The 72,089-nt window shown below is 38.8% G+C and overlaps 1 protein-coding gene across 1 annotated transcript; it reads left to right on the top strand.

Moving 5' to 3' along the window:
- Nucleotides 1-29,195: 29,195 nt before the first annotated feature.
- On the top strand, nucleotides 29,196-57,217 carry TNFSF4 (TNF superfamily member 4). Its single transcript, XM_006734897.3, has 3 exons — nucleotides 29,196-30,169; nucleotides 52,729-52,777; nucleotides 54,292-57,217. Exons 1-3 carry the CDS (start codon nucleotides 30,017-30,019, stop codon nucleotides 54,639-54,641), a joined length of 552 nt encoding a protein of 183 aa, XP_006734960.1. The 5' UTR covers nucleotides 29,196-30,016; the 3' UTR covers nucleotides 54,642-57,217.
- Nucleotides 57,218-72,089: the final 14,872 nt, after the last annotated feature.

Here is a 72,089-nt window from a genome sequence, read left to right as displayed (position 1 = left end):
TCTATTGCTGTTGTAATGAATTAGCACAAACTTAGTGACTTAAACAACACAATTTCATTATTTTATAATGCGGTATGTCAGAAGTCTGACATACCAGGCTAAAATCATACCATACTAGGCTAAAATCAAGGTGTCAGCAAGACTGTATTCCTTGAGTTCTAGGAAAGAATCCACTTCTTTGCCTTTTCCAGCTTCTAGAGGATGCCCACCTTCATTGGCTCATGACTCTCCTCCTCCATCTTCAAGGACAGCAACATTATACCTCTCTAACCATTCTTCCATAGTTACATCTCCCTCTGTGGAAAGTTTCTCTGCTTCTAAGAACTGACATGATTAAATTGGGTTCACCTGGATATTTCATTATACTCTCTCAAAGTCGTTGATTAAATCACATCTGAAAAATCCCTTTTGCCATGTAAGGTAACATTCTTAGGTCATTATTCTGCCTACTATAGGATAATTCCTTCTCTAGCCTACTCTAGATCTTTTAATCAAAATGAAACAAGGACACTAATACAAGCCAAAGGAATTCTATTCTCTCTCTATTTCTTGTAAAATTCATTGTCAAGCAATGCTCAGCTATAATCTGTGTTTCTTCTGCCCTGTCTAAACATGAGAGTCTCAAAATATCTGAATGGTGCAGGGTCCCAGGCCTGGCTGAGTTTCTTGGTGTCTGAAGGATGGATTACAAACAGAAGTAATTGTGACTAGTAAGCAGGCTTCTGTCAGCATAACCACATTATTCTAAAAAGAAAAAGACTATTTGAACACTTTCATTTTTTTCCTCAGGGAAAATATAGTGGTCAGTAGTGCTATCCAAAGCCTTACCTTATTTTTGACTGTGAGGGATACATTTTTTACTTTTCTTAAATTTAAAATTAAGCAAGCATAATTAGTAGAGAAAAAGGACTTATAATGGTAAAACTATAAGCATTGCTTATTGTAAGACCTAAAATGTTAAGTGCTGCTTTGACATCTTTGGGCCTCACAGGACCCCAGAGGCTTCACCAGGAGTTTTCCTGCTCTTGCCAGATATGCCCTCAACCTAGTGGAAATGGTCCCAACCGGCTAGTTCCCATATCAGCCAGACCTGCTGCAGCCTACCTAGTCCTCAACCTGATGGGCTTTACCTTCCTGCCAGTCCATACAGTTATTCAAACAAGCAAATCACATTCTCCCATAGGAACCAAGGGTCACTCCATTCTCTCATTATTCCAAAGCCTGCCTCCCACAGCCCCTGCTGGTTCACTCTGCTCCTGAGTGCCATCCCCATGTGGCCCTGCATGGCATGTGGTATAATGCACTATCCTGGGCTGTGAGTATATGTGACTAATACACTGCTGCCAATCTCATCTGTCCAGTGTCAGGTCATATGTTCTGCCATCTTGTCTATTTAGGCTGGGAAACTTCTCTTTCACCAATGGTAGGAATAGGAAGTGATCAGAACACGTTTGCTTTCTTTGTTGCAAAGTATTTGGTCTACAGACTGAAAAGGATAAGTGAGTGCTCTGGGTCCCTTAATAAGAACCACAGGTCCAGTCTTCCTCATGGGAAAGGGAAAACAGGTCAATATATCTATTGGCTATTATGTATGCCTGGGATTTTTCTAGAGAGTTCCAGTAACATTGCAGAAATGTGGCAGAGGATAGAACACAATGCAGTTGGTTTCACATGCAGCTCACTAGCTTCTTTGGGTGTGTCATAACCTTTCAAATACCAAATTAACAGACACAGGAATGTGTTGAGGAGGAAGAGGTTCTTGGCAAGACAAAGCCGCATTCCATCTTATTTTCTCATCAAAGCTTTTTGTCTTGACTTTTGTAGAAATAGAAAATATTAAGAAAATAGTAAGATCTAAACTTAGATTGATATCTAGAATATAAAAGGCAAATCAACAAGACAGAAAATTTAATAGAAAAAACAGATCAAGATGAGGCTAGGTAATTGACAGAAAGGAAAATCCTGGTGGTTATTAAATATTTAAAGATTTATTTATTTAAAGAGAATATTTAAATATTTAAAGAGAAGCTAATTCTCACCAATAATCCAGGAAATGCAAGTTAAAATAACAATACTACTTTACACTCATCATTTGGCAAAAATTAGGAAGTCAGATAATATCAAGGGATGGTAAAAATGTAGGAAATTTCATGAACTATTGGGGGCAGTACAAACTGGTATCACTTACTCAAGAGCACAGTCTGGCGTAAATAGTGAAATTAAGCATGCCCATAGCCTATGACTAGCACCTTTGCTTCCGGGAATATATCTCAGAGAAGTCCTCAAGGAGATTATGAGGGTGTTCACTTAAGTGGTATGTATAGTAGCAAATAATTGGAAGCAAACTAAATGACCATTGATTTTCAAGGCAATGATAAAATGTGATGAGATGATCAGATTCTCAGCAGCATTCAAAACCAATAATTTAGATTTACATTTAGCAACATTGATAGATCTCAAAAACATAATGTTGAATAAAAAATAACTCAAGAAACATAAAAAAATGTTTTTAAACAGTTTTAAACAGGATGACACTTATATAAAATCCTTTTTTATTTAAATTAAAACCCAAACACAAAACATGCCATACGCTTTAAAAATACACATATCTTCAAGTAAGTGTGTGAAAAATGGATTAGAAGGGAAGTGTTTGGCTATGGAATAGGGGAGGGAAATGGGATTGTGGATGGGGGATGAAGATGAAAAAATAATAGAGTAAGATATCACAAATGAAGGGACCTAACTCTAACTGATAATCATAGTATACTACAAATGGGAGCTATGATTAACTTGGTTCTGTGCACCTGATTCCAAAGAAATAGAAAGGAGGAAGAAAGGGAGGAAGAAGGAAGGAAGGGAGTAAGGGAAGAAGTAAAGGAGGGAGGGAAGAAGGGAGGAAAGATAGGAGGGAGGAAGGAAAGAAGGAAGGAGAGGGGAATGAAGGACAGATGAAGGAAGGGAGGGAGGAAGGGAGGAAGGGGTAGAATGTGTGTGTGGGTACAGATTATGGGACCCTGACTTTTGAGGAGTGCATTTCCAACCACTGAGCCCATTCTTGTAGGCACTTTGGACTCCTAGTGAGGACAAATAGATAAGAAGGCATCCTGGTCTAATAGACAGGAATTTGGAGTGCACGACAAGAGATGTGCACCTTTCTTTCATCTTTATCACAAGCTGGTTGAATAATCTTTGGTAGGTCACAGATATCTCTGTTAAATGGACCTGCCCTGTGTACCCTGCAGGATCCTTGTGAGGATAAAATTAGGGGAAAATGTGGCAGAAAATATCAGCTTTGCATAAATATCAGATGATGTATGTGTTGCAAGACTGGGGGTAGACAAATGATTCTAGTCAAGCTAAGAGTAGAACTAAGTTTCCTAGGCCCTGAGCTTGCCCGGGTCTTTGACCCCCTGGAAAAGGGAAAGGACAAAAACCAAATCTAAGGGAGATTCTTTCTTTTTTAAAAAAATTAGAAGGGCATCTGGGTGGCTCAGTCGGTTAAGAGGCCGACTCAATTTCAGCTCAGGTCACAGTCTTAGGGTTCTGGGATTGAGCTCAGCATGGGGTTCTGCACTCAGCGGGGAGTCTGCTTCAGGATTCTCTCTCTCCCTCTGTCCCTCCCCCTGCTTGCTCTCTCTCTCTCTAAAATGAATAAATAAATCTTTTTTAAAAATTACAGTATATTGTTATATTTGTTTTATTTTATTATTATTGTTGTTAATTTACTACTGTGCCTAATTTATAGATTAAACTTTATTGTAGGTGTGTTTGTATAGAAAAATCATAGTAAACATAGGGTTTGGTACTATCTGTGATTTCAGGCATTCACTGGGGGTCTTGGAACATATTTCCTGTGGAATAAGGGGGACTACTGTAGTTCGGTACTATTATGATCTCCCCCAAACCTCTAAATATTCTCCTTTCAGTTTTTCTTTTACTGATTCTCCTAGTTTGACCTTGGTCACATTATTATACTTAGAAATGTCCCTGGTTCTGATTGTCCCCAGGTGTTTCTTTGTTAGTGTATCGGGTTGGATTTTCATATCTTATAGTTGGAAAATATTAGAGAAGATGTTATGTACTGTCTTTCAGTGATATGAATCTCTCAGAAGTTAAAAAAATTAATCAAAATCCACAGAGATAAAGAAGATGCCTTTTGGTGCAAGAACTATGAGTCCTTTTCTAGTAGATGCTGAGAATGATTCTCAGAAATCCTTAGGACGTCAGGAAAGCTCCTCTCCCCTAGACCTATGGACAGTGCAAGTGCCAAGAAACTTTAAGGGATATTCCCTTAACTGCCCTCCTACCCTGGCTTATTTCCTTCCCTCCCTTCCCTCCCTCCTTTCCTTTGAAGTTAATGCTGTTAATTTTGGGTGTCAAGAGCTAGATCTTTGGGTCAGCAGATCTCTGTCTGGCTATGCATGAGGGCAGGTTTGGCTTCTGAGCAAATTCGGACATATTAGGTTCCAGGAATGGCTCACTGATGAAGGAAGGAAGGGGATATTGCATTTCCTGAGTGCCAAGAATTGATATTGGAGATATCACTTAATTATACAATAGTCAAGTGAGGTAGTGATCATTGTTTTCATTGGAGAGAAAAATGACAGGCTCAGGGAGGCTCAAAATGTTTGCAATGGGCACACAGTATCACACACCAAGTGACAGAATTGGATTTTGCCTCTGACTGATGACAAAGCCCATTATTCTGTTCTATACTCCTATGAGGTCTTGAAGATCATCTAGCACCATTCTCCTCCCCTACCACTTTCCCTGCATTTTCAGATGAGAAAACTGAGGTCCTCAGAGATTACCTGTGTTGTCCTAGGTCATATGGTAGTTAAAAGCAAAACTGGGTTTGGAACTTGGGTGCCCTGGGCCCCACTATTTGCCACTTTATGCTCCCACAGTTACAAAATTAGATAATATATAATGTAGCTATGGTCATAAAAATCATGTGATACTCTCTTTGCTTGAAGATATTTCTTAATGTTTTTCTTTCCAGCTTTTCTGCCCCCTGTTTCACCACCACGGTCTGCAGTATGTCCTCTTTTTGGAAATATCTGCTGCTGCATAGAGAGAGCTTCAGAAGGTACATGTGGCTGGGAATTTCTAGGCATTCAACTCAGAAATGTGAAAGACCAATGACCAGAGCTGGATTTGAAGGCACTGTAAGGAAGGCATTTCTTACAAAGTAACCCATGGATGGACTTGTTCTCCAGGTAGGTGATGCACCCTTGTTGAAGCTGAGACTGGAACAATGGGTAGGAACTCAAAGGCAACTCAAACACAAATAGAAACTGGGCAATAGATGGTTGGCTAGAGATTGTCTCTGGCTTGTAATTAGTTTCTAATTTGAATTTAAATTATGTAGGAAAGGAATGGCTCTTCAGAAGAAAAATAAATGAATGTATCAACAATGCCTACAAGTCCCAAGGAGCCACTCTGCATTTTATGTACATCTTGTTTCCTTTAAAGGGGTTTCAAAGTACCAACAGACAATGGATGATTGCTTTGTGCCTCTTGCCCCAATGAGGTAGACACCGCTACATTAGAGGAGGCCTGAAATTATCCATCTCATTCTCCCTTTCCCCCCTAATCCCAGCTGTTATTTCAGGATCATATGAGATTTATGTAAAAATCCACTAGCCTCCCTAATGAGGGAAAACAGATGAGATACAAGTTCCTGGGGAGTGGAACCTGCTCTTGAGCAGAAGGGAATGTGAGGGTTATCTGGGAGAGAATGTGGGTATGAGACAAATCGTACATTCTCAGGAAGGACAGATAATATTAGAGAGCAAGGTAAACTGGATGAAAGTTTGCAGAAGAAGGATCAACACAGAAAGCTTTGTGGCCAGGCCCTGGCTTGGGGGAGGGACATGGAATGGGGACAGCTGTATATATTCAAGAAAGGTAACTTATTGGGAGGGAGACGATCAGTGTTCTGCCTCTGCACCTGGGAGCTGGCTGGCAGGTCTGCATATGGCATCTTGTTTCCTTTAAAGGGGTTTCAAAGTACCAACAGGTACTTAGGAGAGTAAGTCTGTAATATGCATCAGATTTCAGCAGATTGCTTCTGAAATTACTGGACAATGTTAAGCATCTGAATGGCGCTTTGTGGAGGGGTGGTGGTATTGTTGATGGATGTGTGTGCAATGATGTGTATCATAGGAAAAAGTTCTTTCTAAACCTGAAATGATGTGATTCTCTGACTCTAAAAGTTAAAAAGCAAAGCAAGAATATTGAAACCTTCTAATAGCCCTGTTCTAGTCAAAGGGATAACTAATATCTCATCCCTACTTTTGTATTCATTCTGTATTCTTCTCAATAATAAGGTTTCTGAAAAAGATGGCTTTTGCTGAACAATTTTGAGTCTCAAACTCACAAGGGCTGGAGCAAATTCTCAATCACCCATGACTCATATAAATTATATTTGGAAATTCCTTTCAACAGAAGGTCCTTCTACATGTTTTCTCTATAGCCCATTCTGGAAAAGTTCTCTTCACTTTTAATCAGACACCCTTGAAGCCATTTTTCCTAGATTGCTGTTTTCAGTAAAGACGGAGTACAATTTTTTTTTCCTGAAGATATTTTGACATTTTTATCTTCACAGTCTATTTCACAGAAATAAATTAAGTGCACCTCTGTCTTCTGAGCGTGATAGAAAGATACAAACTGTGCATGTCAGATAGACATAATTTTAAATCCTAGTTCCACTACTTAATGGCCATGTTTCTGCCTCCAAAATGCTATGCTTACTGTTTCTTCTCTCCATATCATTGCCTGGATCTCTCCTTTATATCATGTAGGTCTCTGTTCACCCCCATAGCTTCCTACCCTGCTTAGTTTCCTTCATAGTTTTTATAATACTCAACATATTACTTGTTTGTTTGACTTTTTTTTTTGGTTTGAGTCCTCTTTTATTGTCTGTTCCTTCCACTAAAATAACACCTTCCATAGAGCACACACTCAATAAATATTTATTAAATGGATGACTAAATGAGTGAATTAGTGACCTTGGGCAATTTAGTAACTTTCTTTGAGCCTCAGTCTCTTTTTCCTATTAAACAAGGGTTATTAAATCTCACTCAAAGGATCGCACTGAGGATTAGATAACATAATACAACATATCTAGCACAGTGTCACATCAAATATATTCAGGACCTCTTATTTTTTCTTTCCCTGGTGAAAAATGATTCCCTTATAATGTTTACCTGATGGATCCCTAAGGATCTGTACCACTGAGAGATAATTACATTGGTATCTGACAATCAAAGGACAAAACAAAAAACAAAAAAACAGAACCCAAACAAAAATCTCAGTGCTTTCAATGGGTTTTCTGACAACAGGAAGGAACATGAAAACTGACAAGAACATTTTGTAAGACATGGTCTCTGGGAGAAAACCTTGAGGTCTTTGGTTTTCTGATTTCCTTCTGTTATGGCTAAGACAGTATTGGCCGAGGGAAGTGAGGTCACTTGCCAGGTAACTAGTAGCAGAGCTGGGTCTGGAACCTAGATGCTTGAGACTTGCTCTGTGCTCCTGCCCTCCTACACTTCACTTGCCTCTAAACCTGAATTTGTTCAAGCTAGTTTCATAGTTTAGAGACTCTGCAGATGGAAAATGTTAATCATTTTGGTTTCAGATTCTTGGCTGATTCCAGCTTTCTAACTCTTTAGTTATAAACATGTCTTAACCTTCATCATAATAAGCACCTTAATAACAATAAAGATTAGGAGATTGTTTTTTTCTCTTATTAAATTAGGTGACCTCTTCAAAACTTTCTTTGTTTGTAGGCCTAAAATTATATTGTAGAAAATAGTTGAAAGAAGTCATATAAGAATAAGGGAAACACATGCAAGATGAAAATAACAGAACATAATGCTGGAAATACTTTAAGATCAAACTTGGTATCAAATCAGAGACTCACAGTCTGAAATCAATCAGTAAATGATGTGAAATGATGTGATAAAGCTATGAACATGTTCTGAAACTGCCATAGAAAATAAGCTCAATAATAAAAAAGTATGATTTTAAAATCTCACTTTCATTTTTTTAGACATGGACAATCTTCTATGACATTTGATTTGTCTAAATAAAAGCTTTAAAACTTTAACATAATTAGACATGCTTTATGCTAAATCAGCTTTACAGAAATATTGAAAATGAAGTGTATATTAGACAATCACAGTTTCCATGTAGCTTATTCTGGGTAGAATCAGAATAGATACCTTTTTAAAACCTAGTTCCTAAAAAATGAGCTAAATTTGTTTCTAGTGGGCTCCTAATAACTTTGCTGGTTCAGGTTACATTTTGATGGGACTTAGTCATTAGCGGCTTTCCTCTCACATGCCCTCCTCATGTCCTTACTTTGCCCTTCTGTCTCACATCTACCTCCTTCCCTCCCTCCCTCCTTTCCTTCTACCCCCTCCTTCATTCTCTTTCTTCATCTGCCCCATGACACTCCTTCCCATTCCCATAACTTTCTTACTACCCCTCTCTGTCCATCTTTCTTTCCTTTTATTGGACCAAGCTAATTTTCAGAAAATCATAAACAAAGGTCTTCGTGTCTTGAAAAACTGCATAGACAAGACTTTCAATTTAAAATATGCTATAATTTTTATCAGATGTGGTGATCTTAGATACAAATTGTAGTATATTACATTGATGGCCCCAGTTCTTCCCTATAACCACATTCTTTGCATCAGACTGTGAAGTTCTACCCTTGGAAGAGGTGGGGGTATATTTCCCCACTCTTCAACTTTGTTTTGGCTATATGACTTGCTTTGACCAATGAATGAAGTTGATGGTATACCATTTCCAAGCCTGGGGCCTAAGAGGCCTTGTGTAATTCTGTTTTGCCTCCTTGCACTTCTATCATTGCCATGAGAAGAAAATGCCAAGACGCCTCTGTGGGTCTCAGAAAGAGAATGAGAGACACTTGGCCCAGAACTACCCACCCAAGTCAACTCTCAGTCAGCTGACCCCTGGCTGACACACAAATTCATAAGCTAAATAAATGCTATTGTTATGTGCCACTGATATTTGGTGCCTCTTTGTTACACAAAGTTATTGTAGCAATAGGAAATTGATACATTATCTACCTCAATATCTTCCATTTTGAACATGTGGGGACTGAGGCCCAGAGAAGTCTGTTATGAACTAGTTAAGGACAGATCTGGAACTAGGACCCAGAATTTCACATAGCTGGACCTATACTTGTCCAGTAAACCATGTCTTGTTGTGAAGTGCATTTGCATATGTCTACAACTCTTAATACCCTTCTGCTGAACTTCTATTAATACCTCCTTATTATTTATTTCTTTAACTAATTTGACTCTATCATTTCAGCTAATCAATTGAGTTAACTTGATTACTCAATTTATGATAAAAGGCAGGAAACAGAAGGCAGTATTGTATTGTTAAGGCTTATCAGTCTTGCTGTGGTATATATGTGTATGTATGTATGTGTGTGTTTGTGGTGGAGAGCTATGAAAACTTGTCATCATAGCTACCACTGACTGAGCAATTACTATAACTAAACCATACACCATGTATTGTGCTAAGTACTTTTTTTAAAATTCAAGTATAATTAACATAGAGTGTTATATTAGTTTCTGGTATATAATATAATGATTCAACAATTTTATACATTACTCAGTGTTCATCACGATAAGTATACTCTTTTTTTTAATTTAAATTCAATTAGCCAACATATAGTATATCATTAGTTTCAGATGTAGAGTTCAGTTATTCATCAGTTGCGTATAATACCTAGTGCTCATCACATCACGTGCCCTCCTTAATGTCCATTACCCAGTTACCCTATCTCCCACCCATCTCCCTTCCAGCAACCCTCAGTTTGTTTCCTGAAGTTAAGAGTCTCTTGTGGTTTGTCTCCCTCTCTGATGACTTCCCGTTCAGTTTTCCCTGCCTTCCCCTGTGATCCTCTGCACTGTTTCTTATATTCCACATATAAGTGAAACCATATGATAATTGTCTTTCTCTGATTGACTTACTTTGCTCAGTATAATACCCTCCATTTCCATCCATGTCGATGTAAATGGTAAGATATCATCCTTTTTGATGGCTATAAATTTCAAATCTCCTTCACCTGTTTCACCCATTTCCGATCCTACCTCTCCTCTGGTAGCCACCAGTTTGTTCTCTATAGTTAAGAGTCTGTTTTTTCATTTATCTCCTTTTTTTCTTTGTTCATTTTGTTTCTTAAATTCCACATATGAGTGAAATCATACGGTATTTGTCTTTCTCTGATTAACTTACTTCACTTAGCATTATACCCTCTAGATTCATCCATGTTGCTGCAAATCGCAAGATTTAATTCTTTTTTATGGCTAATATTCCATTGTGTGTGTATGCGTGTGTGTATCATAATTCCTTTATCCATTCATCTATGATGGACACTTGGGTTGCTTCCGTATCTTGGCTATTGTAAATAATGCTGCAATAAACATAGAGGTGCATATACCTTTTTGAATTTGTGTTTTCTTGTATTGGGAGTAAATACCCAGTAGTGGAATATTCATTATCTCATCTGGTCTATACCAAGGGTTAACAAACTAGGGCCTTGGGCCAAGTCTTGTCTGCTGCCTGTTCTTATGAAGTTTTATAGGAACACAGACCTGTTTATTTGTTATGTACTGTCTATGGCTACTTCTGTGCTGCAATGGCAAAGTTGAGATGGTACAGCAGGGACAGGATGGCCTGCAGAGTTGAAAATATTGCTACCTGGCCCTTTACAGAAAAAGTTTGCTGACACCTGGTCTGACAGTGGTAGTTTTCAAGTGTCATCTGTGGATCCTGGCGTTCCTTAAGAGGTCCGTGAGGTCAAAATTATTTCATAACAATACTGTCACATATTTACCTTTTTCACTTTCACACAGTGCCTGACATTTGCACTGATGGTGGATAAAACTGTTGTCATTTTGGTATCAATTAAGGCAATGGTACCCGTCTGTAATAGTCACCACATCCTCTAAGCACTCACAGTAAACAAAAAAGTCAGTTTCACATAAGAATGTCCCAATGAGGCAGCAAAAATTAATTTTATTGAATTTTGACTCTTTCAGTATCCATCTTTTTAATATTCTGAGTGCTTACGTGGGAAGTGGAGTAGGAGCGTGGGCTGCACACTGAATACGGTAGTCTAAAGAGAAAGTCCTTGTGTGATTGAGTTAGGAGTTCAATAGCTGTTTTTTTCATGAAACACAATTTTCACTTGGGAAAAAAAAGACTAAGAAACAGTCTTTTTTGATTTTTCAGACTTGAGTATTTGGCAGATATTTTCTCTTAACCAAAAGTAATGAGCCTGTTACTTCAAGAAAAACATTTGGCAATATTTTTTGCCAGTGATAAAATCCAAGCTTTCAAGTGAAAGTTAGTTTTGGAAAACTTGCATACCACCTTGAGAGTGATTGCTCACTAGTACTTAGAGACTTTTCTGGTGACCACAGCGGTGATATGAATGAATGTAAATTTTTTTCTGGCTGTTGAATAACGTAATGGATCAGTGTTAGGAAGATCTGTATAAATTCAGTGAGCCAGTATTTAAATGATCAGTGAATTATGTTACAAATTCATGGATGGTAAAGGAGCCTTTCAAAATGCAAGGTATTCCAATGGATCTTAAAGTAACGGTATAAATTCATTGATGTAATTTTTGATTTACATGGCAACCAATGTTTAAGAAACTACCACTTGTTAAGTTCTGGTATGTAATCAAATGATGATATCCACAATTTTCTGAAAAGAATATTAAAACACTCCTCTCTACCAACTACACATTTGTAGTTAATTAGATTTTCTTCGTACACATCAACCAAAACGGCATGTCACAACAGATTAAATGCAGCAGATATGTGAATCCAGTTGCCTTTCATTAAGTCAGGTATTTTAAAAATATATATAAAAACATAAACTGTTCTCATTAATTTTTTTGAAAATATAGTTCTTTTCTATAAAAATTTGTTGTTGATGTTAACATGCAATAGGGTTAATTTTTAAATGAATAAGTGTTCAAAATATTCTTTTTTAAAAATTAATTTATTTTTTTATTATGTTATGTTAGTCACCATACAGTACTTCATCAGTTTTGGATGTAGTGTTCCATGATTCATTGTTTGCTTATAACACCCAGTGCTCATTGCAATATGTGCCCTCCTTAATACCCATCTCGGTTTTAATTTTTGCTATAGTAAATATTGATAGATATAGCACATATAAATAAAAGCTCTTAAGGATCCTCAATAATTTTTAAGAGCATAAAGAGGTCCTGAGTTAAAAAAAAATGAGAATCGCTGGTCTCTATATACTCTATGATATGGGTATAATTATTACCCCAAGTTTATGGATGATGAAACTAAGGCTAAGAGACATTAAGTAGCTTGCTCCAAATAGCTTGTGGTACAGCTAAGATTCAAACTGCAGCAGAATGATTCTGGAACTTAACACTTGTCACCACTAAAAATGCCTCCCAGCATTTCTGGATTTAGAAAGCTGGCGAGAATCTGGACAGTCTCTCTACCATCCCTTTCCCACTTAGAACAGGCCTCTTCTGGGATGCCTGGTTTTGGTTCAGGTCATGATCTCAGGGTCATGAGGTAGAACCCTGGCTGGGCTCCGTGCTCAGCATGCAGTCTGCTTGAGATTCTCCCCCTTTCTCTCCCTACTTGCTTTCTGTCTCTCAAATAAATAAATAAATAAATAAGATCCTAAAGAAAAAGAACAGATTTCTTCTATGCCCACTTTTTATTCTATTCACCTCACCTCCTTCTAAGTTCTAAAGACATGGGCCAGTTTATATGCAAAACTGCACTTAGTACAGTTAGGTATAACAGAACATAGAACATGTGGAGAGAGGGTGACCACAGACCTACCTGGGTGGGGCTTTTCACTTTCTACTAATTAGGAAGAGGAGAGAGGTTGTAAGCCAGCACTAGGCAGTCTGGGGAAGGTTGGTTCAGTTGGCCAGGGTAGGTGGCAGGAAGATCTGACTTAACAACTGGCTTTTGTCCTGTTCCATGTTCTCATTTCAGAAGTATTCCAGAGACGCACTTCCACATCCTGGTCCATGGCAGACACTGAGCATAACTTAGAACCCTCTTTCTCATTGAGCATAGCGACAGCCTCAAGGCCTGGCCTTCTCAAGGCCAGGTCCCCTACAGTCACTCTGCATAAAGGATATGGCATATGTGATGAACCTTATTACTATTCTGGTGTTATGTTGTACCTGTGACCCCATCTGTACAGCAGGTGTGAGTCTCTTGAACACAGAGCCCATCAGGAAGCTGTGTGTGACTCATTCCCAACTAGAAAAGCAAGTGCTGCTACTTCTATGGAATTTTCACTGGCTGCAGTCATTAGGAAAGATCTGTATATTTTTCCTCCTATACCTATGAAATAGAACCCTCTTTTGTCATCCATGCCCTATAGACAAATATATAGTAATTAGCAGCATGGGCTCTGGAGTCAGATTATCTGGGTGTGACTCTCTAGTTGTATTGTGAGGATCAGATGACTTAATGTAAATGAAACACATTTAACAGTACTCAGCTTATAGTAATTCTCCGTGAATAGTATACTGTGGCAGAGTCCCTATTTAGGAAAATGTAGATTGTTTAAAGCTAGGAATTTCAGCTCCAGCAGTAAGGGGGTTAGGTATCCTGAATTATCCTCCAGTTGAAAACATCCAAAAGAAATGGAAAGAATATAAAGAATATTTTAAAAATGCATCTCTGAGCCAGCAAGAAAGGGAGACATCCACAGAGGCTGAAAACTCAGTGAAAGTAGGAAAGTAGGAAACTTAAAGGCAAATGCACATCCAAGCAGATTTCATTTGGGGTTATCTAACAAACCTTGGTGAGCTTGATGTTTTGTTTTGATGGGTGCGCAGGACTTAGAAGTCAAGGGATAAAGACTAAGTTTGGACTAAAGTGGGGATCTCCTAAGAAACTCACAAATAAAGCTGGAACACCTAAGAGCTATGGTCTTAGTTTAAGGTTAAACTCAATCTTCCCTGTAGAATGGGACAACAAGGAAACCTATCTGGTTTGACCTTGGTTTGAGCAGAGGAAGAAAAATCTCCCCTGAGAGTTTATAACCACAAGCCAGTCCTCTCTGGGGTTTGAACATGAATGGAAAGTCTAAGCTGCAAAAAGAAATGGTGAGCAAGTATGTGATTAAAGATGTGGTTAAATAAAAACAAACACTGACTGTATAAAATAATAACAGCAATGATAATACCTAACTGGTAGGACAAATCAAAACAAGACAGAACCAAAATACCAGACAGCTACAGCATTTAAGTTCAGGGAGTTACACTGATTAGAATGAAAACATTCTAAGATCTGTGTAGTGCTTAAGAGAGGATAAAAACACGAAATTTTGAGTTTGTTAAGTATGCATGTTAAAAAATTTAGGTTAACCACTAAAGGAATAGGCAACAAGTTCTCCTTCATCCTGAACACCTTTTGAAAATCTTCTCGGGTGTAATGATTTGGCACTGAGGTAACATTATCTGAGGCCCTGTTGTTGGGTCGTAAAGAGAAAGAATAGTTTTTACAGCATAAAATATTCACTAATGAATTGGCTAATAATGAAATTAGTCCCCCCATAAATATCCTTCTCCATCTTTTCCAAGTCTATGGTTGTGAACGTTTGAATGCAAAGTAAATTGAGGGATGAGTAAAACGCAAATCTTGCAAGACAGTCAAGATATTGAGTCTGTGAAAGTGCAAGTGGAGAATCACACTTAAAGCTTTTGAGAAAGCTCTGGCAGGTTCAGAACAGTTAACAACTGAAGAAGAGGGAATCAACAAAGATGGTAGCATGATCACATGATTTAAAGGAGAATGATTTTGATACACACAGGTTAAAAGAGCCCTTGAGAAAATGGATGAATCTTTAATTGCACTGATTATGGAAAAACCTGAGATGCTAGAAAAGGGAGCCCAAAATACAGTCACCTGAGATAGAAGTTATGTCTCTCTCATATAACAGTCTAGCTCTGTGAAGTCAGTTGGGGTGCATGCTCCTTCCATCTTACTGCTCTGTCTTCTCCTGGGGGGTGATGCTCACCTGTGGAGTCAGAGATAAATCATGTGGCATATCCATGTTTCAATTAAAAGGAAGGGGAAAGAGAGGAAGTCCAGAACAAGCAATTTCCTTTTAAGCAAGTGATAACAGAAGATATATGTTTATATCACTTCCTCTTATGTTCCATTGGTGAGAACTAAATTGCATGGCCACAGCTGCTAGTGAAGCTGAGAAATGTGGTCTCTGCCTGGCTGGCAAAGGGCCTAGCATAAGAGGAGAATAGATTTGTGGGGACCACTAATTATCTGCCCCAGGTAAAATTGACCCTGTGATCATGTTCTAAAAAACACATGAAATCATGTTGCACTATCTGTACAGTGATGTATGATAGTTAGGTCTGATAAATTACACCCACCCAAATCAATACTTGATTCAGTCTTTAACTTAAAAAAAAATCACCATAGCATTATTACTCATATTTTGTGTCAGATAAAATGAACTTATTTAAAAAAATAAATAAGCAAGGGTTTATTAGACTAGGTGCTTAATAACCTTTGTTTTGTCTTTTTATTTTCTAGTAAAATGACTAGAAAACTCTTATTTCTCCTCCACATCTGTAGTTGATGTGATTCTCGATCCACAATCTCTGTGTTCGAGAATTGAAACAAACCTAATTTCTATGTTTCTATTTTTAACCTTTGTGTATTTAGGTCCAAGCAGTTGCAATTTAATTTCACTTCATAGTTCCTCTTTTCACTCTGGTTGCACCTAAATTCCAGCACCCAGAAATTATTGGGGCTCTGTCTAACCTGGCATTTGCTGGGACAGCTATCATTCATCTGGGCCTCCTTCATTAAAAACATACTTCAAACAAATACATGTGCCAGGCCCTGAGAAAACGTTCAGCCCTTTCCCTTCACTAGTGAATTTTGGTACATTGCTAAAAATTCTGGCTCAAGAGCAAGGTCAAGCATGCACACATGTTAGAAAGAGAAGTCAATTTAAAAGATTGGCTCAAAGTGAGGAAGAAGAAAGTTAATGACTAAATGGAAATCTGGGGGTTATCTATGATTTTTCATTTTCAATGAATTTTTTAGAGATGTGTATGTATAAGAAAGAGTGACTTCTGTTTGTCCTGGGGAATTACTCTTTCAGTGTTGGGGTCAGGGGTAAAGATCGTTGTAAACATTCAAGTGAATGCGGTGGTATTCAACCCACCTCTTACCACATGACTGTAGCTTCCTAGTTGCTGTGGGATATCAAAGGGAGAAAGAGCCACGGTTCTAAAAGTTGCTTAGAGTCTCCTTGTAAAGAAAAATGACAACTAGGACAGGCAGGAAACAGAACTGTACTAATAAAACACTGTGGCGGAAATAAAGCACAGTCCTGAAGAAGGCTAGTATTATAGATAGGCAGAGAGGAAGGGGAGATGATTGTAAGATGAAAGAACAGTGTGGTCAATTAATTGCAAAAGGGCAGCAAGGAGCATGGTAGGCAGAGCGTCTGGGGCCAGGGATGACAGGTGTAGCTGGAGCCAAGGTTTGAGTGGGAAAATTTGCTTTGTGGCTACACTCTCTTCTCAGCTACTCATGCTGCACAGCTGCAAGCCCTCTCCTGGGCACTCAGTTTAATTGTGTTACTCTTTCTATAGCCCTAGTGAATGAGAACACTGGCTCTGCAGTCAGCAGAGCTGCTGTGTGAGCTTGGGGAAGTTACTTAATCTCTCTGAACCTCTCTCTCCTCATTGCCTAGCAGGTTTTTGATGACTGCAATGAGCTACCATATATAAAGCATCCCATGGAGTTTTCAGATACTCAATAAGAGCAATAGTCATCATTATGATCACCACTGTGGTGATGAGTGCTGGGATAGGGTGGTAGCATGGGGCAAAAGAGGATGAAGTGCGGCTTCAGAGTGTCCTGAGTTCACACAACAGCTACATCACTTCCCTAAAATTCCCACTCTGCCAGGAATAAATGAGATCATGAACATGATGTGCTCCACATAGGCCTGGTATGTCATAGTGCTTTTGAAGATGTTTGCTTCCTTCCCCATCACTTATCCACCCTTTTTTCTTTGTTCCTCAGCATACATCATCTACGTTTCTAGTTTTGTGTTTGTGCATAGACTAGGACAATGGACACAGATGAGGGTGGTCATGTGTTGGCTTGCCTGGACAGTCCTGGTGTGTGTTGTTCACCCAACATTATTTCAAGTAGTTTTGAATAGTCTTCCCTTTCACTCACAACACATCCAGTTTGGCAATTAATCACCCTAGTGGGACCTCCAGCTTTCTGCCCTCCTGTCCTGCATGCTAGCCATAGTCACGGGATGCTTTTTCTGAAGGGGAAATCACCTGGGGGCTTTGGGCTGGGGCATATCCCTCCAGAGTGGCTGCAGAGCTGACAGGCATCTCCCCAGGCAACCCCCTTATTTGTATCTCCTTCACTGTCTGGGGGTCCCCAGGATTACCTGGCCAGCTCTCTGTTTTCTAGCACAGCCTATTCTTTCCCCTGGAACTCTTACTGAGATAAGACACAGACATACAATAGTTTCCCACCATAGAGTTTCCCACCCTTGCCTTTCCTGTTTGTTTCCAGCCAACACAGTTTTTCTGGTCCTCTGAGAGTTTATGATACATTTGGGAAAAGGAAGAAGGGGGATCAAAATAATGTACAGGAGGAAATCACAACTCAACATTGGGACGACATTAGAAATGCCCCTAACCTCCATAAGCATATGAAAGTTGGCCTTTCTTAGCCCTCCTCACTGATTCATCCCTTCCAGTGAACTTCTGAAATCCACCTTGGTCTAGTCCTCTTGACTAAATTTTTTTTTTTTTTATTCTTGGGACTTAATGCAATAGTTTCCCCACTATTTTCTTTAGCAATTTATTTTTGGAACTTATTGGGTGCCCAATAAATATTTTTTTTTTCTAGAATGGGGGCAAGCAAAGAAATGGACTGAAAAGGAACAAATTCCTGGCAGGTTTTTTTTTTTTCTGAAAAGGCTCATTCCCTGAGAAATCCTGGTCTAATCAGAATGACACTCCAGATAAGGATAGAATCAGTATAAATGCTTATTGAAGGCTATGTGCCAGGTGCTTTAGGAGCATTATGTCACTGACATCTCACAGCGACCCTGTTAAGTTATTATACTCTTTCCTACCTTTACTATACAATTATTATATTGTTTCCCACATTTATTAATGAGGAAACCAAGGCTTAATAAGTTTACGTTGTCTAATTACTCCAATAATTCTTCCATTATTACTGAAAAGGTTGAGGCAAGCTGGAATTCAGACTCAGTCAGCCAGTCTTCAAAGCACCTGCTCTTAATCCTTAGACTGTCTCCCCAGACTGCAGGAACCAGAGACCCCATCCCAGACTTGTAGCTAGGATCCAACCTAGAGAGAGCCTGTCTGGCATGGGGCTGAATTTGGGGTGGAGCGGGCCCTACACTTCTGAGACAAGGCTCGACACTCTGACCATTACTACTTTGTCTCTCTGTGGTCTTGCTTTACCTTGCTTTCTCTGACAGCTTTTCATACCAGTCTTAATGATCATATCCTCATTTTACCTTTAAAGGTTATTGAAAAGGTACCATTTGGTGGCCGTTTGGAAGGGTCACCCCCACTCCAGTTGGCACTGATTTTCCACTGCCGTATTTTCTTACCAGATGGAGTGCCATGAGGGAAAAGGGGCATTCTGATGTTAGGGTGTACAATGGGGTGGTGGAAGAGGCTGCTGCACCTGGGTGGACTCAGGGAAGGAATTTTCCAGGCATTTAAGCTAAACCTCTAAATTTTGCTAATTTTGGATCAGTTCTTCCTGTGAGGTCAGCATGGGGGAAATGCTCTTGATTACTCTTCATCTTTGGATTTCTGGGATCAAGATCTTTACTGCCTGATTATATCGTGTGTGGTTATTTATTTTTTTTTCACTGAGATAACTAACTTTCCCTGATTAAGGTTGGGACTTTTTCTCTTTGGTCATTTCAGACCCTTTCAGTGGACTTTTTGTATCTTGTCTTTTGCCTCTGATGTTTCCTTTACTCAATCAGACTTTATTTCATGTCTCACTGGCTTCTCCCCTGCCTTAATTTTTAGATGTCAGGGAGTATCCAGGATAGGCTATTGGGTTCTCATTCTGGAATGCAGTCTTAACAGTGAGAGACAAAACTAAGGTCAAAGCTGGAGGCTGATTGGAGGGAGAACATATACCTTCTAAATGGGTTCTTTTAGTAGGAATAATCCAGGATCATAATGTTACAGTATTTCTAGCTTTGGAGATGATCAACTATAACATTAGCTAACACTTACCACACATGTATTATATGTTACATCCTGCAAATTGCCTATTTTGCTGCACTTGACTTTCACTCAAACCCTGAGCAGGAAACTTTCCATTTTCACGAGGACAAAATCAAGGCTTAGAGAATTTAAGGGCCTTGCCAAAGGGTCAACTAGCAAATGATGGTTGTGGGGTTAGGATTCAGCCATTTTAACCTCTACACTGCTGTGTGAAGGAAGATATCACATGGGGTGAGTCAGCCAAATGACCTTAATCTTGTTACATAACCTGTCTGTGTTTTAGTTTCCTCATCTGTAAAATGGGAAGAAGAAAATGACTCTTGGAGTCATCTTAAGCACCTCTGTGGTGCTTAAATGAGGAGCTGTCCAAAACAGATCTCTTGATTTGCAAACTGCCTCCTCAAACTGCTTCTCTATGGTCTTCCTCTTAACTGAGTCAATGGCACCAATACATAGCGACTCAGTCAAGTCATCCAGAAAGCATCTTTGATTCCTCGAGTTCCTTCACTTGTCATATTTAATCCAGTAAGCCTTCTTGCTCCACCTGAAAAGTACATCCCAAATCTGATCATTTGTCAAAATCTCTACTGCCACAACCCTAGTAGTCAAGGGGCTTCACATCTTGCCAGGATTACTGTGTCTTACTGCTTATAGAAGTTGTTAGTATTAATTCATCTCCCACACAAGTAGAAAAAGAAAACAAATAGAACTCCCCCCACTTTTTTTCTTAAGTAGTAACTAGAAGACCAATAGAAAATATTTTTTACTAATCTTGCAATAACAGAATCCTACATTTTACACATTAGGAAGGAACTTTATTTAATATGATGTGAAGGTTAGAGGTGGGAGCAGCTAGGAAACATCAAAGGTGGTTTTTTTTTTTTTTTTTTTTGTATGTTAGGGGAATTTTGTTCCCCATGTCTGGGCCAGGAACAGAAGATGAGATCTTCAGTTACTAGAAAGAGAGAGATTGAGAGTGTCAAGGAAGAGGGGGCTACTGTAAATAAGGAGTTTTAGAATTTTTTCATCAATGGGCATTGAGTTGGCCCTTCCCTTGTCACCTGGAAACTGTGCCCTTATCTCAAGGGGCCCTTGAGATAAATTGGGTTCTTGGGTGCTGTCAGTAGACATTTATAGTAACTATGGAGGGGACCTCACCAACAGCCAACAGGAACAGGGATCTAGAGAGTTCAGTATGGAATGTCAAGGTGATTAGATCATGCAAGGGGCCTGAAGACTCAGGAGGAACAATGGTTCAAGGAGAGAACTGATGACAAAGATGAAAACTATCAATCTGGACTGATTTGTGGAGCATCCGAGCTCTCTTTGAAACGCCCAGAAATACTTGGGACCCCACTGTGGAATGTGACAGGGTCAGGTTATCACGTGGGTTAGGATCTATCTAGCCCAACAGTATCCACTGGAAATATCACAATGTAATCTAAAAATTTTTAGTAACCACATAAAAAAAGCAAATAGAAACAGGTGAAATTAATTATAATAATGTTGTATTTAACCTAATAGATCCAAAATATTGTCATTTCAATATGTGACACTAGTCCAGTGGTATGCTGGTAAAGCAGTTCTCTCTGAAAAAAAGTCCTGGTTTGTAGTGTTTACCAATTTCCATGATGTAAATACTCTTACTATGCTCAATTTCAAGTTACAATAATGATACTAATAATGACAACTAACAATTATTGAATGCTACTCTGTATCGAACAGTTTCTCTCTCTCTTTCAGCACTGTACTTTATTTGTCCTTTTTTGTTAGCATTTTGTTATAACATTTCTATAAGAAAAAAAAGAGCAACCCAATTTCAAGTTGTCTCTTTTTTTTAAATTTTAATTTATTTTATTATGTTATGTTAATCACCATACATTACATCATTAGTTTCGGATGTAGTGTTCCATGATTCCTTGTTTGCGTATAACACCCAGTGCTCCATTCAGTACATGCCCTCTTTAATACCCATCACCATCTCAAGTTGTCTCTTAATTCTGATACAACTTTATTTTAGTCATTTGTAAGTCTCTTTATACTGTAGTGTTTTCTACAGCTGCAGTATCCTAATTACAAGGTTATTATCTATTTATTATCTATCTATTATCTATCATCTATCTATCATCTATCATCTATCTGTCATCTATTTATCTATCACCTATCATCTATCTCTATCATCTACTTATTGATCATAGATGACTAAAAAAGGCTGTGACATTAAATAATTTATCAGTAGGAAGTTGTAAAGCTTTTATTTGCATACAGATCTTTTGACTTTGCCCAGAATGTCAAGAATAAAAGCAAAGTGGGATCAAAGAATGGTGGGGCATCATGGAACTAGAAGGGTAGAAGGATAGAACAATAGAAGCCCCAAAGAACAGGAATAAAACCATAGCCCTCAATCCAATTGAATTCAGTCCCTGTACTGAGCACAGCCATGGACCAGTTCTGGGGCGGAACAGGGGCATATGACAATGGCTAAGGCTTGTACCCTCTTCCCCATGGGTTGACAGGCACATCTATGCAGAACTCTGACACAGGTTAGACTGTAATTGGTGCTAAAAATAGAGCCTAATCCAGCTTTCCCAGACTGAGCCTAGAAAGCACCAAGGAACACAGCAGAAAGTAGGAAGGAGAGACCTGGAGGAATTCCCTAAACTGATTTGCATAAAGTCGCAGAGTTGTTTTTGTGTGTGTGTGTGTGTGTGTGTGTGTGTGTGTGTGATTTTCGCAGAAAGGATATACCTCTAGGACTTATTAGTACAGCTTAGGGAGGTGGAAATGAGTGGACAAACCATATAGTGGTAGTGAGGGTAGGGAGATAAGGGAAAACTACCTTCAAAAAGAGAGAGACTGTTGATCGGACCTAAGCTTTAAGAGGTGGTTAATGAACATATACGTCTGTGGAAGAATAAACACTAAAATGCCCTTACAGATTAAAAAAAAAAATCACACTACAACATTTGTTGAAGGCCTACTCTGTCTAGAAACATTGCTCAGTGTATTTATAGATTCTTTTACTCTAGCTCCAAACTAGAAGTACATTCAGAAAAGAGTTCCCTAGATGTACATTGAAGATGACAGGATAACACTCTTGTTATCACAGAGTGCATGTATCTGGAGGGAGAAACAAGAGAGAGTTTGAGAAACAATGCTCCTCTGGTACAGTTTTTATAATTTTTAGCTTTCTCAGTCTGTTCAGGCTGCCATAATCAAATACCCTAGACTGGGTGCTTAAACAACGGAAATTTATTTTTTCACAGTTTGGAGGCCAAAAGGCCATGATCAAGGAATCAACATGGTCAGGTTCTGGTGAGAGCTCTCTTCCTGTCTTGTGGCTGTCTTCTCACTGCACCCCTCACTTGGCAGGTAGAGAGAGAGAGAGTGAGCAAGCTCTCTAGTGACACTTCTTATAAAGGCCTTACCCTATCAGACAAGGCTCCACCTTCATGATCTAATTACCCTCCATCTCCAAATATCATCATCTGGGGGTTAGGACTTCAACAGAGATTTGTGGGGGGACACAAGCTTTCAGTCTATACCATCAGCTATTAAAGGTTTGGAACAGTTAAACAAACAGACAAACCCAGATGATCTTGGTTTAAATCCCAACACTGTTGTGGTTAAGTGACTCTGAGATTCTGGTACCTCATCTTAAAGATTTGGTTAGTAATGACCATGCACAGTTGTTCCCAGAAGGATTGAATGAAGCTCAGAGGATTTGTTCCTGGCACACAGAAGACATACAAGAAACACAGGCATGTGTTCTATTCACCAACAATTTGGGAAAAAAATCAGATCCAGCAGATAAGAAGTTATTTTGCTACTGAATTTGACAATGTTAACATCTGCTTAGATATACTGATTGCTTACTAAGTGCCTAGGCCAGACACAGGGCTTGTATTTTCATTTAAAAAATTAATAGTTTTGGGGTGCCTAGGTGGCACAGCTGGTTAAATATCCGACTCTTGGTTTTGGTTCACGTCGTGAGATAGAGCCCTGAGTCAGGCTCTGTGCTTGGCGTGGAGTCTGCTTGAGTTTCTCTCTTCTGCTCCCTCTGTCCCTCCCCTCTGCTCTCTCTCTCAAATAAATAAGTCTTTAAAAAAATTAATAGTATCATACAGAGTTTAAGAACAGGCCTCAGAGTAAGAGGATCTGGATTCAAATCCCGTATCACAAGGTTACTATGTGACCTTGGCCAAGTTAGTTCATCTTACTAAGCCTCAGTTTCTTTCAATTATAAAATGGGTAGAAAAATAGTACCCTCCTTATAGATTTGTTGTTGGGCAGTGGAGAGGCGTTTCAGGCAGGACAATAAGCAAATGCAATGTTCAGAGAGTGAGTACTGTATTGTTTCATTCATGGTCAATTATGGGAATGGATCTATACCAGGGTTTGTCAACCTCAGCACTATTGACATTTTAAACCATTAATCCTTTGTTGTAGTGGGAGCTGTTCTGTGCCTTGCGGGATGTTTAGCAGCATCCCTGTGCTCTACCCAGCAGATAACCTGTAACACCCACCCCAAATCCAGACAACGAAAAATGTCTCCAGACATGGCCAAAGGACTGACTCCTGGGGGAGCCAAATCGCCCCCTGTTGGGAATCACTGGTTTACATGAATTCCAATTTACACCCAATTAAACATATTTTGGAAAGAGGAGGGAATTTCTTATGTACTCTGTTTGGATTTGCTTTTGGAATGATTATTTTTGAAAGAAAAATCATCTTTTGGGGGTGAATAAAGGTTCTGTATGTGACGGTGGTTTCATGAGTATCTACAGTCAAAACTCATCTAATTTTTCACTTTAAAGAGATAAAGGTTTTTTTGTCTATAATTATATTTCAATAAAGTTGATTCTTTAAAAAAGAAAACTGCCTATATTGTTATGTATTAAAAGATCTACTTACAAATTTTTATATATTCTTGGTGGTGCCACGTTTTGTACATACACAACTTAAAAAGTAATATTGTGTCTAGGAATTTCCTCTCATGATGTTGTAATACTTCCTGGGCATAGTTCCACAGACAGAAAAATTTCTGTGGCTGTTTTGTGCCACATAAGTTTTAGAATCTATCATCATGCTCTAAAATAACTGCCAATGATCAACTTAAAGAAAAGTAGCAAATTCATATGAATGGAGGGGAAAATCAGCATCAGAAGAAAAGGGGTTGACAAGATGAGGGGCTAATGAGTCTGAAACTCAAATGAAATATCACTAGAAGAATTCACATTTGCATTTGAAATAATGGTGTACATCCGGTTTCAATGAAAAGTACACATTTCAGGTTTGCTAATCTTTCACATAAGACCAAAGTCCAGCTATCAGGAAACTTCTGTATTTAATAGTGCCATTTTCAGTTTTGTTTAGACTCTCATTCTTTCTGATCCTGAAAATAGCACGTTTCAGATCTACTGCAAGCAAATTCAATTTAATTTGGTAAATCTTTATAGAAAGACGATTTTGGCCCTGAGAGTGAGTGCTATACAAGACTCTTAACTTTAGGATCATGCAACGTCATGGAGGAGCCTGAAATAGATTTAAATTGTTATGACACAAGAGAGATTATGATAAATGCTCTTGATACAGGGGTGGAAACAACTGCATTCTTCTGGGAGGCCCAGGGGAAGCTCCTTATCATAGAAATGTAATAATGAAAGAGACCTTAAGTGGTCATCTGGGGAGATTCACAAATCTTACCAGAAGTTTTAGAAATACAGATTCACAAGGCACTACTCCAAACTTCTCAAATCAGAATTTCTAGAATGAAGGGGTCAGGAATCTGATCTTTCAAAAGCTATCCTCGTGATTCTGACGATCAACTAGGCTTTGGGAACTACTGTTCATACAACTCTCCCCACTCGATGGATTCCCAGAACAAGATTCCTTCAGGGGTTTTGTTTAGTTTTTTCTGGAACACTGCAAGCTCAGTGCCTCACAAGACAGCCAGCCCTTCATGGAAAATGTAGTGTGTAGGCTTTGATTGTCAGAGATGGAGGGTAAGGATATTTGAGGCACAGCAACTATCAGAAATCACCAGGAAACAGAAGGAGATAAGTTTGGAGTGGAAACATGAAACTCTAGGTCCCATTACGGAGTGACTTGAATATCAAGCCAATGAGTTTCAGCTGCATCCTTTTTGAGATGTAGACCCTTGATAGAATTTAGTCATCACTGGGCTTAAAGAATCTGCCAAAGCAGAATGGATTGGAGATCAAAGAGATTGGAAATAAGGAGAAGAGCTAGAAGTTTCCTTCAGGAGTTCAAGTGAGGAGTAATAAGGACTTGGGTCAGAAGCAGTAAGAAAGGCAAAGTGGAGGAAATTATGAGCTGTGCCGCAGGGATAGTCCTACAGAGCTTGAACGATTGGGGCCAAGGAAGAGTCAAAGCTGATTCTGGGGTTTTGAGATTCTGGAATGCTGGAACATTAACCAGAATGAAGACATTAGGATCGAGATCAGGTTGGGAAGGCAGACGGCAAATCAGGCTTTTGACATTTGGAATGCATTTGTTTCCATCACCAACTCTCTTAATTCGTCACTTGTCCCAGGACAGAGCTTAGTTATGACTCCCTTTGTATGTTCAGAGGTTGGCATAGAATAGGCCCTCAAAACATTTGGTGAGTTAATAGCCACTGTAAATATCTTTCCCTCTCTGCTTCAGTTTAGGATCTTATTTCTCACTTAAATAATTGCAAGTTCCCGACACCCTACCGCTGTCTTTGTGTGAATTAGAACAAGGTGCCCTCTCTGAATTTATGAATTTAAAAAGGTGGCTTTTATTTGGGTGGATGCAGCTCTTTGTCCACTTGGGGCTTGGGAAGCCATGCACACCTTTGTGGGAAGATAAAGACTGCCCTTCCTATAGGGCGAAGCCTTCCACTCAAGGATGGAGGACAGGGACAGCTCAGGGCAGAGGTGGCTTCAGACCACACTCTTCTCCTCAGATGCCACAGGGTGCCCTGGAAAAGTCCCCCAGCTAGTGCCCTTGATCCTGCTCTGCCATTTCTATTTCACTCAAGGAGATATTTTTCTAAAATGTCACCATATTACATTCTGCTTCAAACCTTTCTTTGTTTCCCCCAAACCTTCAGGATAAAGTTCAAAGTTCTTAGAACAAAAGTCCATTTGTGACTGCAAGCCTCTTCCCCGGTCACTCTCCTTCACAGTCCTCCTCTCTAGTCACAGTTCACAAATGGGCAAAGCACAAGCAGCTTCACCATGTTGCGTTCCCCTCATTCCCTGCCCAGCTATTACTGCTCTTACTTTCCCGCCTGTGACTGTCCTGCCTTCCTGTCTATGACCTCCTTGAGGACTAAGAACGTGTTTTGTTCATGTCATTTCCCTAGCACCAGTATGCCGGCACCCGGCTTATGCTGGTTGAGTGGACAAATGACTTAGAAACCAATGAAAAGCCAGATTTTACCACCATACCCCTCCCCCCAAACCAAACCAAAAAATCAAATAGAACAACACAAAACAAATACCCCCCACACACCAAACAAATATTTTTTTAAAAAGTTTTTGCTGCTTTCTAAGCATGAGGTATTCTGTCAGTTGTCAAAGCCTTTTATTTTCCATACTTTTCTGTAATCTTGAAATGGCCATTCGTTTAGAGGTCAAAGATCTATGGGAAGATAATTGCTTGGAATGAAGTTGAGGCTTCCTTCCAAGACTGGCTTGCTCTGGAGGGTCTGTGTGTGTGATCTCTGCGAGAAGCTTTACAAAACAGCACAGAGATTCAGGTAACATTCTTGACCTCTTTGAAAACATCCTCTTTGAAGCTGGAGGACTCTGTCCATTTGCCTGAGATAGAATGCCATCGGCGATGTCTCAGACGGTGGTTTTACTTGTTCCAAATGCCAGGACAGCCCAACTTTGAAATGTTGATGTAGTCTGTCAATAGGGCTTGCCTGGAACTTCCAGGCCAATTTATATTTATTTTTTCTGGGTGCATTCCTCTGCTTCCCACAAAGAATGTGAAGAAACTGTGAGAATGTGTTCAATAAAAAGAGAAATGTTTTGATGTATACCATCACTTGAACTTTAACCTAAACATCACAAGTAGGCAAAATATGACGTTGGAGATCCAGACAGGGAGGTGAGACGTGCGCCGCACTCCTGTAGACCCACACATTGCAATGGTCGACCCCGCGCTCTTTTGGGACAACACAAAAATGGAAGCTTATTCTGTTGCATAGTTCTCATCGTCTATAACAAAAAACAGTAATTGTAGTTTTTCTTCATAGAAACCACGATGTTAATAATGAGAAGAGATACGGCTCAGGGCAGAAGTACACACACTAAATGTTTATTTTTCTATCCTTTTGGCAGTCATTTAAAAATATTTTCTATAATTTCAGCATTAATAGTTTTCATAGATCTTTTACAGCTAGTCTTTATAGTTTCTTTTAGTATTTTAGGCTTTACTCTTTTCATTGGGTTTTGAAAATAAATGAGTAAGTCATTACCAATTTTAACATCTGTTTATGACTATCAACTATTACACAAGAATTGGGCTCTACACACTGATTTTTTTTTCATTTTTTCCCCCCTCCACACCCTGTATGTTACACATGCTTTTTTTTTTTTTTTTAAGATTTTATTTATTTGCGAGAGAGAGAATGAGAGAGAGCATGAGACGGAGGAGGGTCAGAAGGAGAAGCAGACTTCCCGCTGAGCAGGGAGCCCGACGCGGGGCTCGATCCCGGGACTCCAGGATCATGACCTGAGCCGAAGGCAGTCGCTTAACCAACTGAGCCACCCAGGCGCCCAATGTTACACATACTTTGCTCATAGGAATAACTAGCTAGAAATAAGTGTCAATGGAACTTGCTTTTTTTTTTTTAATTTTTAAAAAATTTTTTTTATTGTTATGTTAATCCTCATACATTACATCATTAGTTTTAGATGTAGTGTTCCATGATTCATTGTTGGAACTTGCTTTTTAATTTTGGCTTGGAGTATATGATAAAGTGTTACCTTATCTTCCAGACAAAAACTTGAATTTCTGAAGACCAAAGTGTTCTCCAAGTGCAAGGCATAATGATTATAATGAGGATATTAATTCATATCTTCTTTGATTTATGCTGTAATAATAAAAGTATTTTCCATTTTCCACAAACGATATCTCTTTGGAATATGCCTTATATTCACTTTCTATAAAATTAAGTTGATATAGCATCCATATTATTGATATCAAAATAGTCTTTCCTCCCTCCTTTCTTTAAATATCTGTTGAATGGCTCATGGGAAGCTTAGAGAGACCTACTTGCCCACAGAAGAAACAGAATTCTGCCTTAAACTTCCCCTCCCCAGCATCCCCATGTCCTTCCATACAGCACTGGGTTTACCATGTATCCAGTAAATATTTGTCAATCTGGACTTGACTTTATAAATCATTTCATCATTTATTTCATTTTGTCATTTATTTCAGTGCTCAAGGGTGAGTAGTGTCCATCTACTGGTAGAATACTCTTATTTTCTAAGTTCTGAGTCCCGCCTCTGACCTCAAAGGAAGGAACAATCTATTTCAATCTATTCATTTCTTCATTCACACAAAAATTATGTAAGGGGACAAGGAAAAGTGGAAGGAAGGGGAAAAGTTCAGGATACTCTTCTGCTTCTTTTCTGCTATGCTTAAAATTAATCATGTAAATGCTTACTAAATTTGCCTTAAAAGATCAAAGGAGAAAAAGATTGTAAGGCTGTCTATCTAGTACAGTGTCTGACGATAGGAGATGCTCAATATTTATTATAATGCAATGTACTAAAACCAGAGGATCTCACTCCTTTTTTTTTTTTAAGATTTTATTTATTTATTTGAGAGAGAGACTGAGAGAGAGAGAGAGCATGAGAGGGGGGAGGGTCGGGAGGGTCAGAGGGAGAAGCAGACTCCCCACCGAGCAGGGAGCCCGATGCGGGACTCGATCCAGGGACTCCAGGATCATGACCTGAGCCGAAGGCAGTCGCTTAACCAACTGAGCCACCCAGGCGTCCGGATCTCACTCCTTTATTGTTACATGACCACCATCCCATTTTCTTCTTTTCTCTCTTTCATTTCAAGAACGGTCTGTGTGTGCTTCTTTATATCCATGGATATTTGTACAACGGTTCAATGCTTAGTTACTCAATAAAGTGCAGATGAGAAATTAAGTCCAACATTTCCCTCCAATCTCTTCTCTTACTTAAGACACCTCAGGGAAGGGATACAGGAACTCCTACATCAACGGATGATGATTTTTATCTTTATCAAGTGACCCACAATTTGGTTACTGGTGCAATGAGAAATTAAGAAATTAGCACACTTTTATGACTGTCATTTCACAGTCACTCAAATCAGAACTGGAATGCTACAAAAACAACTCCCTGTTAGCCCAGAGGAAAAAAAAAGAAAGAAAGTAAAGGGGAAATTCAGATTAGTCACAAAGAAGTTCCCCCGCCTGCCTGCAGAAGCTGCAGTGTTAAAACTGAGAGAGTGCGTTCTGCTCTTTCAATCGCCTCTTATCTCTGGTCCTGGGACCTCTGTGTATTTTCTGATTGATAAGCTTTGTTTTCCCTTCATCTCCTTCTTTGTGGAGAAGAGGTCAGTCCCCCTCAGGCTCCCCTTTACCACAGTTTTCATCTTCCTTGCATCCCAACTGTGAAGATGGAAGGGGTCCAACCCCTGGATGAGAATGTGGGAAACACACCAGGGCGAAGATTCCAGAAGAACAAGCTATTGCTGGTGGCAGCCATAATTCAGGGGCTGGGATTGCTCCTGTGTTTCACCTACATCTGCCTGAACTTCTATGCTTCCCAGGTAAGATGGATGCTCCTGTGGGCACTTTGTTTCCTCCAGCTCATGGTGATGGCAGCTCCAGCAGCTCCAGTCACTTGGAAATAATCTGGTGCCAAAACTGCTCATTGCCCTTCATCTGCCCCCCCAGCAATTGTATAAAGTGTGGACAAACACCCTCTTGTCTCTCCTTTCCTTCCTTCTTTTCAGTAGTGGCAGTGGTGGGGCAGAGTAGAGGTAGGTAGGGCAAGGGCACTGCTTCTGGATTCTTCTTCTTCTTCTTCTTTTTTTTGCAATGCAAGAATCCTGGTATTCCTTTATGAGCTCTCACTTTGAAGCTTGGAGTCACTGATATACTTGCTTTACCCATTCTGCTAGCAAGCATCTGATCAGGGAATTTATATAAAAAGGAAATAAGAAATGGACCAGTTCCACTTTCCCACTGTATTCATAAACCCCATAGGCGATTTGCTTTTTGAAGAATGCTGAAGGTATCAATATTAAGTCCTTTAAATAGCTAACCTATGGACTTTAAGGGCAGAGAGGTGTGTGTTCAAGTGTGTATTCACACATGGCCAAATACACCGATAACTTAATCAGAGATTATTTTTCAGTCTTTCTCTGCCAGTCACAACTTACGGACATCACTTTGTCTTTTTCCACTTTTTTTCCAGTGCACTATGTAGTGGGTGATCATTTTTCTAAGTATTTCTCCCATTTAATGAAGATATTCTTTCCCTTTTTCCTTCTCTTTGTCCTGGTTCCTTCTACATTATTTTTTCTTATTTACTTGTTTATATCTACAAACATTACTAGGTCTTTAAGGATGTTCTTGGCTGCAGGAGATTCCACTGAAAAGAAAATAAATGTATAGTCTTCCCATGTGCCCTTGGTGGGGCTAGTCTGATAATTCTTGTTTCCTTGGCAGGTCACTTTAGGTTAGAAAAGTCTTTCTCTGGTAAAGGTGTGACAAAGGGAACTTATTCTGATAGCCATGTCAGAGACTGGGTACCTCAAATTAGACCAGGATAAGATAAGCAGAGTCCTAACCAATGCCTGGGCTTGTCTTTGTCTACAGGAAGTAGGGGTTTTTGGTGCACAGAGGCTGGTGGGAGTGTGGTTGTGATCAGTGTACCGCAGAGAGGGCTCATGTTCCTAAATTCCACAAGTGTAGCTGGTGTCATGTCAAGTCTGCAGACCAATGAGCACAGCAATGTGCCAGTCCTCTCTTGGTCTTGTCACATATTTCCTTCTCTGTGCAGAGCCCCTTGGATGAAATTAGATTAGGCAATTAGGGGGGAGGGGAGGGGGGGGAGTAACGTGTCCATGGCAGGATGCCTAAGACATAGACCGGAATTAGGCTTTTCTGAGAACAAAACAAAGAGAATGACCAAAAATAGAACAGCTGAGTGCATTCACCAGGTCTGGGAGCCCTGAGAGTGCTTTTTCAGACAACCCACAGTGTTACATATTTCCTTACACTGTGGGGTGATAGAAAGACAGGACAGATGGCCCCAGTCAAGGCTCAACAATTGCACTGGGGCTCTGAGCAGGAAAGACGAAAAGGTGAAACAGATATATAGCCAGCTGGTGGCGGGACCTCCCCAGACTGTTAATACCTAGGAGATGCTGAGAAGGAGAGGGGTCCTTTCGGCAAGTCACTCAGTGACTCTGTGACAGAGCCTGGAGGGAAAGCTAAGTGCGGGTTTCCAGGATGCTAGAATTCAGTGAGCCAATCTCTGGGAGAGAATTAGCTTTCTCTGGTCCTGGCACAGAAATGGAAGCAAAGACATAGGAGGTATGTTAGAGCTGTTTGCTCAAGAAATGTGTTCTCATATACTTGGGGTACAGAATTTTTTTGGCACAGATATTTGAAATTCTTCACTTCACATCACCTTTAATTTTTTTCTTATTTCTTAGCTAGACTGTTGTAGCTAACATAATTTCTTGTACTGTTGTAGGACCCAGGGCAGCACAATGTGTCTTTACATTTAATCTCATGTAGTCTGTTAGGGGGAAGGATAGCATAGATGGGTCATGTGTGTTCTCCCTGGAATTTGATCAAATGGTGGTGGTGGTAGTGTGTGTGTGTGTGTGTGTGTGAGAGAGAGAGAGAGAGAGAGAGAGAGAGAGAAGGGTGTAGTGTAGCTGTTGAAAAAGGGACATAGACTGGTAGCCTTCCCAAACTTATTGATAAGACTGGAATTTTGGTCGAAGGATGGGGTTGGTGGTGATATAAATCAAACCTCTACTTTTATAAAACATAATATTCCAGTGATGTGCCTTAGGGGTGAAATTAAGCTGAAATGCTGATCATTTGTCCAGTTAAACTGGATCTCTCTTATTGTAGGAAAACATATTTGGAGAACAATCATGGTTTTTCCTTATTTCCTAGATTTAACTTTTAGCTTTATAAAATAACTGCCTTCATGTACAGCTCTGTAAAAAAAAAAAAAATACAGATATAACTATTAAACTTCATTTGACAGGAGACTTTCCCTTCAATCAAATTTATTTAATAACCTTTGTTTTCTCACAACTCTGTTAAGTTGTATTTACTTATGTGAAAAGCAGAAGTTTTAGTTTTTGAGATACTAGAAAAAAAGATAGGTCTTACCCACTACTCCTGTAACTTCCCTCTTTGGGCCTTGATTTACTCATTTTAACACAAGACAGTTGGATCACATGATCAGAAAGATCTCTTCCAGCTCAATATCCTGTGAGTATGTAGTTTATATATATATTTGTAGAATGGGTGTGAGGTTTTGAGAAATACAAAATATAAGTAAATAGATTTTTGTGTCTAAGCTTATGAATTTCCTGCTTCTTAAGAAAGGACTGGAGGAGATAAATTTTGCACATATATATATTTTTTTTATTAAAGATTTTATTTATTAGACAGAGAGAGAGATAGCAAGAGAAGCAGGCTTCCCACAGAGCAGAGAGCCCGATGCGGGGCGTGATCCCAGGATCCTGGGATTATGACCTGAGCCGAAGGCAGACGCTTAATGACTGAGTCACCCAGGCGCCTCTGCACATATATTTGTAATGTGTACTTATATATCATATATAAATCATATATATATCATACATAAAATATCATATATTTATCTATATCACCTATTCTGGGTTAGCTAAATGCCTTACTTAGAAAGGGGAAAGAAGTGGATGCCCTAGAAGAATATCCATGATACAAGTTATAAAACTGAGTGTTTCTGTCACCAAAACCAATACACATTGTTTGGATATTTATTGGGACTGCCATTTAAAGTATTAGGCTCCTAGTTGTACCTGTGGTGTCAGCTGGGAACAATGGCAGAAAAGAGCTGACCTGTAATGTGTGAAGCTTTCGTAAATTATATCCATGTGGGACGCCAGGGTGCCTCAGTCGGTTAAGTGTCTGCTTTTGGCTCAGGTCATGGTCCCAAGGTCCTGGGATTAAGCCGCGTGTTGGGCTCCCTGCTTGGGCATGGAGCCCATGTCTTCTCCCCTCCTCATCTCCTCCCCCCCACCGCCACCGCTTGTGCTCTCTTGCTATCTCTTTCCCTCCCAAAAAAGAAAAAAAATTATATCCACGTGTCTCAGGACTTTTGAAGCCAGGGCTTTTCTAAGATGTGTACCATCTTTACAGTAGCACTTTATATATGTGAGGGCTTTTATTGATAATTCTTCAGCAAATCCCACAGTGAAAGATTTATACTCTTACCACTTTTACTGCTGGGAAGAACAGAAGTAGAGGTACTTGGAAAGTGAGTGAGTGGTTCTGTACCAATGATGCCCAGAATTAGAACTCGGTTTCTTGATGAAGTTTCAGGCTATAACTTGGATTTTTATTTGTATCAATTAGGAAGAAAAAGAGGTGTTTTTGCCTGAAGAAGTCTTATTTCAGATTAGCTCAATTTATTTTTTTATTTTATTTTTTAAAGATTTTATTTATTTATTTGACACAGTGAGAGAGGGAACACAAGCAGGAGGAGTGGGAGAGGGAGAAGCAGGCTTCCCGCGGAGCAGGGAGCCCTATGCGGGGCTTGATCCCGGAACCCTGGGATCATGACCCGGACCGAAGGCAGACGCTTAACAGCTGAGCCACCCAGGTACCCTGAGATTAGCTCAATTTAAATGCGTCCCCCATGTAATCGAACACATTTTTTAGAAATTCTTCTTTTAAATGACAGGCAAATAAGTGATTTCCAATACATCTGAGTTTGCATTTCATAAACAATTCTGTGAGAATTAAAAAGAAACGTCTGAAGTGTTGAACTGAACTTGTCATTAAGTATTTTCAGGTTTTCAGGGTAAGTACTGATAAAAACACAGAATTTTTGGATTTTTGAGCAGGCATTAGACATAGTCTATTTACAGATAAACCCCCAGAAACTCAGAGATGGTAGAAGCTGCAGGAACAGGTAATGCTTCAGCTGATTAGAAAGAGGAGTGGAAATTCTTTAAATGGACAAGAAAGATGGTGGCCTTGGACAGGGTCAGAAGGCTTCCTCAGTAGAACCGCAATTTGTTCAGAGTGGTTGAAGTTGAGTGTTCATAGGGGAAAATGGCAAAAGGTGAGGCCAAAAACCTAGGCCGGGGCAGGTCACAAAGGGTCTTGTGAGTCATGCAAAGGGAGCACACTTTATTCTATGCAAAAGAGAATACAGGGCAAATTACTAAAATTGTTGCTTCTCCAAATTTTGCTTCTCTCCTGTGGTCTATGTATTGGCAAATAAGAGAGTGAGTCAAATCTCTTACAGCACTAGGGGGCACCACAGTAAAACTAACCATTCTCAGATTTATTGTTTTTTGTTGTTGTTGTTTGTTTTTGTTTTTGTTTTTTTTCTTAAAGAGAGCCTACTCTCTTTTCCTGAGGAGCTAAGATTAGAAAACTTTCCTCAGGAAGCCAAGTGATGATCCATGTCTAAGAGAATGAATACTGTCGGGGGGCCTGATATTGTTCACTATTTACACAGTGATGATATTTTCTAAATAAAAAATTTAGATACATGTTCTGACCCATGTACTCAAAATAGGACAGAATAGTTTGGACGGAGATCATGCTGGAAAATGCCACATATGTATATGGATATAGAAAAAAACACATACACACAGGAGATTTGGGGAGTGAGCAGAAGGGCTCTTGGTATAGACCCAGGAGTATAATCTCCTGGTTCCTTTTCTCTGAGCTCAGCCCGTAGCTACTAGCATGGAGTAGACCCAGCCTTGCCCAGGGTTGACCACCCTGCCTTTCCAATTCTATTTCTTTAAATAGCAACTACTTTTGTGCCCTTTACTCTTAGAGTAACTGCAGCTTTCCACCCTCTTCAGGGATTCTTTATTCATGGAAAATCAATGTTAATTGGGAGGTAGCTAGGTTAGAGGAGCCATGTACAATGTTGTTTTTAGGTTATATTTAGTGAGTTAAAGGAAACAACAGAAATACAGAATAGAAAGGTTATTCCCCAGTCACAGGTGAAACCTATGGTCCTGACATCCGATAGCTTCTGTGTTTTGTTTGTAGTCACCATACTTTGGGTATCCATACTTTTTCAAGCGAAAGAATTAAAACACTTCCTTATATGAAATTACAAAACATCTTCTCAAACTTCAGAAGGAGCCATTGGAGTTGTGTAGATGACAGTGCCCTGGACCAGGAACCAGATGACTCGTTCAGTCCAGCCTTCTAACTTTGTGACCCTGGGTAAATTCTGTGAAATTCCTAGAGTGTCCATTTAATCATTTCCAAAATTGGAACTTGGCTTCTGTGAGGAGCGAATGTTGTGGTGCAGAGCTTTGTAAGTGCTGAGATTATTATTCGTGAACATGCTTCCATAGGCAGAGGACCACTGAAATGTTTACTTTGTGGCACCTATCACATGGACAAACACCCCGTAAGTCAATCCTCAGAAAGCATACCATAGTTAAGGTTAACCTTAACTTCATGAAGCTTGACTTTGTTACTGAAATTTTTAGGATTAAAAACAGACAAACAAATCCTTGTAATAATTATAGCATTTTTGAACGTAGATTTCTAAGAGCTCATGACTGCGTTAAAGAAGAAAGGAAGAGTGAAGGGGAGAATTTATGAAGGTATACCGTGTTATTAGGGTTAGTGTCTGAAAATGGTTTGGAGACCTAAATTACACACTTAGACCATGGCCTGTTCCATCTCCCCCCCCCCACTTTGATATAGTTCATCCAATTCTGTAATGACTTGTTTGCCAAATCAGGTAGAAAATTATGTCTAGAAAAGGCATGTCGTCTTGTTCACAATACTGGAAACATTGGGGATCTGACTAGCATAATTAAAAATTATTTTTCCTTTCAGAGACCTTTCATTCTAAAATGTACCTTAGGTGGGTTATGAATTTGTATAAATTTGTCTAGCTTTGATAACATGTAAACATCACTTAAGAACACACTCTGACAGAAAAATGGACAAATAGGCTCAACTTTAATGTTCCCAACACTAATGTAATAAGTAAATAATAAACCATCATTCCCAAAGTGTTGCCCTGTATCTGTGGGGAAGTGAGGGTCCCATGAGTTTAAATGTTGGACCCTCAGAGCTGGGCTTTCCTGTAGCTAGAGCTAGGGCATGGTCCTAGAGAATCACAGAAACCATCAAAGATCTGGATGAAAACAATATCACAAAACATTATAAGCAAGCAGCAAAACAGTCATTAAGGGCAAATATAAAAACCTGTTGGGTTATAAAATAAGTTGTAAAACACATTTTACAGTTCAGTAATACAAAATATATTTTGAATTATTTGTGTGTTGGGTGCTTAATGTTTTCAGCTTCCAACACCCTGAAAGTTCTTAACCTGACCCTGTCTGTATCTGGTATGATGAAGACTGGGAACTCAAAGCTCTTTTTGGAGGGATGAGGGGTACCACTCCTGCTGTTACTTGCAATAACACCCCCTCATTTTTGCAGATCTTTTCCCTACTTTTGTCCTGTCTAATTCACTACAACTTTGGAGAAAGTTAGATGGATATTTGTGTTCAGTTTTGCAACGAGGAAATTTGAGGCATGGGAGACTTGCCTAGGTTTATGTAGAAAAGTCAGGGTTAAAAATTAAGACCGGTGGGGTGGGGCGCCTGGGTGGCTCAGTCAGTTAAGCATCTGCCTTTGGCTCATGTCATGATCTCAGGGTCCTGGGATTGAGCCCCACATCAGAGTCCCTGCGCATCTGGCTCTCTGCTCAGAGGGAATCAAAGATTTACTTTAATGTGATAGTGTGATTTGCTCACACGATGTATTAGTTTTTTAGGGTGGCCATAATAAATTACCATAAACTGGGTGTCTTAAAACAATAGAAATTTGTTCTCTCACAGTTCTGGAGGGTAGAAGTTCAAAATCAAAGTGTTGGCCAGGCCATGCTCCCTGTGAAGGTTCTCAGGAAGAATCCCTCCTTGCCTCTTTCTGGCTTCCGGTGGCTCCTGGCAGTCTTTGGTGTTCCTTGGCTTGTAGTTGCTTTACCCCAAGCTCTGCCTCCATCTTTGCCTGATCATCTCCCTGTGTGTATCAATGTGTCCTCTCTTCTTGCTTTAAGGACACCAGTCATATTGGATTTAGGGCCCACCCTGACCTAGTTGGCCTCATGTTAACTTAAGTAATTACATCTACAAAGACCCTATTTCCAAATGAAGTCACTTTCTGAGGTTCCAGGTGGACATGAATGGGGGGGCACTTATTCAACTCATTACAAACTACTTATTCACTTATTTATCTATGGAGTAACAGTTACCTGTCAGACACTGAGGAAGCAGCGGTGTGCATCATAAGGTCTTCCTTGCCCTCCCAGAGTTTCCAACACAGCGGGGAAACAAGACAGTTAAAGAAGCAATCGCGCAGTGTATGAGAAGTACTGGATAACCAAGTAGGGTACAGTAAGAAGCTTCACTAAGAAGTTTCACAGAAAACTACCTACCTGCTTCCATATCTAGTTTCTTGACTGGGATTGTAAAGCAAGCATACTTTTCTTTTGCATTAGGTGCTTTGTTTCTCTTCCACTCATTATCAGAAAGGCTCTAGTTTTCTTTTTTTTTTTTTAATTTTTAATTTGAGTGTAGTTGACACACAATGTTACATTCGTTTCAGGTGTACAACATAGTGATTCAACTTCTCTATACATTTGCTATGCTCACCACCTGTCCCCAAACAATGCTATTACAACATCATTGACTATATTTCCTATGCTGTACCTTTTATTCCCGTGACTTGTTCATTCCGTAACTGGAAGCCTGCACCTCTCACTCCCCTTCACTCCTTTTTCCCATCCCCCCACATCTATCAATTTGTTCTCTGTATTTATTGGTCTGATTCTGCTTTTGTTTATTCATTTGTTTTGTTCTTTAGATTCCACATATGAGTAAAATTACATGGTATTTGTCTTTCTCTGTCTGTCTTATTTCACTTAGCATAATACCCTCTAGGTATATCCATGTTGTTGCAAATGCAAGATTTAATCCTTTTTTAAAAAGATTTTATTTATTTATTTGAGAGAGAGAGAGGAAACACAGAGAGAGAGTGAGAGGGAGAAGCAGACTCCCCACTGAGCAGAGAGCCTGAGGTGGGGCTCCATCCCAGGACCCTGAGATCATGACCTGAGCTGAAGGCAGACGCATAACTGACTAAGCCACACAGGTGCCCCAGATTTTTTTTATGGCTGCATAATATTCCACTATCTACATCTGTGCCTATGCTTATGATTCTATCATCTATCATCTATCTATCATCTATCTATCCATCTATCATCTATCTGTCATCTATCATCTATCGATCTATCATCTATCTATCTATCATCTACCTATCTATCTTTATACCACACCTTAGGAAGGCTTTAGTTTAAAATTTCATTGTCATTGTCACCACCATCATCATCCCACTGATGATTTTTCCAGTCACCAATCTCAGTTTGCACCAGAATTCAGGTTGAGGATTATTTAGGATCATGCAAATGAGGCTAAGAGCTTCACTGCACAAACAACACTAGAGATATTTTTGATTGTTCACTAACCATCAGAGGGAGCCACTTGGGGAGGAGGCCTGCTGCTTTTTTTTTACAGTAGAAGGATTTACTGTGTTGAAAAGATCTTCTGTTCAGAAGGTCTTCTTACCACCCAGTCTCTTGGGATTTCTCTTTTGAATGTTGTGATTTGCCTACTCTCTGACACGGAGGAGTCTGTAGGCATTGCTTAGTCCACAGTGTGAATAAGTACTTCTTATTTCATATGGCTTATTCTACCCCAGTGTAACTGAGGTTGGACATCAAGATGAAGAAATTAGAAACTGAGGAAGGGAAAGGACTTATTCTAGCTTAAGACCAGACCCAGGTGTTCCTATTCCCAGACCAATGCCTTATCTGCTCTACTATGTTGCCCTCCCAAAGCAATGGTCCTTCCTTTTTGTACAGCAGGTGAAATGGGAAATGAGTGACTTCAAATAGAAAGATATTGATTGTAATAATTTTGCAACTCCCTTTGTACTCAAGGATGAACAGGGCAATTTCAAAAAACCTTGAGCTATGCATAGTGTTGGCTAGAGCCTGTGTCAGATATTATGTGATTATGGAGTCACTAGCTAAGGTCTGGGCATAGTCTAAGGGGCTAAGTTCCACCTTAGCTCAGTAAACATTTATTTACTATGCCATTATGTTTGAGGCATTGTAAGACTTATGATAATGCAGTGGGTACATTGTAAACTGACCCTTCCAGTTGCTTAGAGACTAACCTGCTACAAGGATATTATGGTGGAGACTAAACCATTGAGGTGAAAAGGGAGTTCTTGGAAATAAGTTGGCAGACCCCTCTGTCAGTGTATTTTGAGGACTTCCCCAGTTAATGTGGAAAGGGAAACCCAGATATAAGAAAATCTTTCCCTTGAGGATATAAAGAACTGGTTGCATTAGGTCAATCATATAATTTTGAAAGTGTGCTCATGTCATATGGATGCTTTTGCTTCTTCATTTGGTTGTTTACCTGAATACCTAGATTCCTTTTAGGAATTTGTTAATTGCTAAGCATTCAGGACAATGAAACCACAGTTCTTGTTCTCTGAGATAGAGAGGACAGGGTCAGTAGAAAGTGCCTCTTTGAGGGATATCCATTACTAATTAAATTTGGCAGGAAGAGTGGAAGTAGTTAGAGAGTGCAGGCTACATTTAGGATATCATATGGGCTGTGTAGTAGAGAGGAGAAGAAACATTAAGAGAAAGATTACAGCAAAACGGTGCTGGCAGCCATGGGAATGGAGAAAGAGAGTTCGGATGAAATTAAAATGGATTTTCTTTGTGTTCATTAAATCACAAAAGATTATTCAAAGAGGTTTTCAAAGCCACACATTTTCATCTTTAAGAAATATACCTTTTTGGATAAGGTTTTCTGAATAGAAAAGCCTCTCTGGCCAAAGAACCAGTTTTTGCCTGTTCTTCCCTTTTTTATTTTTTGAGTGGGCTTGTGAATTTCCCTGATAAGAGGTGGGCCCTTTGCAAGGAGGCTGTTTCCCCTGAGTACACATTAAATGCACCAGGATGAGAGTCTACTTTCCCAGCCTATTATAATGAGTTAAGTATGGAAAATTCCATCTTTCTTTTCAGAGGCTCTTTGAGACATATCCTGACAGCTTGTGAGGTTGTGCTTTCATGATCTCTCAGGTCTCTTCTTTTTTTTTTTTTTTTTTAAAGATTTTATTTATTTGATAGAGAGAGACACAGCGAGAGAGGGGAACACAAGTAGGGGGAGTGGGAGAGGGAGAAGCAGGCTTCCCGCCGAGCAGGGAGCCCGATGCGGGGCTCGATCCCAGGACCCTGGAATCATGACCTGAGCCGAAGGCAGACGCTTAATGACTGAGCCACCCAGGCGCCCCTCTCAGGTCTCTTCTATTGACATGAAGCCCAAGGTGGGGGAAGGAGTAGTTCACATCCCAGTGGAAGTGGCATGGTGAACTGGGGAGTCCCCATCAAAGATCTGTTTCCCCACCATCCAACACTGATTCACACCCCAGTACACTCCCACGTAAGATCTTGACACTATCCTGATATCAAGTGAGGAAGGACAAGACCCACAGAGTGAATGCAGAGCCCACTTCCTGCTTTCATATTTGATGAGTGTCATTCCCTCCTTCCAGGATGTCCTTCTCCAGGACAATTGCCAAATGAGTATAAAGTTGGCAGCCTCATGCCACATCCCAATGAATCAGAATTAGAAACTCACACTCTCCAAAGATGAGCTCTTTATTTTATTTATTTATTTATAAGATTTTATTTATTTATTTCAGAGAGAGAGAGAGCACAAGAGGGGGGGACAGTCAGAGGGAGAAGCAGACTCCCTGCTGAGCAGGGAGCCCAATGTGGGACTTGATCCCAGGACCCTGGGATCATGACCTGAGCCAAAGGCAGACGCTTAAAAGACTGAGTCACCCAGGCGCCCAAGATGAGCTCTTTAAATAAGCATCACATTTTTGGGAACATGGTACAGACTGCTAGGTAAACACTAGACATCAGACATTTTCCATCCATGTTCTTGGACAAGTCAGTGCTCAAGATGCTAAGAGAGGTCAGGAAAGGACCTGATTCTGGCTCTTCTTTGCAGCACCTGCTTGCTGCCTATTTTATACTTATTCATTGGCCTGCTGCTCCTTGCCAGGACAATTGTACCTAATCAGAGCTGAGCTAAAAGTTTTGCCAACCTGTACTATGCAGACAACCTTGTGGAGTTGGCTGAAGAACTTCTGGATATTTTGAGATATATCTGACTATTTTAACAACTATCTAAAACCTAATATATTAATCCTGATCAGTATTGATGATGAAAATAATTCAGATTAATCTTGGACCATCAGACAAATGTTTTCATAGGGCTTTTTTTTTTTACTCTTAAGATAGTATAAGAGAAGGTTTATTATCAGGAACTTGGAGTTCAACCAAACTCAAGTTAATACCTGTTTATTCATGAGCAAGTTCTTAACAGCACTGATTCTCATTTTCCTATCTGCAAAACATGGGTAGTTATTATTCATACATACTAGGATTGTTTTACACAGCAAATGAGGTAATGAATCTGAGAAAGTATAACCTAGTTCATGGCATGTTGTAAGTTCTTAATGAATTTTTACTCTTTTTCTTGAATACCAAGAATGCTCTCATTTCTAGACCTTTCTTCCATAGAATGTCTTTTGCTTATCTGGTTCTTTTCTCTCTTTCAAGGCCTCTGTCCAGCTCTTTCCTCCTTGAGCTGCCAAAGCCTGCAGTGATTTTTCTGTTCTCTGGAACCTTATGGCATACACTGTCTATTGACATTTACCAAAGGTTTTATATAGAGGGAGGGTTTTATTTCCTCAACTGGCATATGAGTTTGTCAAAATAAGAATTGTCTGTTCTATTCCTTTGTGTTTTCAGAGCTGAATCTAATGCCTGCCATACAACAGATACTCAGTAATTGTTGATGCTGTGTCAAACCACCAAATAATTCAGTAGAAAAAACATTTCTTATTTGCATCAAGGAGATGATTTCTTTTATACTCATGCTTCTGAGACTGCTTCATTCAAACATCAGGACTATACTTTTTCTGATGTGCTTGCCTTATAGGAGTTTGTATTTCACCTTTGAGAATGATGTGGGCTCTTCAGACTTTCCAGATTGAAGAAGCTTTATTCTATAGCTTGTTCTTACATGGAAGCTCTCTGGGACCTTTGATATTTTCCCATTTTTTTTTAGTATTTGGAGAGGACCTGAGGATTTTGCTTTTCTTGGTATTAAAAAGACCATGTTTATTTGCATGTGGGTAAAATAAGTATCTTCTGATTGTTTTCTGGTAATCTTTCTCATGAAGCCCAGATCCTTTTGTACTGTTTCTTTGGGCTACAGAGAGCCAGAGAGCTAATATTTCAGGGATTTTGTTAGTCTTTATTCATTATTTTATTAATTCCTTCATTCTGTAGTCATATATGAGGCTTGAGCTTGAGTAATGTTGCATGGAATAAATTAAGAACATGATATGGATTTTGTCTTCCATGTGCGTCCAGGAATAATAGCTGACATTTGTCAAGTCCTTTCACTGTTCCAGGACACATGCTGAAAATTCACAAAACATTAGCTCATTCAATCTCACAACAACCCTTTAACATATAGATTTTACCATTTCCATTTTATAGATGAAAAAACTGAAAATCAGAAGGTAGTACCATTCACCAGACTTAAATAGTCTTCTAGAGCAAATGAGACTTATATCCAACGGTGATAGAATGGAAGTCAATGGAGTGTTTTTGTTTTATTTATTTATTTATTTATTTATTTTAATATTAGGATCCACTCTTGGTGTTGTACATTTTATGGGTTTTAACAACTGAATAATGGCATGTACCCACCATTACAGTATCATGAAGAATAGTTTCACTACTCTAAAACTTTTGTACTCTATTTATTCATCTCTCCCTCCTCCCTAACTCCTGGCAATCACTGATCTTTGTCTCTGTGGTTTTGTCTTTTTCAGAATGTTAGATATTTAGAATCATATAGTTTGTAGCCTGTTCAGATTGGCTTCTTTCACTTAGTAATACGTATTTAAGATTCCTCCATCTCTTTCCATGGTTTGATGGCTCATTTCTTTTTAGCACTGAAAGTGCAGTGGCTGGATGTATCACAGTTTGTTTATCCATTCATTTACTGAAGAACATCTTAGCTGCTTCCAAGTTTCGACAATAATGAACAGAGCTGCTATAAACATCCATGTGAATACAGTGACTTTAAATACTTGCTATGGGAGTGCAGAAGCCAAAAATCAGGAATCTGATTTAGGCCTTGAAGGTGTTGATGTTTTAATGAGTAGACACAGATGGAGGGACATTCTTGGCGGAGACAACAAAGAAAGTATTTTTCGAATGCTTGCCAGACTAACTGCTGGGCGCGTTCACATGTTATCTTACTTAAACTTCATAATCATCTGGAATATTCCAATAGTAATATTATGCCTTATTTTCATAAAGCTGAAAACGAATGCTCAGAAATAATATATAATGTTTCCAGACTGTTTTTCTGGGACAGAAAGGTGCACAGTGCTGCACTGTGAGGTGCTCCTCCAGAGGAAGGGAGTGGGTCCGCACCCTGCCAGGTACTTTAGGATTTGTTGTTTTGAGTCCCAGCTACTGGCCAGATACAAAACACAGGAGAACTCTGACCCTGGGCATGCTGATGGCTGGGCACAGACTTGTTGAGGGCAGGGATCTGACGAAAGCTTGGGACACAGAAGAGGAGATTGATCACTTTTCTGTGAGGGCCTCCTGAGCAGCGGCAGCTGTAAGTTTCCCTCCCTGGGACAAGAGGGTAGGGTAATGCCATCTTCCACATTCACCCACACCCCCCAGCCTGGTTGGACTTTAGCACAAAACATAGCACCTCCAGTAGAGGCTGGAGTCACTTACACAGAGCCACACCCACCTGTACCTCACGGGGTATCTTTATTAGGGCAAGTCTGGCTGTGAATCAGCACCGTGGGCCTCTCCCTCAGACCAACACAGGTCTCCCACATGTACTAAGTCTACTGATCATAGAGTGCTCCAAAGCATCAGCTTCATTTCAGTGGAAAGAGGAAGAGTTTTTTTTTTTAATTAAAAATATTTTTTTCTTTTTCTTTGGCATTAGGCTTATAGTTTTTTGTTCATTTGTTGGCTTGTTTGTTTGTTTCCTTTTCTCATTTTTTGGATCAGTCTTTTTTTTTCCCTCTCTTTTTTCTTTCTTTCTTTTTCTTGGGAATCAGGCTTATACTTTTTTGTTTGTTTGCTTTCTTGTTCCCTTTCCTTTTCTCTTTTCTTGGATCAGGGTTTTTTTGTTTTTTTTTTTTTTTAATCAGGCTTATCTTAACAAACAAATCAAAGCACATTTAGTTAAAGGTCTAAATATCAAATACTTCCCACTGCAAGCAAGGAGGAACTCTACAGAGGACTGACCTGTAGGAAAGAGCAGCCAAACACAACAGCAGAAGGCACACAGCATACACCAGAAACACTTCCTGAAGTGCAGGCCATGGACAGTGTATGACATCTTAATATAGTATTACTATTATAGTATTATAGTATTACTCTCAGGAACAATAAACATAACAAGCTTTCATAACACACAAAAGACAGAAACTTAGACATAATGACAAGATGGAGGAATTCTCCCCAAAAGAAAGATGAAGAAGAAATCAATCACAGCCAGGGATTTGCTCAAAAGAGATATAAGTAATATATCTGAACAAGAATTTAGAATGACAGTCATAAGAATACTAGCTGGGCTTGAAAGAAGCATAGAAGACACCAGATAAACCCTGGCTACAGAGATTAAAGACCTAGAAACTAGTCAGACTGAAATAAAAAATGCTATAACTGAGATAAAAAATAGACTGGATGTAATCACATGAAGGTAGAAGAACCAGAAGAACCAATAGGTGATATAGAAGATAAAATTATGGAGAATAATGATGCTGAAAAGAGGAGGGGGAAAAAAAACTATTAGATCATGAATATAGATGTAGGGAACTCAGCTATTCCACAAAGTGCAATAATATCTGTATCATAGGAGTCCCAGAAGAAGAAGAAGAGTGAGAAAAAGCTATATTTGAACAAATCATAGCTGAGAACTTCCCTAATCTGCAGAAGGAAACAGGCACTCAAGTCCAATAGGCACAGAGAACTCCCCTCAAAATCAGCAAAAACAGGTCACCATGACACTTGCAAAATACAAAGATAAAGAGAGAATTCTGATAGCAGGGTCCTTAACCTACAAAGGTAGAAACATAAGGTTAGAAGCAGATCTGTCCACAGAAATATGACAGGCCAGAAGAAAATGGCATGATATATTCAATTGTGCTGAATGAGAAAAATATGCAGGTAAGAATACTTATCTAGCAAGGCTGTCATTCAGAAGAGAAGGAAATATAGTCCCCAAGACAATTAAGAAGTAAAGGAGTTTGTGAACTCCCAGCTCTGCAAAAAATATTAAAGGGGACCCATTGAGTGGGAGATACCAAAAGCAACAAAGACTAGAAAGGAACAGAGACAATCTATAGGAATAGTGACTTTATAAGTAACACAATGGCACTAAATTCATATCACTAATTACTCTGAATGTAAATGCACTCAATGCTCTAATCAAAAGACATAGGGTATCAGAATGGATTAAAAAAAAAAAGACCCATCGATATGCTGCTTATAAGAGACTCATTTTAGACCCAAAGACACCTCCAGATTGAAAGTGAGGGGGTGGAGAACCATCTATCATGCTAATGGACATCAAGAGAAAGCTGGAGTAGCCATACTTATATCAGACAAACTAGATTTTAAACAAAATACTGTAATAAAGATGAAGAAGGGTACTATATTATAATAAAGGGGTCTATCCAACAAGAAGATCTAACAATTGTAAATACTTATGACCCCAAATTGGGAGCAGCCAAATATACAAATCAATTAATAACAAACTTAAAGAAACTCATTGATAATAATACAATAATAGCAGGGGACTTTAATGCCCTACTCACAGCAATGGACAGATCATCTAAGCAGAAGATCAACAAGGAAACAACGGCTTTGAAAGACACAGTGGATTAGATGGACACAGTAGATTAGATATATTCAGAGAATTTCATTCTAAAGCAGCAGAATACACATTCTTTTCAAGTGCACATGGAACATTCTCCAGAATAGATCACATACTGGGTCACAAATCAGGTCTCAACCAGTACAAAAAGATTGAGATCACTCCATGAATATTTTCAGACCACAACACTATGAAACTTGAAGACAACCACAAGAAAAAAATTGGAAAGACTGCCAATACATGGAGGTTAAAGAAATCCTACTAAAGAATGAATGGGTTAATCAGAAAAATTAAAGAAGAAATAAAAAAATACAAGGAAGCTAATGAAAATGAAAACACGACAGTCCAAAACCTTTGGGACGCAGCAAAGAGGGTCAGAAGAGGGAAGTGTATAGCAATACAGGCCTTCCACAAGAAGGAAGAAAAGTCTCAAATACACAACCTAACCTACACCAAAAGGACCGAGAAAAAGAACAGCAAATAAAGCCTAAAACCAGCAGAAGAAGGGAAATAGTTAAGATTAGAGCAGAAATAAATGATACAGAAATTAAAAAAAAAAAAAACAGTAGAAGAGATCAATAAAACTAGGAGCTGGTTCTTTGAAGGAATTAACAAAATTAATAAACCCCTAGCCAGACTTATCAAAAAGAAAAGAGAAAGGACCCAAGTAAATAAAATCATGAATGAAAGAAGAGAGATCACAACCAACACTGCAGAAACACAAACAATTATAATAGAATATTATGAGCAATTACATGCCAAAAAATTGGGCAATCTGGAAGGAATACATAAATTCCTAGAAACATATAAATTATCAAAACTGAAACAGGAAGAAATAGAAAATTTGAACAGACCCATAACCAGCAAAGAAATTGAATCAGTAATCAAAAATATTCCAACAAACAAGAGTCCAGGGCTGGATGGCTCCCCAGGCGAATTCTACCAAACACTTAAAGAATTAATACCTATTCTTCTGAAGCTGTTCCGAAAAATGGAAAGGGAAGGAAAACTTCCAAACTCATCCTGGGAGGCCAGCATTACCTTGAATTCAAAACCAGACAAAGACCCCACTAAAAAGGAGAATTACAGACCAATATCCTTGATGAATATAGATGCAAAAATTCTCAAGATACTATCTAATCAAATCCAACAACATGTTAAAAGGATTCTTCACCCTGATCAAGTGGGATTTATTCCTGGGCTGTAGGGGTGGTTCAATATCCACAAATCAATCAATGTGATACACCACATTAGTAAAAGAAAGGACAAGAACCATATGATCCTCTCAATAGATGCAGAAAAAGCATTTGACAAAATACAGCATCTTTTCTTGATAAAAACCCTCAAGAAAGTAGAGATAGATGGAACATAACATCATTAAGGCCATATACAAAAGACCCACAGCTAATATCATCCTTAATGGGGAAAAACTGAGAGCTTTTCCCCTAAGGTCAGGAACACAACAGGGATGTCCATTCTCACCACTATTGTTCAACATAGTACTGGAAGTCCTTGCCTCAGCAATCAGATGGCTGGCTGGATGGCTCAGTCATTAAGCATCTGCCTTCAGCTCAGGTCATTATCCTGGGATCCTGGGATCAAGCCCCACATCGGGCTCCCTGCTCCAAGGGAAGCCTGCTTCTCCTTCTCCCACTCCCCCTGCTTGTATTCCCTCTCTCGCTGTCTCTCTGTCAAATAAATAAATAAGATCTTTAAAAAAAAAAGGAAAAAAAATCAATCCCATTTACAATTGCACCAAAAATTGTAGGAAAAATCTAGGAATAAACCCAACCAAAGAGGGAAAAGATCTGCACTCTGAAAACTATAGAACATTCATGAAAGAAATTGAGGAAGACACAAAGAAATGGAAAAACATTCCATGCTCATGGATCGGAATAACAAATATTGTTAAAATGTCTATCCTACCCAAAGCAATCTACACATTCAATGCAATCCCTATCAAAATACCATCATTTTTCACAGAGCTGGAACAAACAATTCTAAAATTTACATGGAACCAGAAAAGATCCCAAATAGCCAAAGTAATGTTGAAAAAGAAGACCAAAGATGGAGGCATCACAATCCCAGACTTCAAGCTGTATTACAAAGCTGTAATCATCAAGACAGTATGGTACTGGCACAAAACAGACACATAGATCAATGGAAGAGAATAGAGAGCCCAGAAATGGACCCACAACTCTATAGTCAGCCAATCTCCAACAAAGCAGGAAAGAATATCCAATGGAAAAAAAGACAGTGTCTTCAAAAAATGGTTTTGGGAAAACTGGACAGCAACATGAAAAAGAATGAAACTGGACCACTTTCTTATACCATACACAAAAATAACTTCAAAATGGAGGAAGACCTAAATGTGAGACAGGAAGCTATCAAAATCCTAAAGGAGACAACAGGCAGAAACCTCTTTGACTTTGGCCGTAGCAACTTCTTACTAGACACATCACCAGAAGCAAGGGAAACAAAGGCAAAAGTGAACTATTGGAACCCCAACAAGATAAAAAGTTTCTGCACAGTGAAAGAAATAATCAACAAAACTAAAGGCAACCGACAGAATGGGAAGAGATATTTGCAAATGACATATGTGATAAAGGGTTAGTATCCAAAATATATAAAGAACCCATCAAAATCAACACCCCCTAAATAAATAATCCAGTTAAGAAATGGGCAGAAGACATGAACAGACATTTCTCCAAAGAAGACATACAGATGGCTAACAGACACATGAAAAAATGTCAACATCACTAGCCATCAGGGAACTACAAATCAAAACCAGAATGAGATACCACCTCATACCTGTCAGAATGGCTAAAAATTAACAACTTAGAAAACAACAGATGTTGGCAAGGATGTGGAGGAAGGGGAACTCTTTGCACAGTTAGTGGAAATGTAAACTGGTGTAGCCACTCTGGAAAACAGTATGGAGGTTCTTCAAAAAGTTAAAAATAGAACTATCTTATGATCCATCAATTGTAGTACTAGGTATTTACCCAAAGGATACAAAAATGCTGATTTGAAGGGGCACATGCACCCTAACATAGCAGCAATGTCTGCAATAGCCAAACTGTGGAAAGAGCTGATATGGCCATTGACAGATGAATGTATAAAGAAGATGTGGTATGTATACACACACACACACACATATATACACACAATGGAATATTACTTAGCCATCAAAAAATGAAATCTTGCCATTTGCAACAACATGGATAGAACTAGAGTATATTATGCTAAGTGAAATAAGTCAGTCAGAGAAAGACAAAAAGCACATGATTTCACGCATATGTGGAATTTAAGGAACCAAACAGATGAACATAGGGGAAAGGAAGGAAAAATAAAATAAGATAAAAACAGAGAGGGAGGCAAACCATAATAGACTCTTAACTACAGGGAACAAACAGGTTGGTAACTTGAATTAAAAAAAAAGATCATGCACAGTACTGTTTTGTATCAAAAAAAAAAAAAAAGAAATAGTATATAAAGTTTCCAAATGCACAAACCTAGATAAGTCACAATTTGAACTGAATCTGACTCCCAAGTCTGTGATCTCTGTCTCATTTTACCAGGCTCTAGTCAAGGGCAAAAACATTTGAGAAAACAGTTGGCTAGAACATAAGACACAGACAGGATATGTGTGGCAATAAAACTTGACAAGGAGGTTGGAGCCAGGCCATGGAGGGGCTTGAACTGGGCACTGTGGAAGGGTTTCAGGGCCGTGGGGTAGTGAGTGTGAAGTAGTCAAATATGGAGGATGAAGGGAAAAGTTGTGAAAAGGCAGGGAGCAAGAGAAAGGAAGGAACATCTTATTTTATTTCACAACATTACCTGGATTTGATGGTATTGATGCTAGCAAGAGACTTCTGAGAATATGTAAATGTCTAATACTGGGCAATCTTTAGGAGAAGGAACAGGAAGCCTGAGTCGAGTTCTGTTAGATCTACCCTAGAGAGGAAGTCATGTGTGCTTTCTTTGCTGCCTCTCAGCATTGCGGTCTCAGAGAATGTCCTCTTGGTTACTACCAACCTACTTCACCAGGGTACTTCAAAACATTCAGCAATTTCTTTGATTTGCAGGGACCTTTTAGAGATTTTGCAGAGTCAGTCAAATTAAATCATGAGGACTTTTAGATCTGAGAGCTGGATGTAAATTTGGATGAAGAGGTTTCGTGTTTTTTCTTTTATTAAAATTGACTTAGAATTGCAACTTTTAAAATCCAAATCTTGGACAGTTAATGATGGAAGGGATGCCTGTGATCTTCTGGTAATTTTTAAAGATGAAAAACTTGACTTCTAGGGAAGTTATGAGATTTGCCCAAGATGACACCAAACCTGCCTGGCTGACATTAACACTGACGTTGCCGTGTGCTGAAACCTGTGCTCTTTGTGCTACTCCACAGGCTGCTTCTGATTTTAAATAATGTGGCCACTCATGCTGGGACCAACCAGCTGGAGAGTAGTGGGGGCATTTATTTACCCAGGGGATTATGGTGATAGTGTAATATGCCCTTTGAAAGGCCCTCTTCCCGAACATTGCCTTAAGCACGAAGGTCACTAATTCAGCTGTCACAAACAGTTCACAGAGGGGAGAGAACCACAGACTCTCAAGCTCTCAAGTCATCCCAAGTCAACACCTCTGTCCATGTGCTCACCACTGAATTAAAATTGCCTCTGAGGTCCACCCACTGGGAGGCCTCAGAAAGACTCTCCCTTCTTCCTATGTAGCCTGTTGGTTTCAGCTTGGTATAAGGCTTGTGATTTGACTTAGAAGGGAAGTAGGGGATTCCTCATCCATGTGGGCAGTCTCAGTGGAATCCACTTGACTGCAGCCCCTAGTGTGCCAGGAGAGTGGGAAGCAGGGATTCCACACCCCAGGGTATGAAAACAAATCCCTCCCCATACCTTTGATCAGAATGTCTTGCCAAAATAATCTGTGAGAAGAGATGTTGTTCATGGCAAGAGTAATAGGTGGTGTTTTTTGGTTTTGGTTTTGGTTTTGATTTCCTTTTTTAGTGAGTAACACAAGCATGTGGTAAAAAAATTTAAAAATATGAAAAAGTAGACTGTGAAAAGTAAGTGTCCTTCCACTCCTGACCTTAGGCTTCCAATTCCATTTTCCAGAGGTAATATTTATGACCTGTTTTCTGAGTATTCCTTCAGATATAGTCAATGCCCATACATGCATTATTAATATTTTTTAACATGAATGGTGATATACTTTATATATGATTCTGCCTTTTTTTTTTTTTTGCACTTCATATATTTTGGAATTTGCTCCATATTGAACTGCTTTGTTCTTTTAACCATTAAATTACTATAGATATTTTATTTATCAGGCTTCTTTTCTTTATTATTTTACTTCTCTCTTGCTGTTGAGTACTCACTTGATTCAAGTTGTATTTTTCAAGTCATTAAACAAAAGAGAAAGAGACAACGTTAGAAATATATACACTCAAATCTACTGAACTCTGAATGATTAGAACAGTTTCTATTGCCCGTGTGACCTGCAAATAGTACAATCTTACTCCTGTGTTGCATGCAGTGAAAGAACAAGCAGCCAGGAAGCTTCCAGAATTCACTCTCAGTACATTCTAGGAGTTTGTGGCCATGATGGATTGATTGGTCCCAGCCTTCTTCATGAGGGGATCTCTATGACTGAATGGATTTCTTAAGATGGCTATTAAATGCTCCATTATCTAAAGTGGGAAAGTGGGGCTCAGAGAGCCAAAATAATATACCAGAGAAGAGTTTGGCAGAAATGGGGACAGATCTTAGATGTCCCCCATGACAGAGCAGAATACTCCTAATTTATCTTAGGAGATGTTATGGAAAAGCAAGGGGGCAGTAGAAAGTCTGGGTCTAATCTTTGTAGAAAACACGAAGTGTCTTGTCAAGTCATTCCTTCTATAGTCCTGCATTTTTGCTTCATAGGATATGACTTGTCAATTTCATTTGCTCACTTTTTTTTCCCCTAAAAATATATCCTTTTTCCTTCTTCAGGTGCCACCTCAGTATCCTCCAATTCAAAGTATCAGAGTACAATTTACCAGTAAGTATTGTTCAGTTGATTTATGTTTTTAAAAGAACCTTCCTTCTAGTCTCTTAATTTCTTTCAGAAAACAGAATCTCTCCCTACCCTTTGGGAAGCACGAAATCCTGCAATTGTTAGAGCCTGCATGCTGTTTTCATTAGGCACAAAGAAGGTGTATAAAGAAGACAAGGTTGTAATTAGTTACCAAATATGTGTTTGTCACTGTATTAATCACTTTATATGCCTCTCTTAATCCTTCCAGGAATCCTCTGAGTAGGAATTATTCTCATTTTTTAGGTAAGGAAACTAAGGCTTTACTTCTTACAAGGCTGTCTGACTGTATGACACATCATTTCCCACTAAATCGATTATAGGACAAGATTTTATCTTAATGAGAGTGGGGGGGGTCTCGGATATGAAGACAAGGTAATCCTCTAACTACCAGGATAGCGTTATTTGGATCCATGATTAATATTAGGACAATAACCAGTAGTTTCTATATGGATATTCATTTGTTTATTAAATTCTTCTGAGCCTGAAGGGAAGTATATCTTGCCTTCCATCAATGGCCCTCATTTTCAATTCAGACTATCCCCCCTGGGCCTGGCGCAAAGTAAGAATTAACTGAATTATGCCGAGTAGTGGAGACCTGTTGTTTCCTATAACTAAGGGACATGGGCCAAAATGGGGAATCTGAGATATGGTTGCTTGGCCATTCGGGATATTGTGAGGTAGAAATAAGAATTATTTAGTCTTTTTGCCTTACACTTGGAATGGCCTTATACGAAACTACCAAAGCCATTAATCTGTGTCCTCCGTCACCCCTCATATTTTTTTCTGTGGTAGCAACTCTTCCCAAGGCATTTTCCAGGAAAAACTAGTAATAAGGTAAAATGGAGAAGCAGGTCTGTGTTCTTAAGCTCTTCCACCTGCATCTTACTGAGCAGAACTGAGCCCACAGACATTCTGTGTATAACTGCATTATTAAGCTTAAGTGACTTCTAGCAAAGGCCAGTAATAAATGCTGTTGAGAAGTCCAGTCCCAAAGCATATGAAAAATTTGCATTTCATGGACAGGTGGAGAGAGGATTTAGAAGCATTAACAAGCTTTGTGTGAAGGTGGTGTGCAGGATCTGGGCAAGGGGCATTCCTGCTAACCTTCCCCTAGTCTCTCCATTGAAAAAGAAAGGAAGCACTGAAGTTACCAACCCCTCCTGGTTTTGAAAAATCAGGGAAACCTCGAAGTTCCATTTCCTGCCACTGGTCTGTTGTGACTACTGCCAATTGCTATAACCTCTTAGTTTTTGAATCCCAACCCCATCTGAAATTCTCTTGGCCTCTAGTATTATGCCTCTTCTTCCACTCCACAGGTGACGTAGACTCCAACCCTCATGTAGAAACACAATGTTCTCTTTCTTTCATTCTTTCCAAAATCTCTCCCTATCACTTTTTCTTAGATGAATTAGAAGGTTGTTGCCTTTCTGTGCTGTGCTAAGGAATCATTTTTTTCCTTCTTGCCCTCCCTTCCTTAGGGTGTGAGAATGAGAAGGGTTGCATCATCACATCCCCAAACAAAGATGAAACCATGAAGGTGCAAGACAACTCAATCATCATCAACTGTGATGGGTTTTATCTCATCTCCCTGAAGGGCTACTTCTCTGAGGAGCTCAGCCTCAGTCTTTATTACCGGAAGGGCCGGAAACCCCTCTTTTCCTTGAGCAAGGTCACATCTGTTGACTCCATTGGAGTGGCTTATCTGGCTTTCAAGGACAAAGTATACTTTAACGTGACCTCTCACAGTACCTCCTACAAAGACATTCAGGTGAATGGTGGGGAATTGATTCTCATTCATCAAAATCCTGGTGGATTCTGTGCCTACTGAGGACCCGAGGGCTGCACCTAAGTCAGGCACCCAGCATGAACACTGAACTGGGGTTGGACAAGACTCTGATTCTTCCTTGGGAGTGGAGAAATTGTCCTAGCTTAGCTCCTAAAAATGGCCACACGGGATGTGACCAGAAGCAAATCCCCCAACTCAGGGATATTTAAAACTTATATTACATACCAATTAACTTTATTTATCCTCATGTCTTCTAAATCACCTACTCCTCATCCCTCATGGTTGCCTCAAGCCTACTAAGCACCTCTACAAGAATGAGAAAATAGGTGCCTCTTCCTTAAGGCACATTATTTCTATTGGTCAGGAAATTGTCATAATAAACTTTCTTTATTGAAAAAGACACTTGACTACCGTTTGCTGGAAATTTGACATCTGGCTTTGTCAAAATGAAGAGGACCAAGGAAGGGGCTATGAATCTGCCAAAGGTGGTGTGGACTAACCCTTGGCAGCCAAAACTGTCTCTCCAAGATGAAATTAGTTACTGTTTGTGTAGTGTCTAAATACCTCTCTCATTTGGTGGAGTTCAAAAGGAAGATCATCTTGAGAACAGCTGTCAGGACTTGAAGACAGCCAGCTAAGGAATACTTTGTGCTCTGGGCTTTTTTTTTCTTTACCACTTTGCTTGCTTTCCCAGCCTCCAATGTTCTTAATAGAAATTTCGCTTCAAAGAATCATCCTGGGGATGTGATGCTGTGAAAAATCTAAACAGTAATTTCAGGAAAACAGAGAGGTTTTTCTAAACCGGGAGAGTGAGATAATTTATTGTGAGGGTTATCTTTATGGCATGGGAGGGCAGTGAAACTGGACATCTCATGGTAAAAGTCAGTAAGAATTTAAATAGTCTGGGAAGGAAAACACATTCTTTGCCACTGCTAGGCAAAGCAACGCATGTGCGTTTTCCCTCTTATGCTGAGATACACATTCAGCCCTATTTCTTGTACATGTATACCACATTGCTAGCTTAAAAAATGAAGCAATTCTATTCTTGAATACAACTTTAGGCCAAGACACTGAGAAGTTATTATATGAAAAATAATATCTGTCTAGAAACACCATAAAATTGCATATGATCTAATACTGATAAGTGACTAGAATGATCAATAATCAGCAATACCAATAAGGAAAAAGATCCCTTTGTTTTTAGTTTAAATATCCCTCTTGATGCATCAGGCTTATGGCACTGTGGACAAATACCCAGATGATTTGTAAGTTCTCAAATTTTTGATAAATTTTTTTAATGGCAGCAAATGGTTTCCTCTCAGTTTAAATAGAGTGCATAACATAACATAGAATCTTTCTGGATGATTCTGTGTCATCACAGTGATTGTACTGTGCTGCAGTACAGTGATATCTCCAGGATCTCCAGAAAGGGGGAAGGCAGTTTGCCCCACACTAAATTACATTTGGATATTTTTCTATTTAACACAGTTTTCCAACTCCTCTTAAGTGTTTATTTATCTCCAACTATGTTCTTGTCCCTCTATTTTAATTTGTTATGGAAAGAAGGTAAACAAAGGTGCATCACGAAAAGAAGCTAAATAAGAGGAATTGTGCATAAGGTAAGAGTAACCAAGCTCTGAGTGGTTGCCAAGGCGCTCACATAATCATAATCATGATCATGATCATAATCATAGGTAAACATTAATGGAGGGTCTGCTGTGGACCAGGCATTGGGCTAGATGCTTTACATGTATTGTTCTGAGCAAGATATTCTGTGATATTTGTCTTGACTACTCAGAGGATTTAAATGTGTGTGTGTGTGTTTATTTGTTATTGACTATGGTCTGCAAAGTTGAAGCTACTCAATGGGTGATATCTAATAAGTAAATGTTTATGACTATAGATAATATTTAAGAAAATATATATTTACTTTTTAAAGTTTGGAATTTCTAACTATATTTCTCCTGAACATGCACATTCCTGGCCTCAGCATAGTTGTTCTGTGGGTTGTCTGTCTTTGTTGTCATGGTCCTTCTTCACAGATGCCCACTCCCTTTGGGTACACATAGTTTGCTCTTCCCATGCTGGCTTCTTTTGGCCACGCAGGGATTTTTTTGTCATGCACCAGCTTCACTCCCCTCCCCCCACTTCCACCCATCAAAATATGCATGTCCCCTTTAAGTCATTCCTCCAGAAAGATAATTAAACCTTCTCCAGGCACAACAAAGTTTTGTGGAAAGAGAACTGAATAAGAAGTCAAGAGATTGAAAATCTAATTTGATTCAGTCACTAACTAGCTAAGTGACCTTGGGCAAGTAATTTCCCATTTTTGGATTCTGCTTTCCTCTCTTGTTAAGTGACTGTTTTAGAATCTTATGTTCATAGTGCTAACTGTGAATGTTCATACTAAATGTCTAGGTACTGGTTGCTGTGAGTCAAGTTGTAGAGCCTTCTCTTACACTGTGTGGAATTTTTTTTCTTAGACAAACATCTTCCCTCAGCCTTAACAATTCCTTCAAAAGCAGTTCCAATTGTTACTTAGCAACTTTCTATTTAGGGGATGGCATAAAGGATTCTAATCTTGATCCAAATCATAATTTGTTCTTAAGCATACTGGGCAGGTCCCTTATTTTAAGTCATAATTTTGTAGTTAGTGCTTTTCTGGCTCTCAGGAAGTATTAATATTGATATTAATAATAAAGCTAATAATAATATCGATATTTACATAGAAACAAATAAAAGATTTCAGAATTCACTACTGGTTAAAATGCTAGAGTTTTTATTTATCCCCTCTTCCTTTCCTTGTTCTTTTTTTTTTAAAGATTTATTTATTTTTAGAGAAAGAGAGTGAACGAGCAGGGGCAGGGGGTAGTCGGGGGAAAGGGCAGAAGGAAAGAATCTCAAGCTGCTCCCCACCGAGCTCGGAGCCCATTGTGGGGCTTGATCTCATGACCCTGAGATCATGATGTGAGCCAGAATCAAGGGTTGGACACTTAACCACCTGAGCCACCCAGGACCTCTTCCTTTCCTTGCTCTGATCAGCTAATTCCCTGATGAGGGAAGGATGGGGCAAGTATTCTGGTGTCCTATCTGCCTCCAATTTCAGCCATCAGAACTATGTCCAGGGCATAGTCAGCCTGCCAAACTCCATCTCTGCTTTTGAAAAGACATTCACTAGAAGTCCTCAGAGCTCCTCCTCATGGTTCAAAAGACCAATTCAAATACAATTCTACTATGCACTATTCTTCTTTCCCTCAGGAATTCTTGCCTCATTTCTAAACGTGGGATGATCTCTCTGAGTATTATGTCCCCTTTCCTTAGTAGTAATTACATCCTAAACCTTACTCTCCTTATCTGTAAAGTGGGGGATAGTAATACATACCTTCTGGGTTATTGTGAATATGAAAGTACCTAGTATATTGCCTGAAACATGGTTGTTCTCAATACCTAATAATTATTAATTTACAGAAGTCACTCTACAAGGCAAAAAGTAAGTACCAAACGAATAAAAGAATTATGGAGATTTAGGATGGAGAGATCACTGAAGCATAATGGAAGAGCCTTATAGGATTGAGACTGGAAAAGAGATAAGGAGAACATAGCTGGAGAAAAACAGTATGTGCAAAGGCCTAGGGGTAGGAATTCTCATGGTGTTTTCTGAGGACAAAGAGCTACCATTGTGGATATGGCTCTCATTCACTTATTTCTTTATTTGAACATATTCTATTTTTCCAAGATAGGAATTTGTGTTTGGTCATGGTTGGAGATAGGATTAATGGGTAGTTTGAGGATAAATTATTGAAGGCATAAAGACAAAGCTAAGAATTTTGGATCATGTCCTACAAAGGGAAACACTGAAGGTTTATGAATAAGAAGAATTTATCATGGTTTGGGAAAAAGAGTAAGCTCTTGTCAATATCATTTTTCATTTTGACCCAATTCATATGAGTACCTTACTTTCTGTCAGTTAAACAAAAGCTTCAAATTACTTTTATTAGAAAAAAAATGAGAAAAAGAAACATATAAGAGCCACATTTTTAATACTTTTGGGAAAAGACATATAGAGAGCTTCTTATTAAACTCAAATTAAATGTTTAATAAAGGCTCCACTGGATGGTTTAAAAAATATTAAATATTTTCTAAAAAGTAGTATTTTAAGATATCAATCTGAGATGTTATGAGCACTAAAAAATAATCCCTGAGGATTTCAGTCACTCTTACACATTTATTTCTTTGTTTATGTCTTAAATATATCCTGTTTCTCAATTTAAATTTTTGGCAGCGCTTTGGAATTGCCTTTCATCTATCATCTATCATCTAATCTATCATCTATCTATCTATCTATTATCTATCTATCTATCTATCTATCTATCTATCTATCTATCATCTATCATCTATCTGTCTATCTATCTATCTATCTATCTATCTATCTATCTATCTATCTATCATCTATCTATCTATCATCTATCTATAAATAATTTTCTCTCCCTGGCAGTAGCCTCACTCACAGAGTATGTGGGTGTCTAGGAACCTCTCCCTAGTATCCCTAGTAACTAGCCATAGTGGCTGATAATCCATGATCCATGGGATCGAGACATGAAAGGATATTTAAAAGTAATTGTTACTTAGGAGAGCTGACACATGAAACCTTTTAATGTTTTACCACCACCATTCCCTCCCCTGTCCAACAGAAGTTGGTCAGATGGTTTGTTTCAATCTTGAGGGCATGGGATGTAAAGCCCTTCAGTTCTGACTGGTGCCCGGGGGACAATTAGGGTAGCATTCCATCCAAAATCAGGCAGGGAGTTGACATAGGAAGAGGTTGCTAAGCAGGCAGGGTATTCTAGCATTCTGCCACAGTCCTTGAGAAATCTGAAGCCATTATGCATGGGGCACAGTTAAACATGGTCCTGATCAGCATTTTGATTGATGGAACTGGTTGACTTTGTTCATCTTTTTAGGGCCTATTTGTGAGATAAAACAGAGGGAGCTAAGAGCAGTGTGAGAATCAGTGGATTTCTTATATAACATCCCTTATATAATTAAAATATTCTAACCATTCATTCACAGATAATTGTTGAATTCCTACTATGTGTTACCATGTGCCTACTGTGTATGTACTAGAAATATAAATACAAATATAAAATAGTTTCTTTCCACTAAGTATTGAGTATAGTGTGTAGTATTAACTAGAGTGGGGAGAAGCTAGAAGCCAGGATATCAGGTAAGAAACTAAGTGTTGATGACTGTAAAGGAAAAAATGGATTTGAAAAATAACAAAAAATTAATCAGACCTACTGACTAGTAGGATGTCGGTGGTAGATAAAGGGAGAAATTAATTTGTTTGTTCATTAAAAATGTTGTTTTGAGAGTCAGGAAGAAATAAGAAACAACAAGCAAAAACAAGAAAAGAACAAATTAGAATGTTAGGAGAAAAGAAAAAGGGCTCATCCACTTTAAATTGGGAAGAGATCTCGTCAAAAAGATGACATTTAACTCAAGATCTGAAAACTGGAAGAAACGAGCTGTTTGAAACCAGAAATGTTGACTGGGCCAATGAGGTGGGGGTGGATAGTGGGAAAAGGAAGTTAAATATACCATCTATGACCATGTGACCAATTTCAGAAATGAGGACTATAATAGTTATATTTATTCCTTATTTTGATATGACTATATTAATGTATATGTTAACCAATGTTTTCCTTCCACTCTCCATTCCTTTGCCATCTGTTAATGGTAGTTAACTTTACATCATATTGGATTTTATTTCTTTATTTGACAGAGAGACAGAGAGCACAAGTAGGCAGAGTGGCAGGCAGAGGGAGAGGGAGAAGCAGGTTCCCTGCGAAGTAGAGAGCCCAATGTGGGACTCGATCCCAAGACCCTGGGATCATGACCTGAGCCGAAGGCAGACGCGTAATGACTAAGCCACCCAGGCACCCCAACATCTTATGTTTTAAGTAATAGAATTTCAAAGAGGGAGTGTGACTCAGTTGAAAAGAAAATGAACATCACCCAAAGATGGATGAATGAATTTTGGATCATATTTGGGGGAGAGCCAGCATGTTGTACAAGGGACAGCTGCATCATTGTGTGGAAGTATCATTTTGACGTTATCTTTATTTGGAAGTAAATTATGATTAAAGGATACTATGGGGCCAAGGGGTGAACTGTGGTGGGGTTTGCACTAGTACAAGTTAGCTAAGATAGAAGCATAATTCCTAGAATTCTTTTACCCCTAGAGTTACAGGGAGAAGTCTGCATGAGATTTATAAGGTAGAAATAAAGAAACAGCCATTTTTATACTCGAAAGCCTGGAATACAGTGTCAGGTACTGTGGCAACTCATAGTTATTGTTGTGGATCTGTCGACTCACTATGTTGCTGTGGAGCAAAACCAGAACCCACAGCTCATCTTGCTTCTTCCAGATCTTCTAAGCTTCTCCAAGTCCTGAGGCAGGCATTTATGCAGCTCTGTGGTGAAGGGATCTAATTTCTCCTGCAAGTCACCAGTGTCCTCAAGGTTGGTGGTGCCTAGAGACAGGTGTGTGTTCCAGCTTATTTTCATGGGTTCAGTGTTCAAGAGAAAGTGACAGTATTGAGATTAGGCAAAGAAGATCCAACAAATAAGATAACAGTAGTCCTCAAAGAAGAAAATTAAGACAGAAAACAGAAGAAATGCTAAAACTATAATTTTAAAAAAACCCTTCTGAAATAAAAAAGATTTGAAACCACATATTAAAATGCATAATACATAACCTTGGGAATCTTGACTCTGAATGACTGAATTTTAAAAATTACTGAACTTAAAAAAAGATAAAGAATTCAGTTATTGTCTTGGCAAAATATTATCACCAGACTAACACTCTATTATTTTCCCATCTGCTATAACAAATTGCCACAAACTAATCAGCTTAAAACAACAGAAATTTTCTTGTAGTTTTAGAGGCCAGAAGTCTGTAAAGAGTCTTACAGGGCTAAAATAAAAATGTAAAAAGGGCTGGATCCTTCTGGAAGCTCTAACGGAGAATCCATTTCTTGGCCAGCTTTTAGAGGTTATTCTCATTCCTTGGTAAATAGCCCCATATTACCTCACCTTTTCTCCTCTTGCTTCAACATTCATATTGTTTTCTTTCTTTTCTATAGTCTGCCTCTGCCTCCCTCTTATAAGGATACCTGTGATTACATTTAGGGCCTATTTGGATAATCCAGGATAATGTCCCTATCTGAAGAGCCTTAACTTAATCACATCTGCACCATCCCTTTTGCCATATAAGGTAACATTCATAGGTTCCAGGTATTAGGACATGGGTATCTTTGGGGTAGGAGGCATTATGCAGCCTACCACAAACACTTTAACCAGAAGAAAATAGAAAAAAAATATTTAAAATACCCAAAGGAAAAATAAATATGAGCCAAGGATTTTATATTCAACAAAACTGACATTCAAGTATAGTTGGCATGGATAAATTGTTTTCAACTTTTAAGAACTCAGAAAATCTTGTTCCTATGAGCACTTCATGAAGAATCTATTAGAAAATAAGCTCCAGACAACTAAAATAACTACACAGACATTGACCTAAGGACTTGTGGTGATCATGAAACACCTGGTTTTTATAAAAATAAGGCTTAAAAGGAGGAGATTATAGTATATAATGGCTATATCCTCTGACAATGTAGGTATATTATAACTTTAAAATGGGTAGGGGAGAATGAGGACGATATATTAAAAATATGTTTTAAGTTGTTCTTACTAATTGTATTGATGGTAGTTATATATAAGATTGCTATTCTGAAACTGTTGTGTATGAAGTGGAGTAAAGTAAATGTATAATAATCACTCAAGGCTCAGCTTGAAGAAAATTCCTGCATAAGGCCTTTTTAAATTCTACTAGGCAAAAGAAAGCTTTTCTTCTGTCTGAATTCTCATTATATAACTCTTTTATGACCTTATTCTTTTCATGATGATGAGTTTCTATACTTGGCACAGTGATAAGCATATAAAGTTGGCCATTATACATTTTTATTTTAGCCCTGTAAGACTCTTTACAGATTTCTGGCCCCTAAAACTATAAGAAAATACATTTCTGTTGTTTTAAGCTGATTAGTTTGTGGCAATTTGTTATAGCAGAAGGGAAAATAATAGAGTGTTAGTCTGATGATAATATTTTTGCCAAGACAATTATTGAATTCTTTATCTTTTTTTAAGTTCAGTAATTTTTAAAATTCAGTTATTCAGGGTCAGGATTCCCAATAAGAAATTTATTAGGTACAGAGATAAAACATTGATATTGCTAATAAAATTCTTATACTGGGTCCACATTTCTTTTTTCCCAAAGTGATGCTATATCTGAAAGATAAAGTATCTTCATTAATAATGTCTCCTCATTAAATAGTAAAAAGTTCCTTCTACCATGTCCTGCCCCCGGTAAATGTTTTTTTGTTTTGTTTTGCTTGGTTGAGATTGGTAGTATGAAAATAGTTCCCCAGGGACCCATAATTTTACTGTTTTCTGAAGGTAATTTCTCTCTATGGGTATAATTTATTAGATAAACATCATAAACCATAATTACCTACCCACAAAAAAGCAATTACACTATTACTAATTACCTACTCACAACTTCCTTGTACACAGAACAAGATACCTTGTACAAGATATAAGGATGCTGTAGTATTCATTCTGAGTCTCTAGCCCAGCCATGTGCTTACAAGCAGAAGACTTTGTAAGAGGAGGCTTTAGCCAGCTGGCCTTAGACCAAAACCAAACCAAACCAAAACAAAAAAACAAAAATACCCCACATGACTTTCTTCTAGCTTGGCAGATTGTCTGTTAATTTAGTGTCAATTGAAAACATAACTCAGATACCATCCAATAGGAGTCTTCCTCAAAGAGGACTAAAATCTAGCTGAGGAGCCTGGAGAAAAAATAGTGTCCCAAGCTAAGCACAAATATGCAGACAGATGTGTCTAGATTCACATTCCACAAGAAGGTCTTAACTGTTTTTTTCATAAAGTTAAATAATACAGGAACATTTTTCAGATTACAGAAAGTTATGCTCTTCATAAGACTTTTGCCAGAAATTCTCAAGTGGCTAATTGTGGTTATCTGTGCCATAACTTCCTAAATAAAAGCTTCCTTCTTGGGACTTTGAGGTGCTGAGATAGACCTTGGGAGCATCAACAAAAGGGATGATGAAATGCAAGTGAGGGAAAAAGAAAAATAAAGCAGGCATGGAGAGGACAAGAACTCAAGGAAGGCACAATATGTTTCCTTCAAGAGCACAGGTTTACACTATAGGTTTAAACTTGAGGATATATAAAATTCATTCAATTTATTTGAACAAGTATTTGTTCAATTTTTTTTCACCAGGTGCCTTGACACTGTGCTAGGTGTTCTGAGGAATCTGAACAGAAAGAAGTAGAAAGGTAGCAGAATAATATGATTGGTATAAACCCAATACTTGGAATCAAAGGAGGTTTGAGTTCAAGTTGAGACTTTACCATCACTTATCAGCTGTGTTCTTTGGCTGATTACTTACTTGTAGTTCCCCTACTTATTGCCTTCCTTGCTCCACCATCATACAGATAGGGATAATGAAACCTATTCCACTGGATTGTTGAGAGGATTAAATGAAGCAGTTCATGACATTTTCAAGATGTTTAATAATCTTTAGTTGCCACCTGTAGAAAGCACAGCTCCTGTCCTATAGGAAAATAATTCACAGAAACAAAAGATATAAAAGCCTCTAAAAGAAGTAGAGAAATATAGAAATTTATATGGGCTTGCAAGAAGGATGAATAAGATAAATGGAATATTTTGGATGATTAGCAAATGGTGAAGACTCTTTGATCTGTGTGAAGTGGTAAGGCTGTAGGTTTTTGTTTTATTATTGAAAATCCTACAGGCTTAAAAAACTTTTTTAAAAAAGTCAGCCTTACCATTTTACAGGTGAGAAATGTAAGGTTTGCAATAGCAGAGACTACTAGCTAATCAACAAAACTGTTTCCTCTTCTTCCTGGGACTCCCAGCCTCCCTTGCAGTTAGTAGTGGTCATGTGACTGAATTCTACCCAATGAAATGTGAGTCATAGCCCCTGCCACTTGCAACCCTCCATGCTCTTCTCTTATCTACTGGTGGATATTAACCTCCAGGGCAACTTTGAAGCCTTCTGCAACTTGTGTCTGCAACCAACTGCATGGAATAAAGCCTGTTTTCCCTCTCTTGTTACCAATCAGAAAACACCTATTTCATCTACAAAGCAAGAAATTTCCAGTATTTTATGTCATTGAGATTTGGGGATTTTTCTTTTACAGTAAGCAGGATTGCTCAACTAAAACACTTCGAGAAAATAAGAAATTGATTATATATAGAACTACTCACAAAGCCAAGTTTAAAACCTCAGAGCATCAAGGAATCAGTTGAGAATGTTAGAGACAGGTGAAGTTCTAGAGACTATACTCACATTCTAGTAGAGAAGCAGCCATATTTAAGGGGAAAAGATATCAACACTACCACCAGTACTGCTATCATCATCATTGTCATGATTCTACAGGCAATAGTATGTGCAGTGGTTGGGACAGGCTATGGAGCCAGATGACTTGTGTGAATCCTGGTTTACCGTTCACTACTTGTGTGACCTTGGGCAAGATACTAAACTACTCCATGCCTCAGTTTGTTCATCCATAAAATAGGAATGAGGATATTAATATTTATTTCACTGAATCACTGATGGCATTGTTATTTCATATGTGTAAAGTATTTAGAAGGGTGCCTGGCACATAATAAGCACTAATTATGTAGGAGCTATTATCGTTATGGTTTTAGGATAAGTCAAGACACTGGGGAAAATATGAGGCCACTGAGACCTCATATTGTTTTCACCTTTCCCTATCTATGTGTCTACAAAGAACATGGTCATAGGTAGCTGGAAAGCATGGCTATTTAGACTCTATGTGGGTGATGGCTTTTATTTATTTATCATTATTAATTAATTTATTTATTTTTGGGGGTGATGGCTTTAAACATGAGGAAGTATAGCTAACCTTCCGATTCTTAAGTTGTATAGTGGATAATGAGTATTCATTTTATTATTGTCTTCCATAACGTTCACATACATATATACTATTTTGCATGCATCAAACATTTCATCAAAAACAGGATTTGTGGAGTCCTACTTATGAATTTATGGAAAATTATATAAATAGATTACAAATGTAATGGGAATCAACTTTTCAATACTTTAAATTTTTTTTTACTTTTTTCTTTAAAGATTTTATTTATTTATTTATTTTTCAGAGAAAGAGAGAGAGAGAGAGCACAAGCAGGAGCAGTGGCAGGCTGGGGGAGAAGAAGTCTCCCTGTTAAGCAAGGAGCCCAAAGTGGGACTCAATTCCAGGACCCTGGGATCATAACCTGAGTCGAAGGCAGATGCTTAACTAGCTGAACCACCAGGAGTCCCTACTTTTTTTTTTTTTTAATTAAGTGGGTTCCATACACAATGCAGGGCTTGAACCTATGAGCCCAAGATCAAGAGTTGCCTGCTTTACCAATTGAGCCAGCCAGGTGCTCCACAAGTCCTGAGTTTTCCAATGAACCCAGTTTTAATATATGGTATTTTTGTATGCCAAACTGATATCTTGTCCTTTGTCTATATGGTAATGTTGATTTTATGACTACTGTTAAAAACACATTTGCTATGATTAAAATTCATAAAATGATTTCAAATAGAAAAAAAGAATGCATTTTTAATATTTAAAAAATAATAGGACAAACACTCTGATTACGCCAGTTGTAGCATAACATCCCAAAGAGATAAGTTGGCTTGCTTTGCTCAGAAGAATGAGGCTACGTGAGTGAGGATAAGTCAAATCAAATACAATGGTAAGTGGGTGAGATTTATCTTTGATGTCAACAGGATTCTTGTCTTTACTCCTTTATGCTCCTGGTTTCCTCCTGTCTCACCTTCTGTCCTTATCAAATCACACTTTTTAGCTACCATCACCTGTTGCCTGGTTTTATTTAACATCTTCTTAATGGGTTCCCTTGGCCACTAATCATGTCCCCTCCAATCCTGTCTCTACCCTGCATTCAAGAAGTCTTTTTGAAAACACAAAATTTGACCATGTCACTTCTTGACTTGAAATTCTTGGATTACTCTATTGCCTTCAGGGTAGAGTTAAGATGGTGTGGCAAAGCAAAGATTACTAGTTGCCTTCAATATTTTCTTTTTCTTTCTTCCTTACTAACAGACCCCGATTTTGTTAGGGAGAATTGTGCTTAGCTAAGAAACAATATGTCCTAGTACCCCTTGCATATAGATAGGAACGCTTGTTTGACTAAGTTCTGGCCAATGGAATAAAAGCCAAAGTTTCAAGTGTAGCATCTAGAAAAGGAACTGACTTGGGGGGACTGTAACCAGTTGTTCTTTTTCTCTTCTTCCATCTCCCTGACTGGAGGAAATAGTGGCTCAAGCTTAAGTGGCCATTTTGAGACCTTGAAATGGTCTTATGGAGAGAAGTCCTACACTAAAGATGGAAGAACTGAAGGCAAGAATGAGCTGAAATCTTTAATGGTTCCTCCATCATGTAGATAACTTGGACTGCCTATTCCTGAATTTGTTGTACATGACAGAAAAATAACCCCGTGTCTTATTTAAACCATTGTTTGGCGACTTCCATCTCTTACAGCCATACACAACTTTTAAATGATAGATGTGACTTTAAGGTCTGGTGTCTACCAGTCTCTTCAGCCCTTTATAGCATGTCTACCTACTTTTGCCCTCAACCCTCAAAGACCTACATCTCAATCAGAATTAATTACTTTTGGTTCCTTAAACTGGTTGCTCTATTCTGTCTGAAATATTGTCTTCCCTCTCTTTGATTAGCTTAATGTCTACCTTCTCTCTAGTCTTAATTATTACTTATTCCAGGGAGACTTCCTTTTCAATCATTAAATCTTATACTATCTTGTCTGTTATCAACTGTAATGGATAAATTGCTTCTATGCTTCCTTTACTGGAACTTAGGTTCAGTGAAAGCAATAGCTAGGTCATGTCTACAGTTTTATCTTTAACATCTAGCAGCAATTTGGGCATCTCAGAGCCAGTTAGTAAATGTATGGTGACTGGTGAATGAATAATGAATAAATTAGTGGATAAATTCACACCAAAGTGAAAATTATGGATTTATTCAAATGAGCTGCTAACAGGGCTATTTTGCCTATGAAAAGAGGTCAGAAAGTAGCTCCTCTGAAAGAGATAGATGGTCCTTTTTGTTTTCCTGTTATCACATGACATAGCCTCCTATTCCACAGGAGGAAGAAAAGATGGCAGATTTCCATTTTTGTCTATAATTTGCCATTATCAATATGTACTCCTCACTCCTCTCCTCCTCCTCCCTTCCCACACACCATGGCTTAGAGGAAGATTCAATCAAGGATGAATATTTCTTCAGAGAAAACATCATCTCTAATTTAAACCAAACAAAATCCAAGGAGTCAGTTTGGCTCTTTTGAGTAATGGGCTTGGAGGAATGTGTCACCATGTGCCAAATTCTACACTGATACCATCAACTCTTTGCATAAGTTTGAATTTATTTTCCAGTTTTTATTGTTACTCACATTTCCATGTCTTTGTTCCCTTTCTAAAAAAAATAATTTGTCAAAAGTTATCTTATCTTGGGGTCTCTGTCTAGGGAGAGACTGAAACCTGGCTGGAAATATTTGTTGGCCAAGAGAGAATTACACTGCTTATGATTTACTTGGATGAGTCTGTGAGTCTAAGATAACTAACATAAAATTGTTACTTAAAATAGAGGACTTACCTGGGATTCCCAAAATTTCTTATGATTTGGGCAAGTAATGAAACACCCACACTCAAAGACTGACCAAATAAAGTAGCTGAGTTTCAAGAGTTTAAAAAGTCAGTTCTTTATTTCCCTTGGCTTTATGTTCTGTCACTGAAAACAGGAGTACTTTCTAAGTTATCTCCTTTTAAGGTACTCAGATGGAGTTCTGAAATTCTAAAAAGGAGGTTTGGGACCAAGGACCAGAGAAGCTGCATTTCTGAGATTTATATATCAACTTTTGTTTGTGTTTGTTTAAAAATTACTTAATGAAATTACTTACACATATTGAAAAATTTTTTATCAATAGTCACCTACTCCTACCTTCCTGGTCAGTGTCAGAATAAATTGAAATACAAATAAAATTCACTGCATATCTGGATTCTTTTTGTAACTGTAGCAAATTTGGTCAAAGTCAGCCAAATCCTTTAAAAGTTGCTGTGAAACAGATAGGTAGATACTCTTGACAAATCAGAAATATCTTGATATAAGTATACAGGTATATATTAATATATTGAGTCCCATACCCACTAAAGGAAACTTAGCCAACAGAAAAGACAGGTGATGGTGAGGAGAGATGCAGGCAGAATAAGTGGGGAAATTGTAGGTTTAAATGTCTCAGAGGCTGTCACCATCCCCTCCACTGCATGGCAGACATCACTTATTAATCTAGACATTCTCTTCTGTCATGCCTAAGTTAACTTCATTATTTTTGTTAACCTGGTGTTCCAGGTAGATGCTAAAATTAACTGGCATTAGTAAGATAAAGAAGGGTTCTTTGTAACTAAAGTATTAAAAATGTAAGTACTGGATGTACTTAAAAGTTAGTGAAAAACTAACCATGGAGAGGGCCTAAATCACGAGTTCTAGTCAACATAAGTAAGAGATTGAGTTGGGATGTGAGTCCTACAGGTAGGAGAGCTATTCCAATGGGGAGAGAGGATGTGGAGGAAACTTTCAACACTTTGCAGGAAAACTGAGCATCCTGTGACCTACTTATATGGCATAGAGTACACAGATCTCATTTCCTTCATTTATGGTTGTATGACTTTGCACAAGTCACTAAACTCTCAAATTGCTGTCTTTATTTGTAAAATTTCAAGACAAAATTGTAAGAATTAAATGAGATAATCATTAGAGTTTTGTAAATTATCAAGTGTTATGAAAACCTACTATTAAGGGACTATTGATTTGTAATAAACACTAGCCAGGTAGACTCTAGATAGTTACTACCTCAGTGAATGTGAAATTTTGAGAATAATGAATGGATAAAATCACACTAGAGCTAATCTACAGAGAAATCAATCCTCCAGAATGATAAATCAAATCACAAGCAGGAGAAAATAACGGTGGAGGTAGAAGTGATTGAGGGACTTTCAAGCCAAGAGTCCACAGATACAAGAAGTGGGAGGGGACCCTGGAGCCTTCATCAGGGTGATGAATCGAGTCACTATATCTGAAGTAATTTGGCTGTTGTGCTATGCAGTGGGCAGTGGTATATGTGCATGCTAAAAGCAGAGAGTAAGACTAAGGCCCAACTTCATGCCCTTCTACCCTCCCACAATGACCAAAGGCAGGTAACCAGAACAGGCTGGTCCAAAACCAGGTTCCTCAGTACAAAAATGCACAAACACTGAAAGAAAACCTGTACCATGAAAAAGAGGCACTAAACTTAACAGACAGAACTATTCCCTCTGGTTAAAAAACAGTGTTAGAAGAAACTCATATGAGGAGGAAGGGAATGGTTTTCACAGGAGGGGGTCATTGATGCTAGTCCAGACCAAGTTGTTTGCAAGAGCTCACATATGCCCCAGAAGCTCTTCAAGAGCCACTGACCTACACCATACATCACAAGTCACGCAGCTTACTTACGACATGTCCTCATTACTCACACTGGTGAAGAAACTTTCTTCAGAGAATTGTGAAGAATAACTTGGAAGCCAGCCATGCTTTTGGGATGATTGACACTGAAGTGGACAGAGACACTGAATGGGAATGGAAAACAAGCATTGAGTTAGGTACGTTGTGTGGGCAGTCTCTCCATAAGCCACAGGTAAAGGTGGGTACACACTGAGAAAATGGCAAAATGTTGATTACCTCACTTTGGATTGTTTTTCAAAAGCTTACTATCCATTGGTGTCCTGACTTCTAAATGTGACAATTATACAAATACTTGCTAAAGACTATACATGTATCATGTATAAATGTCAATAAGAAATAACCACTGACTAAGTTCTCTTCACTCCTTTCCAGCAGCCTTTACAAACAAGATACAAGATAATAGTTAAATAACAACACAGTGAAAGATGTTACGAGTGCAGATGAATGGGGCAGATATGGACTGCTATTGTACTGGAAAAAGAAGTCCTTGTGAGTTGGAGCTCCCTGAGAAGTTTGCATGGACATGGTGGTCCATAGCTGAATGTTAAGTTTGGGTAGCAAAAAAAGTAAAAATGTTAGGCAGTTAGCCTGGTAACTTGTAATCTTTGTGGATCCTAGATAGGCACAAACCTCCTATAACCAAAAAGAGCTATGAAACCTAGATATTTCTCCAGGCTTTGGAAAAAAGTCAAGAAATACTCCACAGTGCAATGAACAGGATGAGAAACCAGAATAAAGGGCATACTAAGTACTTATGCTATGAATTAAAGACATCCGTCATGTATGGCCATCCGGTGTCTTTTTTTTTTTAAGATTTTATTTATTTATGAAAGAGAGAGAGAAGGCAGGGGGAGGAGCAGAGGGAGAGGGACAAGCAGACTCCTCACTGAGTGTGGAGCCCAATTCGGGGCTCAATGTCAGGAACCTGAGATCATGACCTGAGTGGAAACCAAGAGTCAAATACTTAACCGACTGAGCCACCCAGGAGCCCCTCCAATGTCTTTTGAACAGACTCTATACTTTGATTGTTCTCCTATTATGATTTGTACTTTTGTTGGGTAGAATGGCGCTGGCAAGTCATCTAGGTTCTACCACATAGACATGGGACTTCAGAGTGAGTTATGTGAGGAAAAATGCTTTGTGTAGGTGGTTGTGGCTTGGTTCTGGGGTCGGGGTCAGTGGTAGAAGCATTGTTCTGTGGTGAGTTTCTGGGAGGAGTTTCTGGAAACCCAGCCATAAGTTTATTTCTCCAGCCCCTTGAGCTACTTAATATCCGATAATAAATCCTTTTCTGCTTAAAGTTGCCAGAGTAAGTTCTCTTTTTGGGATTAAGATGCTTAGCTGACATTCCAATGGTTCTAGGTAGCCTTTGTAACTCTTGGCTTTAGACTGCCCTACATCTTTGACTGGGGATGGATCACATGAAGTCTAAGCAGTGGAATGACCTTGTGTAACTCATAATATAAGAAGAGTACAAGTCCATTGTCTTCCTCCATCCCTTTAATGTTTATTCAGAAGAAGTAATCTTTCCCCACTCTGAAAACTCTGGTAGACCCCAGGACTTTTCTATTCAGGATGTATGGTCACCTTCAGTAAAGAACATAGTCATGTGTTCAATAATTACAATATCTAGGAGAAGATATTAGAGAGATCTCAAAATGTGATTTATTGGCTCATTTCTCATTTCCTCCTACTTATGGATCAGCCTGTTTCAGCCTGGAAGCTTCTAGTGGGAAAGAGAGTCATGGTTAACTTCTTCCCTGACTCT

The sequence above is a fragment of the Leptonychotes weddellii genome, chromosome 6, assembly GCF_054177405.1.
Source record: "Leptonychotes weddellii isolate Sample4059 chromosome 6, ASM5417740v2, whole genome shotgun sequence".
Classification (NCBI taxonomy): domain Eukaryota; kingdom Metazoa; phylum Chordata; class Mammalia; order Carnivora; family Phocidae; genus Leptonychotes; species Leptonychotes weddellii.
The sequence above is the reverse complement of the archived record's forward strand: the minus strand, read 5'-3'. Positions and strand labels throughout refer to the sequence as shown.

Bases quoted from the DNA above. Each gene is read 5' to 3' on its own strand.
- TNFSF4 (XM_006734897.3), top strand. From the start codon at position 30,017: ATGGAAGGGGTCCAACCCCTGGATGAGAATGTGGGAAACACACCAGGG. The intron at 30,170-52,728 runs GTAAGATGGATG...TTCCTTCTTCAG, and splicing joins TGAACTTCTATGCTTCCCAG to GTGCCACCTCAGTATCCTCC. The intron at 52,778-54,291 runs GTAAGTATTGTT...TCCCTTCCTTAG, and splicing joins TATCAGAGTACAATTTACCA to GGTGTGAGAATGAGAAGGGT.